Source organism: Chiloscyllium punctatum, chromosome 36, assembly GCF_047496795.1.
Source record: "Chiloscyllium punctatum isolate Juve2018m chromosome 36, sChiPun1.3, whole genome shotgun sequence".
Classification (NCBI taxonomy): domain Eukaryota; kingdom Metazoa; phylum Chordata; class Chondrichthyes; order Orectolobiformes; family Hemiscylliidae; genus Chiloscyllium; species Chiloscyllium punctatum.
The window spans coordinates 36393378-36465274 of NC_092774.1; the positions used below are offsets into that span (position 1 = coordinate 36393378).

A 71897-nucleotide genomic window follows, 5' to 3' on the forward strand; every position below is an offset into this window, starting at 1 on the left:
ATTTTACGCTCATGTCTGTTCTGTTTCCACCCCCCCACCCCCACCCCCTTCTCCTTCTGTCTCTCGAAACAATTTCCAACTCTCTCTCAATAAAAATCTGAAAGAACTGCGGATGCTGTATATCAGGAACAAAAAACAGGAGTTGCCGGTGACCCTTCCACAGAACAGATGGTGATTGGGAAAATGTCGGTTTATATGCAGGAGATATTGTGGGAGGAAGGCGGAGATCAGGACAGAGCCCAAAGAGAAGGAAGAACTGTTGGACAGAAAAAGGAGTTGATAACGATCTGCGTGGAGTTTGGGGTGGGGGGGGTGGGGGTGAATAACTGTTAATGGACACTGTTCGTGGTTAAGTAGTGTGGAATGACAGACTATGTGATAACAGGGCTTGGCGTGTGCGGCAGGGACGAGGATACCATGGAGTTCAGGCCCTAGAATTATTGAATTCGCTATTGGGACCGGAGGGATGCAATGTCCCCAAGTGTAATATTCGGTGCTCTTCGTTCTTCTGGTGCTGAGCTTCGCTGGAACACAACAGCAAACCTGAGACAGAGATGTTGGACAGGGAACAGGGTGGGGTGTGGAATTGGCAGGCAACTGGAAGCTCAGGGTCTTTTTTGCAGGCAGAACGTAGATGTTCTGTGCAGCAGTCACCCAGTTTACGGTTCGTTTTCCCCAATGTAGATGAGCCCATATTGTGAGCAGCAAATGCAGTAGACTGGGTTGTGGGTAGTGCAGATAAAGTGCCACTTCACCTGGAAGGTAAGTTTGGCCCCTTGGATAGCGAGGAGGGAATAGGTAAATGGGCTGGTGTCACACATTCGGCACTTGCAGGGGAAAGTGCAATTCAACCTGCAAGTTTACTTTGAGAAAATCCTGGACTTGAACTCCCAAGTCTCTTTGCATTTCGGATTTCTGCATTTTCTCCCCATAATCTTCTGTTCAAACATTGACTATCTATGTCAGGGCAGCACCAGTGATTTCCTGACATATGGATTGTATTTGGGGATATCAAGGAACGTCAGGAACTGTGAGTATCTCAGGAGCAATCGTTATTCCTGGGGGAGGCAGAGAGGAATGTGGTGTGGTCCTGTAAACTCCAGAACTTTGATAACTTCATGAGTCAGCAATAACTCCTTCTGGACCAAGAAACGAAAGGGCCAATGAGAAACTGCTACAAGGGAGTTCACAAATAACATACATTAATTATCACTGGGCAGGAGGAGGCAAAACAATGAGCTGTTCCTTTGGACAGATGAGATAATGGTGTTTAATAACTGTGTGACAGAAGGACAATTAATTCTGCCTGTAGAAGGAATGCCTTGGCGTAAAGGGGTTAATTGCAGGACAGGCTGTTTCAAACAGGTGGAAAACCCTCAAGGATAAGAAGGCAAGCTACAGACCTGAGGTCTCCAGAAGTGTGGGGAGGTGGTGTCAAAATCTAAAGCCTAGCACACTCACGCAGCATTACTCTGCTTCTGGGCTCTCAGCAGCTGGATTCTGCATCAGTTTAATGTAGGTCCTATATCTCTGACAACATCGGTACACAAGGCAGTGAAGAGAGGTTTCAGCACACTGACCTTCATTGGTTAGGGAATTGAGTACAGATGTTGGCAAGTTATGTTGTAGTTATACAGGACGTTGATGAGGCTGCACCTGGAATATTGTGATCAGTTTTGGTCCCCTTGGTGTTCTGACTTCTGACTTCTTCAACTCTGGGTTTGTGTTGAACTTGATGGGATACTTTGTCCAACTCAGCATGTTTAAACAGTATCGCTCAGAGGGATTCATCTGAAACTTTTGAGGAGGTGAGCTCAACAAGATTGAACTATTCAAAGTTACTTGGACTCTGTTTTAAACTTACATCAGTACTAGTAGTCAGAGACACGTACAGCATGGAAACAGACCCTTCGGTCCAACTTATCCATGCTGACCTGATATCCTAAATTAATCTACTCCCATTTGACAACACCTGACCCATATCCTGTGGCAGCTCATTTCATTTATATACCACCCTCTGCATGAAGAAGTTGTCCCTTTTTATATATTTCGCCTCTTACCCTAAACCTATGCCCTCGAGTTCTGGACTCCCCCATCCCAGGGAAAAGACCTTGTCTATTACCCTGTCCATGCCCCTCATGATTTTGTAACCTCAATTAGATCACTCCGCTGCCTCGATGCTCCAGTGAAAACAGCCCCAGCCTATTCAGCCTCTCCCTGTAGCTCAAATCCTCCCACCCCCAGCAACATTTCCGTAAATCGTTTCTCACAGAGAAGTCAACGTTTCAGTCCTGAAGAAGGGTTAATACCCAAAACGCTGACTACTCCACACCCTGGTGCTGCCTGGCTTGCTGGCTCCCAACCTCCTGCTTGCCTACCTCGGGTTGCAATATGTAGTGGCTTAGTGGTTACACCTGCAGCCTCACAGCGCCAGGGAACCAGGTTTGATTCCAGCCTTGGGTGGTTGTCTGTGAGGAGTTTGCACATTATCCCAGTGTCTGCGAGGGTTTTCTCTGGATGATCCTGTTTTCTTCCATAAACCAAAGATGTGCAGGTCATGTGGATGGGCCATGCTTAATTGCCCATAGAGTTAGGTACATTAGTCAGAGGGAAATGGGTCTGGATGGGTTACTCTTCGGAGGGTTTGATGTGGACTTGTTGGGATGAATGGCCTGTTTCCACACTGTAGCTAATCTCATCTGCACTACTTTTGTCTCTAACTAATGGCAGAGTAGACTCGTCTGGCCCATTGGTCTAACATCTGCTCTGATGGTCTTGCGGTCTTAGGTTTCTCTGGATCATTTCATTGGCAATGTGCAGTCCCTGGCTCAATGAGCAGCAGTGTCCACTGAAAGCAAAGCTCATAGGATCGTAGAACTCCTACAATGTGGAAAAACAGGTCCTTCAGCCGAACACATTTGCACTGATCTTCCGAAGACTAACCAACTCAGATCCATTTTCCTACCCTTCATAAATTGCACACAGACCCCCAAGGGTGGAATTATTCCTGAGTTCCTGGTGCCATGAAGCAGCAGTGCTAACCCTGAGCTACCATGGGGTTGGGTTTGTGGGGTGTGGGGGGGGGGGGGCAATTGCATTCCAGCAGAAACAATAACAGCCCAACTACTCTCCCACTGCACCCACTGTCAGAACTGGCAGCAGATTCAGTCCTGGGGGGTGACCGAAGGCAGCGTCACCGGTGGGATCTGATTGCTTGGAGCGCTGGTGCCCCCGCTGGTGCTTCCGCAAGTTGCAGGAAAACATTAACCTCTTCCCACACTCGGGCCAGCTGAAGGGTCCCTCCCCAGTGTGGACACACTGGTGCTTCAGCAGGGCGGACGAATTGCTGAAGGCCTTCCCGCACTCAGGGCAGCAGAATGGCCTTCCATCCCCCACCCGCGTGGACCAGCTGTTGCTTCAGCAGTGTGGAGGAGCGGGTAAAGCACTTCCCACACTCGGACAGGAGAACTTCTCCCTGGTGTGAACGGACTGGTACCTCAGCAGGGCTGAGGAATTGCTGAAGGCCTTCCAGCACTTCGGGCAACTGAACGACATCTCCCCCATGTGGACCCACCAATGGTAGATTCACTTAGATATAACTGCGTCACTTTACATATTAAGATATCCCTTTGAATGTGCCCACATCCTTTTGAAATGTAATCTCGTCCATTTAAACCTCTTTATTTGCAGAAATACCCATTAAAATGTCCATGTCCATTTAAAATGCAGATTGCCCCCTTTAGATATGACGCTGTTCCGTTAGATGTCGGAATACCTGTTTAAATTGAGCCGTGAGCTTTCCCAATGTAGACAGGGCTCCTCGAAACGTGGCAGTGTCCCCCCCCTGCAGCTGCAGAGTGAGACAGGAGAGTTTGTTTTTGTGAATGAGCAGTTGTAGCGCGAGGTGGCTGTTACGTGGTGACGGTGAGGCTCCCCCGGCCCCGCCCACCCCCCTGAGCTGACGTCACGCGGGGGTGAAGGCGGTTGGGAGGAGAAGGCGCGGCCGTTAGGAAAATGGCGCCGTGCGGCCCGGGGCAGACACCCGTCACTGGGCACCGCCGCCTTCCTGGCGCAGCTGCTGTGTCACGGCCACACCGCCCGGCTGTACAGCAGGTAGGAGCCGGTGACCATTCTGGAGGCGGATGGGGTTAAGGGCCTGTTTGGGAACCCGTCGGCCGCCTGGGTGGTGGAGTTCTACTGGTCGTGGGGCGGCCCCTGTGTCAACTCTGGGGCCACCTGGAAGGTACTGGGCCCGGGAGGTGAAAGGTGAGGCAGGTTGGGGGGGGGACGGAGGGGAAGGAATGTGGGGCCTGTCCTGTCATAGTGACATTTTACACTCACTTTACATCTGCTTTTACTGGGGCTTGTGCTTCTTGTGATTTTTACCTTCACTTTTTTATTAATCCTTGTGCTTTTTACCCTCTCTGTTACTAGTGCAATTCCTTAGACTAGTGTGTAAATACTAGTGAAGGAGATTATGCACCAGCATATGTTCCTCAGTCATTGAAGGGATAGGACCTGTGGAGAATGGTTAGTAAAGCATGTGGTGAGCTAAGCCTTGTTAACATGGATATAGTTTGTTATTTGTCAAATTGTACTTTTTATTATTTAGAGTCGTCAGAGATGGACAGCACAGAAACAGACACCTTTGGTCCAACCCGTCCATGCTGACCAGATATTCTAAATTAATCTCATCCCATTTGCCAGCACTTGGCTCATATCCCTCAACCCTTCCCATTCATCTACCCATCCAGATGCCTTTTAAGTGCTGTAATTGTACCAGCCTCCACCACTTCCTCTGGCAGCCCATTCCATACGGGGTGGCACAGTGGTTAGCACTGCTGCCTCTCAGCTCTGGAGATCGGGGTTCAATTCCTGCCTCAGGCGACTGACTGTGTGGAGTTTGCACATTCTCCCCGTGTCTGTGTGGGTTTCCTCCGGGTGCTCCGGTTTCCTCCCACAGTCCAAAGATGTGCAGGTCAGGTAAATTGGCCGTGCAAACTTGCCCGTAGTGTTAGGTAAGGGGTAAGTGTAGGGGTATGGGTGGGTTGCGCTTCGGCGGGCCAGTGTGGTCTTGTTGGGCCGAAGGGCCTGTTTGCACACTGTAATGAAATCTAATCTAATACACACACCACCCCACCCTCTGCATGGAAAAGTTGCCTCTTAGGTACCTTTTATATCTTTCCGCTCTCACCCTAAACCTATGCCCTCTAGTTCTGAACTTCACCCCTACACTGGGGAAAAGTCAAAAACGTTGAGCAGCCAGACAAGATGGAAAAGCAATAAAATATTGTGCCATATGGGGAAAACAATCGTCTACCCGTTTTTTCTCCTATTGGCATTTGGACACTTAATGTGTCAATAATACCAGCAGCGCCACTGACCATATTGTTTGCATTCCTGTGTCAAGAAGCAGGGCACGTGTTCACCAGTGTCACCAAAACATTGCACGTGTTCCTCACTGTCAACAGAAAAAGTGTGAGACCTTCTTTTGATTGACCAAGAGTACGACACTCTCGTTTCTCATCCCCTTTTCCATTTATTTTTCATTGCGATGTTCAATTGTTGACTTGCTGCAACTGAAAGGAAAGTGGGTGAATCCAGGGAGGGGACAGACTTGGGAAAAGTTGGGCCAGGTCTGTGACTCAATTGGCAAAATAGACATGCAGGAGGCTGGAAGAACGCAGCAAGCCAGGCAGCATCAGGAGGTCAAGTCAATGTTTTGGGTGTCACCCTTGTTGAGGACTGGGGATGGGTGTTGGGAGAGCTGCAGAACAAGGATGTGCTGGGGGCAGGGTGGTGAATTGGGGATAGGTGGGGACAGGTAGAGGGTACAAACTGGTTGGTCACTGGTAGGAAGGAAACTGGTTGGTGGCGGCGGGGAGGGGCTAGGAAGGAATTCAAGGGGTGGCGAGGGAGGTTATTTGAAATTGGTGAACTCCATGTTGAGTCCAACAGGCTGTAGGCTGCCCAGGTGGAAGATGTGTTGTTCCTCCAATTTGCGGTTTGGATCGTTGTGGTAATGAAGGAGGCCAAAGATGGTCATGTCAGAAATGGAGTGGGAAGGGGAATTAAAATGGGTGGCGACTGGGAGGTCTGGTCAGCCTCTGCGGCCCTGGCTGCGGACTGTTCCCCAAATTTATGCTCAGTTTCCCCAGTGTAGCAAAGACCACAATTGGCAAACACGTGGCCAATCTGAAGTTGGAGCTTTTGCTGTGTAAAAAAAAAAAGCAGAAAGGAGGTGCATTGTTTAAATGTTGATATACTGTTTTGGTATATGGAGAAAGTCAGGACAGCAGTTGCTGGAGATCAGAGTCGAAAAGTGTGGTGCTGGAAAAGCACAGCAGGTCAGACAGCATTCCAGGAGCAGGAGAGTTGACATTTCAGGCATGAACTCTTCATCAGGAATGACATGTGGATGTACAAAGGGGCCTCAGCATCCTTCCTCACCAGTCAATGCCAGTTGTCAGGTGCAGTGAGCAATGAGTAGTGCAAGTGGTATATTAGCAAGAGGAATGGAGTTCAGAAGTGGGGATTTCTTCCTGTAGTTAAGGGGCCATTGAATATATTCAAGGCTGAGTTCATGTGATTTTTCAACAACAAAGAATGTTGTTTATGGAGGGAAGGTGAGAAAATGTCTGGACATTCATTCCACACACAAACCACTCTGTTTTTAAAAAAAATGCTGCCCCTCAAGTCTTTCTAAAATCTTTCTCCTCTCACCTTCAAAATTTGCTGCCTAATCTTAAAAACGCCACCCAAGGGCAATGACACCTGTGATTCATCTCCTCTATTCCCCTCATGATTTTATACAACCTCTGTAGGGTTATCTCTCAACCTTCTGTGCTCCAGTGAGATAAGTCACAGTCTATCTACCAAGATGTAGGTAGATTAATACCCAGTTATGATGTGTTCAATGCTGGTGCAGGCTCGAAAGACCAAATGGTCTACTCCTGCTCCCAATTCTGACACTCTGTGCCCAGGACAGCAAAAGACAGAAATAGGTGCAGAAATTAGGCCTTTCAGCCCAGCAGGTCTGTTCATACCGCACAATCGTGGCTGATAAATTTCTCAATCCCATTCTTTCACTTTCTCACTGTAACCCTCAATCCCCTTGATACTCAAGAACCTCAGTCTTAAATACCCTCAGTGACCTGGCCTCCATAGCTGTCTATGGCAATGAATTCCATAGATTCACCACTGTCTGGCTGAAGACGTTTCTCTGTCTCTGCATTCTAAAAGGTCTTTCCTTTACTCTAAGGCTGTGCCCTCAGCTCCTTGTCTCTCCTACCAATGGAAACATCTTCCCAACATCCATTTGTCATGGCTGGTCAGTATTTTAACCCTTCAGAATGAGGTACAGCAGGGGTTCGGTTCAGCAAAGTGAAAACAGAGGGGGAGTGTGTGGTATGGAGATTTTTAGCTTCTAGGGAATAAGAGAGCAAAGAGAGTTTGCTATAAATTAGAATTTTTGGGATGGGCAACAAGCTGAGGAGTGTCAGATAGAATTTAATTTAGAGAAATGAGGTATTGCATTTTGGTTGAGCAGGAGGTTACCACGAGAGAGAGAGAGGGGAGGGAGAGGGGGGGGGAGAGAGAGAGAGAGGGGAGGGGAGGGAGAGGGGGGGGAGAGAGAGAGAGAGGGGAGGGAGAGAGAGAGAGAGGGGAGGGAGAGAGAGAGAGAGGGGAGGGAGAGACCCCCCCTCTCTCTCTCTCTCTCTCTCCTTGACCCTCTCTCTCTCTCTCGCTCTCCTTGACCCCCCCTCTCTCTCTCTCTCTCTCTCCTTGACCCCCCCCCCCCTCTCTCTCTCTCTCCTCGTGAGAGAGCCAAGGCCGAGGTTACCACGAGGTTGGAATTCTCTCCCAGAAATGACAGTTGATGGTGCCCTCACCAAGATGGCCGCCCGCGCTCCCCGCCCCAAGACAACATGCGCCTGACCCTCACAAAGATGGCGGCCGGTTGCCCGGGCAACCCGAGAGCGCCTTCGCCGGTGAAGTAAACACTGGGCCTGTGGGGCTTCTATTGGAGGCCTCAGGCCGCCCCCTAGGAGTTTATAAACTCCCCAGTCTCCCTCCTCCCGCGGTTCCCAATCCTACCCTGTCTCACTGTCTCCTCTCCCCGGGGGCAGGAGCCAGGTCTTGCCGCTCGGGCCTGGCGACCTCCCCGGGATGTTTCTGAAACCTGGTCCTGTTCTGAAGGAGGATCACCGGGACCCGAAATGATTTCTCTCGGCACGAGCTGCCGGACCTGCTCGGCTTTTCCAGCGGTTCTTATTACTTCAGCCACCGGCACCATTCTGCTCCCACACTCAGTAACACTGCCTCAGTCCTGCTGCAGGACCTGCACTGCACATGCGCCAGCTCACAAGGGGCGGGGCCCAGGTATGTGACGTCTCCTGGTTTGAGGGGGCGTGGTTGGAGAGTCCACCAAACAATCGGTGACAATGGGGGCGGGGCCCAGGTATGTGACGTCTCCTGGGTTGAGGGGGGGTGGCTGGGGAGGCTTCCAAACAATCGGTGACAATGGGGGCGGGGCGATCGTTTTGCCGGCCCCCAGCCTCCAGAAAGGGGCGATTTTAAAAAGTTTCAACGGAGTGTTTTTTAAACTTTTCAGCCTGTTGTGAAATGTTATTCTGGACTTTTGGAAGGATCAATCATTAGGAAAGTTTCAAACATAAATAAAGGGATATTTAAAAATATAAATAAAAATAGGTAAGTTAACTTACAAAAGAGACCTCACACTAAATATCAAAAAGGACAGCAAAAGCTTCTGTTGGTCTGCGATTGGGAACAGAGTCGCTGAGCGAAGTGTGGTTCCTTGGAAGATGAAAACTGTGAGTTAATGGGGGAACATTGAAGTGGCAGAGATGATCTCAGTTTTTATGTTGGCAGACAACAGAACTATTCCTATTAGAATTGGCAAGGCAGAGGCTATAGAAAGGGTAGAACTTAAACAATCAACATTGAGAGGGTAAAGGTACACAGGAAACTATTTGGATTGAGGACAGACAAGTCCTCTGGTGCTGATGGCCTGCACGCTGGGTCCCGAAGGAAGTGGCAGCAGACAATATTCCAAAAATCTGTGAACATGGGAAAGATTCACTGTGTTTATTTAAGACTGAGATATATATATGTTCCTGATTGTCAAGGGGATCAAAGGTTACGGGAAGAAAGCTGGAGAATGGAGTTGAGAAACATCTCAGCCACGATTGAATGGTGGAGCAGACTCGATGGACTGAATGACATAATTTCTGCTCCTGTGTCGTATGATCTTATGGTTCCATTGGATTGGAAAAATGCTAATGTAACACCTCTATTCAGAATGGGAGGGAGGCCATATGTGGGAAATTGCAGACCAGTTCATTGAACATTTGTTATAGAGTCATAGAGATGTGCAGCACGGAAACAGACTCTTCAGTCCAACTTGACCATGTCAAAATATATCCTAACCTAATCTAGTCCCATTTGCCAGCACTTGACTCATATCCCTCTAAACCCTTTCTATTCATCTACCCATCCAGATGCCTGTTAAATGCTGTAATGATACCAGCCTCCACCACTTCCTCTGGCAGCTCATTCCATACAAGCACACCCCCTACATGAAAAAGTTGCCCCTTAGGTCCCTTTTACATCTTTCCCCTCTCACCCTAGATCTATGCCGACTAGTTCTGGACTCCCCCACCCCATCGAAAAGACCTTGTCTATTTATCCTATCCATGCCCGTCATTGTTTTATAAACCTCTATAAGGTCACCCCTCACCCTCTGAACCTCCAGGGAAAACAGCTCCTGCCTATTAAGCCTCTCCCAAATGCTCCAACTCTGGAAACATCAATGTAAATCTTTTCTGAACCCTTTCAAGGGATCAGGCAGGAAAATGGGGGTGACGAGCAGTCTTGATCAAATGACGCGGCAGACTTGATGGGCTGAATGGCCTAATTCTGCTCCTATATTTGTGAACTTTTGAACTCTGGAGCAGGCAGGACTTGAACCCGATTCAGGGTTAGGGTCACTACCTCTGTGTGACAAGACATCCAGAAAAATATCAAATCCTCCCCATTGGGGAATTGCACCCCCAGTCTCCTGAGTCACAGATGGGGATACTAACCACTACACTACCGAGGAAGCTGGACAGTTGCAAGATGATGGGGATAGGGGTGGAGAATAGGTGGGTGTTTCAGGAACTATTCTAGACGTGAAAGTGTGAATGGCCTCCTTATGTACTGGTAAAAACAAGGAGTGCAGATGCTGGAAACCAGAATCTAGATGCGAGTAGTGCTGGAAAAGCACAGCAGGCCAGCAGCATCTGAGGAGCAGGACTAAGCCAGCCAATGATCTGACCTGTGCCACACAAGCACAGTCCCGCTGGAGTGTTACCAGAAGTATGTTCAGGCTGTAGGAAGAGATCCAATTCCCAGTTTGACCTGGAATGTAATCCCCACAGGCACACAGGGAGTGGTGATCCACTTGCTCCACATGTGGGAAGGGATTCACTGAGTCATTCAAATTCAAACACATCATTGACTTCCTACTGGACAGAAAGGATTAAACTTCTCAGCAACAACCACTTTCAAAAAAAGTTTCATTTTTATAGTCCTAGCGAGAATCACAGTTTCTCAAACTGTGGGACAATCCTAGTGATGTTGAGAGACCAGATTTGGAATGCATGCCCGCCCAGGTAACAATGGTTGCTATGGGGCTCACAGTGATGACTGAGGGGCCGTCCCTTTAGATGCTCGGTTGTTTCTGTGTTGTTGATGAGGCTTGGCCTCATGGACTGCTCTCTGAAGTCAGATTCAAAAGAAGTTTTGAAATTTTTGAGAAAAATCATACCCAGAAAAGACAGTGAAAAACTGTTCACCATGGGAAAAGCATTGAGAATAAGAATGCTGATTTCAAATCCATTACAAGGAAGAAAATGTGATGTGAGAAAGAAATTTCACACAGTGAGTAAATAGATCTGGAAGACATCGCATGGAACAGTGGTTGAAACAGATTCAGGTAAGAGCATTGGAAAATTATTTGATGACAAGCAATGTACCAGTTTCCAAGGAAACGTCAGGAAAATGGCACAACATCAGAAAGCTCATTTAGAGAGCTGCATGGACACGATGGGCTGAATGGCCTGCTTCTGTGATTTAGTAATTCAGTGGTTCATAATTGCTTATCAGGTCTTCGTCAGTTGTGAATATCAAGCTAACATCTGTTATTTTGTATGGTCAATCAGATCAATGTTTTATAACTGCAGGGATTGGGACTAGGACCCCAGGTATTCACAGTATGTGTCAATGATTTAGATGAGGGAACTAATTGGAATATGTCACAAATTGCAGATGACACGAAGCTGGGTGGAAGGGTGAGCTGTGAGGAGGATACAATGTTATTTGGACAGTCTGAATGAGTGGGCAAATGTATGTCAGATGTAGTTAGTGTGGATAAACGTGAGGTTATCCACTTTTCTAGCAAAAATAGAAAAGCAAATTATTTGAATAACTGTAACCTAGAAGATGGGAAGGTTCACCAAGAACTAATCCAAGATGGAGGACTGGAAAATTTGTGGCTGTAAGAGCTGCTCCTTTTTTGAGGTATTTTCAGTGTTGGAGGCGATTTCCTTGAATTCCAGGAGCAGCAATTAATGTTTTATATGCTGATGCATTGTTTTGGAACTTTAGAGTAAAAAAATCAAGACAACAGCAATTTCAAAATGGAGAAAGACAGCCAAAGGCAGCAAGCAGGTGGTCTGTAAGGGAGAGAGAGAGAGAGAGAGAGAGAGAGAGAAACGTATACTACTAACGGATACAGCAGTGAATCTGCAGTTACTGCCTTTGCTGTTTGAAATCATATATCTCTGAACACCTTGGAAAAATGAACAAACAGCAAAATTCACAGCTGATCTTGGAGGAACATGTGTAGGAGAGCTCACAGCACAGGAACAGATCACTGCAGAGTTTTTAATGTGTAACCTTGCCGTAAGTCTGCAGTAGTGAATAGAGTGGGTTCTTTCTTGATTATATGTCTTGAGATTTTAGAAGTTTACCAGCGAGTCCACAACAGGGAATGGCTAATCACCTGCTACAGGCACAGGAGGGGATTCATCAATTCTTCCAGCCTGCAGACGCACGAGCAGGTCCACACCAGGCACAGCATGCTCACCTGCTCTCAGTGCGGGAAGGGCATCACCCCCTCCTCCCATCTGCGGAGGCACCAGTGAAGTCATGTACCATTACAGGGTGATTGAAGGAACAAGGGTCGAGTGCCATTATCGACTGGACTATCAACCCAGTTCTGGGGACTCCTCGGGACTCCTGGGTTTAAATCCCGCCACAGCAGATGGCGGAATTGGAAGTCAGTCAGAAATCTGGAGTTCAGAATCTAATGATGAAATCATTTTCTGGGGAAAGAAAACCCTCTGATTCACTCATGTTAGAGTCTGTCTGCAACCCAACCTTGAGTCAGATTGGTTCTGTTTCCAAAGTAGGGATTTATAACATGTCACATAGATTGACTGCCTGAAGATTGTGTGCTTTTTGAGCAAAATATAATGTATCTGCAAATAAAATTCTGCAATTACAATTTCACCCCATAAACTGATGTGTGTGCATGCATGAGAGCGTGTGTGTTTGTGCATAAAAGCATGTGTTTGCATTCGACCATGCTTGGTAACGTGTGTGAGTAATGGGGTACAAGTCTGTGTGAGTGGGGTCACTTGTAGTGTGACATGAAACCAAGGTCCCTGTTGAGGCCATCCTCATGGGTTCCGTACTTGGCTATCAGTTATACAACACACATTGGAGAGGGCAGGGTGGGACTTGTCTTTCAATTTGCAGAAGGTGGGAGACTCTGGATACTGTGATCCAGGGCAAACACATCCTGGAGGACATTCGTTCAGAGGGATGGAGCTGGAAGCCAGGCTGCAGACATGTTGAGGGTAAAGTGGGAAAGTTAACCAGGCACTGTATTCTGGGAGACAGTCATTCCCTTCTGGAGAGAGCCTTTTGTTTGCATCAGTGGACAGGGTCAGGAGGGTGTAAGTGCAGGTCTGGTAGGTAAAGGGGATCTGAGAGAGGGCTGCAGGTGGTAGGAGCTAACTGGTTGGGCAGTGGGAGTAAAAACAACATTGGGGAGGGGGAGGTGGTGGTAAGGGACAGAACAGTGACAGGGATGGTCTCCGTTCTCTGCAGTTGTCAGCAGGAGCACAGATGGCATTGGTGTCTGTTTGGTGCCAGGATTCAGGAACCAATGTGCTCAGGGCTGGAGAAGTGGGAAAGGGAGGTTGCAGTGGGTGTGGTCCAACAGTGTCAGGAGGAGAGAGCCTCTGCTGAGGGCACATGAGAAGTTAGAATCTACTAGGACAAAGCAGAACATGAAAGCTCTGGGTGGCACGGTGGCTCAATGGTTGGTACCACTGACTCACAATGTCAGGGACCTGGTTTCGGTCCCACTCTTGAGCAGCTGTCTGTGTGGACTTTAACACGTCCTCACCCTTCTGTCTGCATGAGTTAACTCTGGGTGCAGTTCAGGGTGGATCGGCCGTGCTAAAGTGTCCACATATGTGCAACGGAGGGTCGGTTAACCATGGCGAACTGCAGGAAAAACGGGTGGGTCTGGATGGGATACTGTTTGGAAGGTCAGTCTGAATTTTATGGGCCAAATGGCCTGTCAGGATTATATAATTCTACTGCATTAGCCAAGCATCTATTGAGAAACAATTGCCTCAGGTCTGCTGTGGGTGGAGTGGGTTCCAATTCATGAGACACTGACATCAGTCCTGAGGAAGGTGAGATTTGTGCTGTCAGTTCCCCAAACCTTTGGTCCCCGTCCACTCTCTCTCCTCACACTCTGCACCTACCAATTCTCTGTGCTCAGCTTTCTTCTCTCTCTTCCCCTCATTTTCTGCACCCCACCCTCTGTCCCCTGTCATTTTCACTCTCTCTCTACCCCCACTCCTCTGTCCATTCTCCCTCCCTTCTCCCATTCCATGCTTTCTCGTGCCCTCTTTGATTGCTGTATCTCTTTCTCAGGAAAGAGAGAGAATCGTTGGTGATGACTCTACCTGGAAGACAGGGGTGTGCAAGAAATGGCTGATCTTTAAAATTATGAACAGCTAAAATGATAGATTCAGAAACATTGTTAACATCTAAAAGCATATTAACTTATTTTTTAAAAAGCTGCAGTCATGTTTCTGAAACTTGCATTGAAATGGACGCATAAAGTCATACAGCACAGAAACAGATCCTTCAGTCCTACTCGCCCATGCCCTCCAGATATCCTAAATTGATCTAGTGACCCATTTCTCCTCGAATTCAGCTCTGATCTCCAGCATCTGCAGTCCTCACTTTCTCCTCGAATTCAGCTCTGATCTCCAGCATCTGCAGTCCTCACTTTTTCCTCGAAACACCTCCTCCCACCCTGCCCCCTGTAAAAATGCCATCTCATATTCCCAATTCCTTCGTCTCCGCCGCATCTGCTCCCAGGAGGACCAGTTCCAAAACCGTACTACCCAGATGGCCTCCTTCTTCAAGGACCGCAATTTCCCCCCAGACGTAGTCGACGATGCCCTCCACCGCATCTCTTCCACTTCCCGCTCCTCCGCCCTTGAGCCCCGCCCCTCCAAACGCCACCAGGACAGAACGCCACTGGTCCTCACCTACCACCCCACCAATCTGCATGTCCAGCGTATCATCCGCCGTCATTTCCACCACCTCCAAACGGACCCCACCACCAGGGATATATTTCCCTCCCCTCCCCTATCAGCGTTCCGAAAAGACCACTCCCTCCGTGACTCCCTCGTCAGGTCCACACCCCCCACCAACCCAACCTCCACTCCCGGCACCTTCCCCTGCAACCGCAAGAAATGCAAAACTTGCGCCCACACCTCCCCGCTTACTTCCCTCCAAGGCCCCAAGGGACACTTCCATATCTGCCACAAATTCACCTGCACCTCCACACACATCATCTATTGCATCCGCTGCACCCGATGTGGCCTCCTCTATATTGGGGAGACAGGCTGCCTACTTGCGGAACGTTTCAGAGAACACCTCTGGGACACCGGACCAACCAACCCAACCACCCCATAGCCCAACACTTCAACTCCCCCTCCCACTCCACCAAGGACATGCAGGTCCTTGGACTCCTCTATCGCCAGACCATGGCAACACGACGGTTGGAGGAAGTGCGCCGCATCTTCCGCTTGGGAACCCTCCAACCACAAGGGTTGAACTCAGATTTCTCCAGTTTCCTCATTTCCCCTCCCCCCACCTTGACTCAGTCAAATCCCTCGAACTCAGCACCGCCTTCCTAACCTGCAATCTTCTTCCTGACCTCTCCGCCCCCACCTCACTCCAGCCTATCACCCTCACCTTGACCTCCCTCCACCTATTGCATTCCCAATGCCCCTCCCCCAAGTCACTCCTCCCTACCTTTTATCTTAGCCTGCTAGGCACACTCTCCTCATTCCTGAAGAAGGGCTTATGCCCGAAACGTTGATTCTCCTTTTCCTTGGATGCTGCCTGACCTGCTGCGCTTTTCCAGCAACACATTTTCAGCTGGTGACCCATTTGACAGCATTTCGCCCATATCTCTCTCACACCTTCCTATTCAGATACCCATCCTGACCCTGATGCCTTTCAAATGTTGTAATTGTAGCAGCCTCCACCACTTCCTCTGGGCAGCTCATTCCATACACACACCACACTCTACATGAAAGTTACCCCTTAGGACCGTTTTAAATCTTTCCCCTCTCACCCTTAACCTATGCCGCTAGTTTTGGACTTCCTCTACCCTGGGGAAAAGACATACAAAGCCGGACGAAATTCAAAAGGATTAAAATGTCGAGCCACAGGGAAAAATAAAATTGTGGCTGCAGCTTTTTTTCTCCTCTTGATATTTGGACGCTTAAAATCTGTCAGTCAGGCCAGCACCCCCACAGAGCACAGTGCGCATGCTTCTCGGTGTCAGCGACAACTGCGCATGTACTGCGGTGTCAGCAAAAGCACTGAGCATGCTCGTCACTGTCCGCGGAAACAGCGCTTGACTTCCATCTGAAGGACCAATGGTGAGACCCGGAGGACCGGAAGGAGCCTGGTCCTCCTGCCATTCAGAACAGCCTCTTTGTCTGAATGCGGAAGTTGGGCCGAGAGTTTTTCAAGATGCGGTTGTTTATCTCTCTCTTTGAATGAAGATTGAGCTTCACCCCAGACTGCAACTCTGTCCAACATCTGTGGGTACGGCACTCTCTTTTCTCACCCACTTTTTCATTTCTTTTTCGTTCTGGGATTCAGTTGCTGACGTGCACGAACTGAAGGGAAAGGCAGTGAATCCAGGGAGAGGACAGACTCTGGAAAAGTTGATCCAGGTCTGTGTCTCAATTGGCAAACGCACAGCAAATGCAATACCACAATGTAAAGTTAAAGCCTCTTGCTTTAAAAAAAGGCAGAAAGGAGGTGCATGGTTTAAATGATAATATATTGGTATGTGGAGAAAGTGAGGACTGCAGATGCTGGAGATCAGAGTCAAGTGTGATGCTTGAAAAACACAGCAGGTCAGGCAGCATCCGAGGAGCAGGAGAGTCGATGTTTTGGGCACGAGCACTTCATCAGGAATGATGTGTGATGTACAAAGGGACCTCAGCGTCCTTCTACACCAGTTGTCAGACAGGTGCAGCAAACAGTCAGCAAGGCAATAGGATTCAGTTCAAAAATGGGGTTGACTTCCTGCAATTGTGGGGGAGGGGGTTGGTCATTGAATATGTTCAAGGCTGAGGTCACTTGACTTTTGAACAACAAAGAAGTGGATGGTTATAGGGGAAGGCAAGAAAATGGTTTTGAGACCATTACAGAATCATACAGCACAGAAATAGACCCTTCAGTCCAACTAGTCCATGCAATGTTCACAAACTAAACTAATCTCATCTGCCAGTGTTTGGCCCATCTCCCTCTGTCATAAAGCTGGTCCTTCTTCTCAAGGATACTGTGTCCTTGGTTTTTTTTTCAGAGTGGTGGTAAAACGGCCCCGGGCTCCAAAATGCATGGTTTAGTACAGAAATGAAAAGGGTATTGGTCAGCTTTTTTGTTTACACGTCAACAGATGAGACTTTATGCCCAAGCTTTTATGTTTTCGAAGTGACCTGCATAATGAAAGCCAAGTGATCTGTTGTGAAAGCTGAGGCCTTGTTTCAGTGAGTTCAGCAGTGGACTGTGTGGAGAAAGGTTGTTAAACTCTCTCTCCTTCTGCCCTTCTAACTTTGACCTGTCAGCCTCTGTTTCAGTTTTACTGTATGTTTAAGGGGTTTGTTTATTGGGACTGTTGTGTACATTTGGAACAGCATAATTAAGTCTAGTTTAGATAGACTGAGTTCTGTGAGTATTCTATATTCTGTTCTTTGTGTTTCATTCTGTATTCTTGTGAATACATTTGTCTGTTTTAAATCCTGGTAGTCAACCTAGCTAACTTTGGGTAATTTTCACTGTGCGCTTACTGAAACAAATAGCAAAGTTACGGTCTGTGCTGCCTGCTTAAGAATGTTTTGAGTGGTCTGGCCTCGTCCATAACACGTCCAAACCTTTCCCATTCATGTCCTATCCAAATGTCTTTTAAACGTTGTAACTGTACCTGCATCCCCGCTTCCTCTGGACATTCACTCCACATACGGACCATTCTCTATGGGAAAACAAAGGTGTCCCTCCTGTCTTTTTAAAATCTTTCTCCACTCACCTTCAAAATTTGCTCCCTAACCTTGAAACCCCCACTCTAAGGAAAGGACAACCATCATTCACCTCATCTATACCCCTCGTGACTTTATAAAGCTTGATAAGATCACCTCTCAAACTCCTATGCTCCAGTGAAAAAGGTCCCAGCCTATTCACCAACATGTAGGTATATTCATATCCAGTTCAATGTTGGTGCAGATCTGTTCAATGTTGGTGCAGGCTTGAAAGACCAAATGGCCTACTCCTGCTCCCAGTTCTCTCTCACTATGTCCAGGACAGCAAGAGACCATAAGACCAAGGAGCATAAATTAGGCCATTCAGCCAATCAGGTCTGCTCCACCATTCAATCATGGCTGACAAGTTTCTCAACCCCATTCTCTTGCTTTCTCCCCGCAACCCTCAATATCCTTGATACACAAGAACCTATTTATCTCTGTCTTGAATATACTCAGTGACTTGCCCAACACAGTCTCTGTGGCAATGAATTCCATAGGTTTCGCACTCTCTGGCTACAAAGGTTTCCCCTTTATCTGCGTTCTAAAAGGTCTTCCCTTTACTCTAAGGCTGTGCCCTTGGGACCTAGTCTCTCCTACCAATGGAAACATCTCCCCAGCATCCACCCTGTCCAGGCGAATCAGTATTCTGTATGTTTCAATTAGATCCCCCTAGCGTGGGCTGTAATTCAGCGTAAACCAGACCCTTCAGGATGAGGTACAGCACGGATTAGGTTCAGCAAAGTGAGAATGGAGGGAGAGTATGTGGGATGGAGATTTTCAGCGTTTAGGAAATAAGAGAGGAAAGAAAGTTCAATCTAAATTAGAATTGAATGGATGGGCTGATGGGTCAAGGAGTGGCAGATAAAGTTTCATTTAGATAAATGTGAGGTGTTGCATCTTGGAAAGGCACATCGAGGCAGGATTTACACACTTAATGGTAAGGCTATGGTGAGTGTTCCTGTATCAAGGGACCATGGAGTGCAGATTTGTAGTTCTGTGAAAGTGCAGTCACAGGTAGACACGGTAGTGAAGAAAGCATTTGGTGGCGCTTGCCTTTATTGATGAGAGCATTGAGTACAGGAGTTGGGAGTCATGTTATGGCTGTACATGACATTAGTTAGGCGACTTTTGGAATACTGCATTCAGTTCTGGTCTCCTATGTTAGAAAGATGTTGTGAAACTTTAAAAGAGTTTGGAAATGATTTACAAGGCTGTTTCCAGAGTTGGAGGGTTTGAGTTATAGGGCGAGGCTGAAAAGACTGCGGCTGTTTTCCCTGGAGCGTAGGAGGCTGAGAGATGACCTTATAGAGGTTTATAAGGGGCATGGATAGGAGTCCAAAATGAGGGAGAGAGAAAAAGAAATTTACATTGCAGTGAATCTGCACAGTTACTGGACATTGCAGTGCATCTGGGAAAGGTTAATGAACAGCAAACTTCACAGCTGACCATGGAGGAACCTGTGTGGGGGAGCTCACAGAACAGGAACAGAGAAGTGTATAGTCTTTAACGTGTAACTTAGCTGTAAGTCTGCAGTCGTGAATGGAGTGGATTCTTTCTTGATTATATGTTTTACTGACATCTGTCTATTGATTAAATTTTAAAAATATAAACCACAAGTACTGCGTTAGCCAGGAGCACTTTCTTAGAGCAAAAAGACTGTGCTATTTTCTGGGTCTGTAGATTGTGAAGGAGCAAAGGTGGCCTTTATGAGAGTGATATGCTCTTCCTGTCAGATGTGGGAGATTAGGGAGAGTATCCATGTTACTGATGATTATGTCTGCAGGAAGTGTGTTTGTTTGCAAATCCTATTGGATTGCGTGGATAAATTGCAGCGACAGTTCGAGGTAATGAGGAATTTACAAGACCTGGGGCTATGATGGTTTGGCAATGATAGGAAGGGGGAAAAGCCACAGCCACAGTCAGGGAGATGGGTTAACTCCCGGAAAGGTAGGAGGGGTAGGCAGGTAGTGCAGGAGTCTTCTGTGGCTGTCCCCATTTCAAACAAGTCTGCTGTTTTGGCAAATGTAGGGGGTGATGGTCTCTCAGGGAATGTAGCACGAACGGCCAAGTTTCTGGTCTCGAGACATGCTCTCATGTAATGAGGGGAACATCGGGTTCCAAGCGATCAATTGTGATAAGGGGCTCTCTCGTCAGAGGTACAAACTGACGCTTCCGTGGTTAGCAGCGAAAAATCAGAATGGTGTGTCGCCTCCCTGGTGCCAGGATCAAGGATGTCTCCGAGAGGGTGCAGAATGTTCTCAAAAGGGAGAGGGACCGGTTGGAGGTCATTGTACACATTGGAACCAATGACATAGGAAGGGAAAAGGATGCGATTCTGAAGGGAAAGTGTAAAAAGTCAGGCACAAATTTAAAACAAAGAGGTCCTAGAGTCAAGAAAAATCTGGATTACTGCCAGTGCTATGAGCTAGTGAGGGTTGGAATAGAGAGGATAGAGCAGATGAACGCATGGCTGAGGAGCTGGTGCATGGGAGAAGGGTTCACATTTTTGGATCATTGGAATCTCTTCTGGAGTAGATGTGACCTGTACAAGAAGGATAGATTGCACCTGAATATTGAAAGAGAGCTAATATACTGGCTGGGAAATTTGCAAGAGCTGCTCGGGAGGAATTAAACTAGCAAGGTGGGTGCGTGGGGAGGTACCCAGGGAAATAGTGAGGAAAGAGATCAATCTGAGACTGGTACAGTTGGGAAAGGGAGTGAGTCAAGCAGTCAGGTCAGGAAGTGACAAAGCAGAGAGCAAGGTAGGACTAACAAATTAAACTGCATTTACTTCATTGCAAGAGGCCGAACAGGGAAGGCAGTTGAACTCAGGGCATAATTAGGAAGATGGGATATGATATCATAGCAATTACAGAAACGTGGCTCAGGGATGGGCAGGACTGGCAGCTTAATGTTCCAGGATACAAATGCTACAGGAAGGATAGAAAGGGAGGCAAGAGATGAGAGGGAGTGGTGTTTTTGATAAGGGATAGTATTCCTGTTGGACTTAAGGAGAATATTCCTAGGAATACATCCAGGAAGGTTATTTGGTTGGAACTGAGAAATAAGGAAGGGATGATCACCTTATTGGGATTGTGTTGTAGACACCCTCATGGTCAGTGGGAAATTGAGAAACAAATTTGTATGGAGATTTGAGTTACCTGTCAGAGTAATAGGATGGTTATTGTTAGGGATTTTAACTTTTCAAACATAGACTGGGATTGCCATAGTGCTACGGGATTAGATGGAGAGCAATTTGTTAGAAACGGACCTAAGGGGCAAGTTTTTCATGCAGAAGGTGGTGTGTGTACAAAGCTGTTAGAGGAAGTGGTGGGTGCTGGTACAATTATGACATTTAAAAGGCATCTGGATAGGTATATGAATAGGAGGGGTTTAGAGGGTTATTGGCCAAATGCTGGCAAATGGAACTAGATTAATTTTGGATATCTGGTCGACATGGATGAGTTGGACCAAAGGGTATGTTTCTGTGCTGTGTCTCTCTCTGACTCTGGCTTGCCACTAACGTTCGCCACATCTCTATGTTCAGTTTCTTTCTGGTGTCGGTGTCAATACCTTATTGTCTCATTCCAACCCCACCACCCCCCGGATTGACAATGCTGACTTTTGTAATCTCTTTTTACAGACTATCTGAAGACGGAAGTTTCAAAATCAACAGCTGATGCTTGACTCTCCTGCTCCTTGGATGCTGCCTGACCTGCTGTGTTTTTCCAGCACAACACTTTTCGATTCTCATCTCCAGCATCTGCAGTCATAATTTTCACATCAATGTCTGACAGTCACTCAATCCATCGGGACAGCAAAGATTTTCAACTATGATTCTGTGAGATGGAGCAATGCTTTTTGGTTCCTGTTTCATAACGTTTTCAGCATCAGTGGGACTGGATGAGAGACCCTACTGTTGCAGTGCACTGAGTGTGGAGCCAGAAACAGGTATACGGCCTGGAAAGAGGAATTCACACCGGGGAGGGGCTGTACACACGTTTGTGTGCAGCTGAAGCTTCAGCCATAGAGAAACCCGAGGAATCCTGCCCCATGGAGAAACCGTGGAAGTGTGGCGACTGTGGGAAATGCTTCAGTTTCCCGTCTGCCCTGGAGACTCATCGGCACAGTCACACCGGGGAGAGACCATAAGACCATAAGACATAGGAGTGGAAGTAAGGCCATTCGGCCCATCGAGTCCACTCCGCCATTCAATCATGGCTGGGCATTTCAACTCCACTTACCCGCATTCTCCCCATAGCCCTTAATTCCTCGACACAACAAAAATCTATCAATCTCTGCCTTGAAGACATTTCGCGTCCCGGCCTCCACTGCACTCTGCGGCAATGAATTCCACAGGCCCACCACTCTCTGGCTGAAGAAATGTCTCCGCATTTCTGTTCTGAATTGACACCCTCTAATTTTAAGGCTGTGTCCACGGGTCCTAGTCTCCTCACCTAACGGAAACAATTTCCTAGTGTCCACCCTTTCCAAGCCATGTATTATCTTGTACATCTCTATTAAGTCTCCCCTTAATCTTCTAAACTCCAATGAATACAATCCCAGGATCCTCAGCCATTCCTCATATGTTAGACCAACCATTCCAGGGATCATCCGTGTGAATCTCCGCTGGACACGTTCCAGTGCCAGTATGTCCTTCCTGAGGTGAGGGGACCAGAAGTACTCCAAATAGGGCCTTTATAAAGTCTCAGTAGCACAACGGTGGTTTTATATTCCAACCCTCTTGAGATAAGTGACCACATTGCATTCACTTTCTTAATCACGGACTCAACCTGCATGTTGACCTTTAGAGAATCCTCGACTAGCATTCCCAGATCCCTTTGTACTTTGGCTTTATGGATTTTCTCACCGTTTAGAAAGTAGTCTATACTTTTATTCTTTTTGCTAAAATGCAAGACCTCGCATTTGTTCACGTTGAATTCCATCAGCCATTTCCTGGACCACTCTCCCAAACTGTCTGGATCCTTCTGTAGCCTCCCCACTTCCTCAGTACTACCTGCCTGTCCACCTAACTTCGTATCATCTGCAAACTTCGCTAGAGTTCCCCCGGTCCCTTCATCCAGATCATTAAGATATAATGCAAACAGCTGTGACCCCAACACTGAACCCTGCGGGACACTGCTCGTCACCGGCTGCCATTCCGAAACCATTCCCCTGCCCAGAGTGCAGGAAGGGCTTTACCAGCTCCTCCAACCTGCTGGCCCACCAGTGGATCCATACTGCGGAGAGTCCATTCTCTTGCCCCGCGTGTGAGAAGAGCTTTGCCCATTCCTCTACCCTCGTGGCCCACCAGCAGGTCCACACTGGGGTGAGATCATTCCCCTGCCCTGAATGCGGGAAGACCTTCAGCAAATCCTCCCACCTGCTGACCCACCGGCGGGGCTACACCGGGGAGAGGCCCTTCATCTGCCCTGAATGTGGGAAGAGATTTAAACGCTCCTCTGACTTGCTGGACCACCAGCGGGTCCACACGGGGGAGAGACCGTTCAGCTGTCCTGAGTGCAGGAAGGGCTTTACCCAGGCCTCCAACCTGCTGAGGCACCTGTGGGTCCACACCGGGGAGAGGCCGTTTGCCTGCCCCAAGTGCAGGCGGAGGTTCACGTCGTCCAGTAACTTGCAGAGACACCGGGGGGGCACCAGCAGATTCCGCTGGTGACGCTGATGTGGGTCACCCCCAGGACTGAACCTCCTGCCTGTTCTGACAGTGGGTGCAGTGGGACCATCAGCGAGCTCTCTTTGTTTTCTGCGAGACAGCACCCCCACATCCCTCCCATCTTCCCCCAACCCCAGGTTGGCTCACGGGCAGCACAGTAGCTCAGTAATTAGTGCCACTGTGTCACATCGCCAGGGACGAGGGTTCGATTCCACCCTCAGGGTGACTGTCTTTGTGAAGTTTGCGCATTCTCCCCCCATGTCTGCAAGGGTTTCCTCTGGGTGCTCCCACAATCCAAACATGAGCAAGTGAATTAGCCAAGCTGAATTGTCCCAGTGTGTTCAGGGATGTGTAGGTGCAGTGTATTGTTTAGGGGGTAATGTAGACTAATAGGGTAGGGGAATGGGTCTGGGTGGGTTACTCTTCAGAGGGTCGGTGTGGACTTGTTGGGTTAAAGGGCCTGTTTCCCTGTAGGATTCTGTGAGCTTTGCTTGCAGTGCTGCTCACTGAGCCCGGGACTGCACGTTCCCACTGAAGTGATTCGCACAAACCTCAAATGGCATCCAAACCAATGTACCAAACTAAAGGGGTAGCCATGGGCACCGACATGGGACCCAGCTATGCCTGCCTCTTTGTCGGGTACGTGGAACAGTCCATTTTCCTTAGCTACACCTGTTCCTCCAGTACATCGATGACCATATTGGTGCAACTTCATACTCTCACATGGAGTTTGAACAGTTCGTCATCTTTATCAACACCTTTCACTCCGACCTCAAATTGACCTGGACCATCTCCCTTTCCAGGACCTCTCCATCTCTGGCTACTGACTAACTGTGGACATCTACTACAAGCCCACCGACTCCCACAGCTAGCTAGATTACGCCTCCTCCCACCCCACCTCCTGTAAAAACTCAATCCCTTATTCCCAATTCCTCCGCCGCATCTGTTCCCAGGATGACCAATCCCATCGTAGAAAATCCCAGAGGGCCTCCTCCTTCCAAGTTCGTAATTTCTCTTCCCACGTGGTTGACAATGCCCTCCAGCACATCTCCTCCACATCCTGCAACACTGCCCTTGAACCCCACCCCTCCCAATGGAACAAGGACAGAACCCACCCCTAACCGTCCTCAACTTCCACCCCACCAACCTCCGGATACATCACATCAGCCTCCGCTCCCTACAAACGGACCCCACCACCAAGTATATTTTTCTCTCCTCACCCCTATCAGCATTCCACAGAGGCTATTTCCTCTGCGACTCCCTCGCCAGGTCCATGCGCCCACAACCAGCCCACACCCCACTCCCAGCCCCTTCCCCACCACCACAGGAAGTGTAAAACATGTGTCCATACCACTCCTCTCACCTCCATCCAAGGCCCCAAAGGATCCTTCCACATCTGACAGAAATTTACCTCGACCTCCACCAGTGTCATCCACTGTATCCATTGCATCCAATGTGGTCTTCTCTACGTCGGAGAGACAGGACGCCAACTTGTGGATTGTTTCAGAGAACCACTCTGGGACACCCACAAACCCCGCCGCCCTGTGGCTGAACACTTCAACTCCCCCTCCCATTCCATCAAGATCATTGAGGTCCTGGGCTGTCTCCATCGCCAAACCCTGACCACCTGACGCCTGGAGGAAGAACACCTCTTATTCCACCTTGGGACTCTGTAACCACATGGGATCAATGTGGAATTCAAAAGTTTCCTCATGTATCCTCCTCCTCCTCCTCCTCCTCCTCCTCTTCCCCCCCCCCCCCCACCTTATCACAGCCCCAAGCCTCCACTCGCCCTCCTGACCTGTCCATCACCTTTCCCATCTATCCGCCCCACCCTCCTCTCCGACCAATCATCTTCATCTGCTTATCACATTCTCAGCTACCTTCTCCCCAACACCCCCCCCTTCCATTTATCTCTCAGCGCTCCCGGCCCACAAGCCTCATTGCTGATGAAGGGTTTATGCCCTAAACGTCAATTATCCTGCTCCTTGGATGCTACCGACCTGCTGTGCTTTTCCAGCACCACACTCTCGACTCTGTCCACTGATGTTGTCAGAGATATAGGACCTGCTCCAAACTGATCCACAGTCCAGTTGATGGGACAGGAAACCGCTTCCTTTCTCGAGACAAGTCTCCCGAAGAGAACTTGCTGGCTAACTGATGTACTGAACTTCACAGTGCCCCACTGCTCTCAGTTATCTGGAAGGGGTCCACACATGTGCCTAAGGTGGTGCTTGAGACCTTTAATATCCCTTTGGGATTGATCCCCATTCATTTGAGGCTGTGAAGTCATACAGCCTGGAAACAAACTGTTCAGTACGTGATCCCCAACTAAACTAGTCCCACCTGCCTGCTCCTGGTCCTTATTTGATAGTCATAGTGAAAGAGATGCACAGGACGGAAACAAACCATTTAATCCAACTCATCCATGCTGACCAGATATCCGAATGTAATCCTACCGAAGGATGCAGGATTAAGAGTTCTCTTTGGCAAGAGACGTTAACAAGCTGTAATAATGGACTCAAAGTATGCGATCATTTTCATCTCATATTTTAGAGACATGGTAACTAGATTTAGCCTGTCTACAATAATATATATAAAGAGGAGGGGATCATAACACAGGAAATGGGAAAATGAATAAGGAATGGAAGGGGTGGGGGGGAATGGTAGCGAAAATACAGTGAAATGGGGGGATTTCATTCAAACCTAATTTAGAGGTATGTATGAAAATATAGAGACTGCAGTACTGAACATGACAGTAAAATGTCCCTTTCCGAAAGTAGCATGTGCAAGAAATCAGACAGAGATACATAAAATCCCTACAGTGCAGAAAGAGGCCATTTGTCCCATTGAGCCTGCACTGACACACCAAAGAGCATCCCACCCAGGATCATCCTGTTCTCCTGCAGTTAGTATGACTAATACACATAACCTACACATCACAGAGCAATTTCGCATGGTCAATTTACCGAACCTGCACATCTTTGGTCTGTGGAAGGAAACCCATGCTGACAGGGAGAACATGCAAACTCCAGACAGACACTCACCTGAGGCTGGAATTGAACCTGGGTCCCTTGTGCTTTGAGGTAGCAATGCCAAGCACTGTGCCACCTCAATATGATATAAAATTTAAACAAAAACAAATGCTCTAAACTGCAAATTTGTCCATGTGAAGAACTTACTACAAATGATTTGAAGCAAGATCCGTATGAATTGTGTTTTGGGAGAGATCCAGAACATATTTCATTAATGATTGAAAATCTTCGACCTTTGGAATGGTCTGCAAGAGAGAGTGTTGGAGTCAGATTCAATTATGGCATTCAAAAGATAGTTGGATCATTAAACTGAAAAGGAAAGTAATCCGTGTTCGGTGAAGAGTAGCACTGGATACTGTGGTGATTATAATTAGGTCAGTCAGGTGAGTTCCCTTATTGGGGGTGTTCACCTGCTCTTCTTAACATTTCACTTCAATAACCTTCAGATTCCCAATATCTGTCGGGCGCTTTCTCTGTTCAAGTGTCTACTCGAGTGACTCAGTGTCAAATTTTGTTTATGAATTGTTCCTCTGATATCTCATGAGAGGGGCTATGATATTAACAGTGGGATCGAAATAGTTGTGGGTCACAATGTGCTCAAGTGAGAAAGAATAAACTGACCATTCTTAAATATTCATTTTTAAACCATGGAAATAAAATTAATGTTTGGAAAATATACAACTTGTCATGTATTAAGAAGATCAGAAATAGGAATGGGAATAGGTAATTGACTGTTGAGATGCTCTGTCTTTCATCACCATCCATGGCTGATCATTTATCTGAATTCTCTTTCCTGCCCGTTTTGTTTTCCATGTCTTCACCTGATGAAGAGGCTACGCTCCAAGCGGGTGCGATTTCAAACAGACGTGTTGGACTATAGTTGTGTGACTTATGACTGAAAAAAATTGAGTATGTTATTACACACACTGGAGCAGTGGGATTTAAACCTGAGCCTCAGGGCTCTGTGGGAGACTACAGCTGCATCACAAAACAAACCTCTGTAGTAAATAGGTCCTCTTCTGTTGAATGAGAGGAAACACCTTCCCCCTCAACATGAGACATGACCACTGTACCCCCACAGGCCATTACAGTAAATTGAGTCCATCTCCTGTTGAATGAATGAGTGAGAACACCTTCCTCCTGAACCCCTCGAGCCCATTGTAGTAAAGGGGCGGGGACAGTGAGGGGCCTGCGAACCTCTCCACCAATCCCAAAGGCTGCGGTCGGTGCGGACGAATCGGAGAGCGACATTCCGGGTTGTGGCTTCCTTTTTAAATGCAAAGCCGGCCGCCATTGGTCAGGTGGAGTAAGGTGCGCTCTGATTGGAGGGAGCGCGGATGACGCGAGTCACTGAAGGAGGAGACGGAAAGAAGAAGAAAAACAAAGATGGCGGCGCGAGGCTGCGGTTTTCTCATCGACTCAGCGGGCGGTTTCTGACGGAGGGAGGGGGGCAGACAGGCATCGTTTACCTCAGAAAATACCTTTAAAACACATTTCAAATTAAAGCCGGAACTTTTCAAACAAAAGTTGTGAAGAAAAGGAGACAGTCCCCGGTGGGGTTTATTGTTTATTTTTGTATAATTTCCGGGGCCCGGGAAGGGGGAGGTGACGGTTACCGGGTGAACGAGAAAACAAATTAAAAATGTCGGCGGTGGAGGAGAGAGAGCCGGCGCCCGCGGCTTCTTCGGCGGCGGCCGGAGCCCAGGAGCTCAACAACCCCCCGGAGCTGGAGGAAGGTCCGAGCTCCAAGAAGCGGGGGGTCCGGCTGGAGGCTGGATTTGCTCAAGGCTTGTATCTATTAACTTATTTAAATGGTACCTACTGTATGGGGCTATGGTTTACATTAAAACCGGAGGATCATGTCAGAGTGTTTGTTTATATTGAGCAGTTGTAGTTGGTAAAATACACTCCCTGGAGGAGCACCTTCTATGATGCTGCATTTCTTACCTTCTGCCCTTCCCCCATTTGTTATCTCACATCTTAATTTTACATTTTATTTGGTCAAATTTAATTTCACATTAATCAGCCTTGGTATTCACTGTATATTATTAATTAATCTGTTGGATTGTTGTAAAACAAAATTAATGGTGTAATTTCATTTATGACGTCTGAGTTTGACATTGAATGTGCAGGTGTGAATACCAGTAAGTTGTAAAAATAAATCAAGAGCTTGTCCTTTTTTAACAAAAAGAGAAGTTTAATGATATTATTGACATTGTCTCCTTTGAGCATGATGATTCAAGTCTGACCAACAAACCATTTCATGCAGTCAATTAAAGTCTAACTAAAGTTTAATTAAAGTCTAAGAAAATAATTCTGGCAGGCTAAGATTTATACAACCCAAAATACGATTGATTATCTTGTGTATTCCTACCTTTAAGCCGTATTGGAAGGCAATGCGTGGCAGTTTGAGACTGAAACATGGCTGGAAAGAATGTGGATTGATGAGGAAAATCAAATGGCAGAGTCTGGGGCCACAATCTATCAGTCTGGCTTGATTGCATGAGTGGTGGTTCTTCAGAAGCACCTTCCAAGCCATGAGCTCAACCACCAAGAACAGACAAGTGTGAACACAGGATTCCGACTGCAAGATATATCGCATTACTTCTGTTATTGACCAAAATGCTGGAACTCACTCCTGAACATTGTTGCAATCCACATCATATTTGTGAAGCAATTTAAGAGGCAGATCAGCACACTTTTCAAGGTCAGTTTGGGAAGAGTTATCGGCACAGCCAATGATATTCACATCTCGTGAAATAGTAAGCAAAGAGCCCAGGGTGATTGATGAGGAAAGTCAAAGTGGCAGAGTCTGGGGCCACAATCTATCAGTCTGGCTTGATTGCATGAGTGGTGGTTCTTCAAAACCACCTTCCAAGCCATGACCTCAACCACCAAGAACAAACAAGTGTGAGCACAGCATTCCGACTGCGGAATATATCGCATTACTTCTGTTATTGACCAAAATGCTAGAACTCACTCCTGAACATTGTGGTAGTCCACGTCATATTTGTGAAGCAATTTAAGAGGCAGCTCAACACCACCTTTTCGAGGACAATTTGGGAAGAGTTGTTGGCACAGTCAATGATATTCACATCTCATGAAATAATCAAAGAGTCCAGGGTGTTGGAGACTGTATGTTAGCATGGAAAGAGGATTGGCTAACTACCACAGTTGTGGTAAGGAGCATGATCAGGATGGCAACTTGTAACTAGTGGTGTACCACAGGGATCAGCGCTGGGGCCAACATTATTTGCAATATATATGTAAGAATTACTTGGATAAGTAAAGTGAACGTACTATTGCTAAGTTTGCAGAAGAGACAGTTGATGTGAAAGCAGGTGGCGAGGATGACATTAGATATCTGGAGAGGGATATAGACAGGTTCAGCAAATGAGCGAAAGCTTGGCAGATGGGAAAATGAGGTAATGCAGTTTGTCAGGAGGTGAAGAACTGAATATTAAATGGAGAAAAGTTTAGAATTAGAGGGATTTGGAATAACGTCCACGAATGTCTTCATCCACTTTCAGTGAGTAATAGGGGGGCAAATGGGAGGTTGGCCTTTTCAATAGAGTTTAAATGTAGGAAGGTTATAGTAAACCTATTTAAGGTCTTAGTCAGGCCACAACTGAATACTGTGAACAGTTTAGGGCCCTTTACCTGAGGAAGGATATATTGGTATTGGAGGCAGTCCAGAGAAAGTTGACCATGATGATATCAGGTATGGAAAGAATGTCTTATGAGGAGAACTGAACAGTTTGGGCCTGGGCTTATTAGAAGTTAGAAGAATTAGAGGTAACTTATTGTCATGTCCAAGATTCTGAGGAGACTTGACAGGCTAGATGTGGAAAAGTGAGTGAGTCTGGGACCAGAGGAAGTAACTTCGAAATAAGAGATTGCATTTTTAGGACAGATTGGGATTTCTCCTGAGGGCAGTAATCTGTGGAACTTGATATGACAGAGTGCTGTTGAGCCTGGGTTGCATTCAAGGCTGAGATAGTTGTTTTTTTATATCAGTAAGTGAATTGAGGATTATGGGACAATGGCAGGAAAGTGGAGTAAATGTTTGCCAGAATAATCATGATCTGAATAAATGGCAGAGTCAACTCAATGGGCTGAATTGAATAGTAAATAGTAATGAGGAAAAGGATACAACTGGCAATTACAGACCAGTCAGTGTTGGGAAGCCTAGAGATTGTAGGGAGTTGGTGGCATTTGGGCATTGTTACTGGATTTAACATCTGGAGTTTCAAATTGATACTGCTATGGCCCCGATGCAATTTGAAATCAATTTATGTATCTGGACTATAAAGCTTATCGCTGCTTTGGTGATCTTATCAATTGTCATAAGTACCTATCTTGTTCACTAATAACCTTTTTTTAAAGGAAGGAAATCTTCAGTCCTTTCCCAGTTTGGTGAATGTGTCACTCTTGATCAAAAGTCATGTGGTTGACTCTTAACTGCCCTCTGAATTGGCACTTGGTTTGTTTTGGGAGACAAAGTGTCACGTTCCATGAATGACTAAAGAAAAATATTCAGGACAAGATTGTCACTGTCAGTGAAGGGAAGATTGTGATCTAGTGATACTGGTTAAGTAGCCCAGAGATCTGTCTTCTGAGAACAAAAATTAAAATCCCATCATGGATGCTAGTGGACTTTAATTTCAATGAATAAAAAGATCTGGAAGTGAGAGTTTGTCTCAGTATTGGCAACCAGGAAACCATTATTGGCTAAGACAATGAATTACAGATGTTGGAGATCAGCAACAAAAGGCACAATTGCTGGGGAATCACAGCAGGTCTGGCAGCATCTGTGGAAAGAAAACAGTTTAGTGTTTTGAATCCAGCCTAATTTTGAAGGGCCACCGGACTCAAAACAGTAACACTGTCGTCTCCTCATAGATGCTGCCAGAACTGTTGCTTTTGTCCAATCATTACTGATTGTCGTGAAAGTGTTCTTTAAGGGAGGGAAATCTACCATTCAAAACCCTACGCACGTCTGTGCACGCTCACATCATGTGACTCCAGACCTACTACAATGTGGTTGACACTCAACTGCCTTCTAGCGTGTAGCCAATTGCTTGGTCCAAAGGCCACGAGGGATGGTGAGCAAATGTTGGACGTGCAAGCAACAATTGCATCCCTCAAAATATTTTCATATATATTATAAAACATAGATTAATGAAGGACAACCAAAATAAACTGCTATGGGAAAGTCATGCCCAACTAACTTGATTTGCTTGTAGTTATAAATATTGTTTTAAAATCCTCTTCAGAGAGGACATTGATTCCATCATTGTTGCAATACTGCATGCAATTCTGTGCTTTCTGCTACAGGAAGGGTGTTGTGAAACTTGAAAGGGTTCAGAAAACATTTACAAGGATGCTGCCGGGGTGGGACGGTTTGAGCTACAGGAAGAGGCTGAATAGACTGGGGCTATTTTTCCTGGAGCTTTGGAGGCTGAGGGGTGACATTTCAGACATTTATTAAAATCATGAGGAGCATGGGTAGGGTAAATAGGCAAGGTCTTTTCCCTTGGGGTGGGGGAGTCCAAAATTAGAGGGCATAGGTTTAAGGTTAATGGCAAATGGAGATTAATATAGATAAGTGTGAGGTCTTACATTTTGTATAGTCAAATCAAGGTAGGAATTTCATGGTGAATGGCAGGACCTTAAGGAGTGTAGTGGAACAGAAGGATCTTGGAGTACAGGTTCACAGTTCTCTGAAAATGGAGTCACAGGTAGAAATTTTTTGGCACACTGGCCTTCATCAGTCATGGCATTCAGTATAAAATACCAAATTAGAGTCAAGTTAAGCACACATACCAACAGCCACCGAATCTGTTTCATATGCAGTATTTGAAACCAAGAGATGTAGGGGTGCAGGTTCATAGCTCCTAGAAAGTGGAGTCATGGGTAGATAGGGCGGTGAAGAAGACTTTCGGCATGCTTGCTTTCATCAGTCAGAGCACTGAGTACAGCAGTTGGGATGAATTGTTGCAGCTGTCACAGATTCCACACAACAACACAAGATGGGACCCTGTCCTCCCCTGACTGACTGTCCCTTTGCATATCAGGGGGAAGACCCCCTTTAATTGTGATAATCAGGAAACATGCCATCCTTCAAAAAAAGGGCTGTGTTCACAAATATTTGGACAGAGGAAGGAAGTTGCAGTCTGGGTGAAGATCAATCTTCATTCAGAGAGAGAGGAAGAGCAGCAGCAGCTTCAGAAGTTCATGGTCCAACTTCTGAAAGGACCTTGTCTGATTTGCAGTTGTTTCTGGGCTTGTAATATCATACTGCAGCATATTGTAGATCTTCAGTAAGAGTGTCAATACTGCACTACAGAGGTCCATTTAGCAACTTGAGTCCATATGAACTCTTCGTGGAGGTATGCAGTCTGCCCCATAACCATGTTGGTTTACAGTTACATATAGATCTACACAAAGATCTTTGGGATTGAGAGGAAAGAATGTTCCACAGTAACTAGAATTACGTTCATATTTTCTATCATGGACTGACTGTGATGACCTTTGCAATCACTTCACAGGAATATTACGGGAGAAGAATTTGGCGGCAGAAATCTCAGACCAAACCTCACATCAAAGTCTGACAGTCACTTGATTCACAAGGACGTGGATATTGATGGCCTTGTAAACAAAGGGGAGAAGGTCTGTCTGCTTTGTTAGGTTTTAAACGTCAGTGTGACAGGAAACTCAGAGTCTCCCATACCCACACACCAGAGTAGTGACTGGAACAAGCTTTACAGACTGAATGAGAGTGTTCCAATTATCAGCGGGTTCTTCAGTAACACCACATACAGGCTGTGAGCGTGAGCGAGTTTTCAACTGATTGTTAAGGTCTGAGACAGATGAGGGCACCTGCACCATGGAGAAACCGTGGAAATGTGGGGAGTGTGGGAATGGTTTCCCTTTGCCATCTGCGCTGGAGATTTATCGGCGTTTGCACATGGGGCAGTGACTGTTCACCTGCACTCAGTGCAGGAAAGGCTTCACTCAGTTACACCACCCCCTGGCCCACCAGTGTGTCCACACCAGCAAGAACCCGTTCATCTGCCCCGTGTGTGGGCAGGGCTTCACTAGTCACACCACCTGCTGCTGCACCAGCGGATCCACACCGGGGAGAAACCGTTTTCCTGCTCCGTGTACAGAAAGGGCTACACCCGGTCGTATCACCTGCTGCTCACCTTCTGCATCCACACTGGGGAGAAGCCATTCACCTGTCCCATGTGGAGCAATGACTTGTGCGATTCCTCCACCCTGCGCAAACACCAGCACATCCACACCAAGGAGAGGCCATTCACCTGTCCAGTGTGTGGGAAGGGCTTCACCCAGTCGTGCAACTTGTGGAGACACCAGCAACTTCACAATTGAGATGGCGCAGGGATTCGGGTTGGATTCTGCTGTTACCATTGCTGACAGTCACATCTTGAACCCTGTTTAGTGGGTGAAGTGGGAAGGGTAAGGGGTTCCTTTATGCTGACTGGCTGTGCTCTCACCCACTTTACTTCTAGTGGGGGCTGACGCTCTCTGAACCTGGGATTGCACCTTCCCTACGGAAACAGTCCACAGAAGCGGCTGAAGTGCAGGTCGATCTGAAATAGATACATTTGTCTCTGTCCCATTCAGTCTCCAGCACAGTCGATCCAATTGGCCTCTGTCAGTGTTTATGCTCCACCTGAGCCTCCACCCGCCCCTTCATCAGCATACAGGTATCGCCTGCTTTTAGAAAGTTCACTTTACCCCCTACCCCCTCCCCACCCAAGCCTGTGCCAATTCTTAATCCTAACTTAGACCTTTCTATTTATTGCCGATGCGTGGTTTCTGTCCCTGTATTCACCTCCCATTCATGTGTCTATCCAGATACACCTTAAGTGTTGCTAACGTGCCTCTTTCCACTACATCCACTGGCAGTGAATTCCAGGCATCCACCTTCCAACTGTGTGAAAAATCTTCCCTTTCAATTCTCCCCCAGACTGTCCCCCTCTCACCTTGAACCTGTGCCCTCTTGTAGTTGACTTTCCACCCTGAGTATCTAACAGACTATCTGGCCCAACACCAAACATCCAAAGAATAATCCGCACAGAACCATTTCCCTACCCCTATTACTCGACATTTACCCCCTGACTAATGTACCTAAATTTCACATTCCTGAACACTGTGGGACAATTTAAGCATAGACAATCCAACTTAACCTACACATTTGGATTGTGAGAGGAAACCGGAGGAAAGCCATATCGACACAGGGAGAATGTGCAAACTCCACACAGACAGTCACCTGAGACTGAAATCGAACCAGTTTCCCTGGCACTGTGACACATCAGTGCTAATGATTGAGCCACCATGCCGCCCCCGTCCAGCCAATCTGTGTGTCTCATCATTTTGTTGAGGTCATCCCTCCACCTCCATCTTTACAGTGAAAATAATCCAGGTTTATCCCATCTCTTCTCATAATGAGACCTCCAGACCAGGCAACATCCCAGTGAACCTTCTCTATACCCTCTCCCCAGAGCATCCACGTCCTTCCAGTAGTGTGGCGACCAGAACTGCACGCAATATTCTGAATGTGACCGGAATAAATAGCTGTAACATAACTCGCTAACTCTTACACTCAACACAAACGTGGTATGTGCCTTCTTGATCACGTTACCCGCCTGTGTTGCCACTTTTGGAAATCTATATAGTCAGATCCCTCTCTATGCTAGTGTTTCTATGTGGTCTGAAATTTATCGTACAATTCGTGTATTTCCTGTGTGTCTGTATCCAGCTTCACCTTAATTGTAATCCCCTCTTTATCTCTTTTCCCCCATCCTCACCCCTCCACACATCAGCATATCATAAGGCTATAGCAGCAGAAATTATGCCATTCAGCCCATTGAGTCTGCTCCACCATTCAATCATGGCTGATAAGTTTCTCAACCCCATTCTCCCCGTAACCTTTGATCCTCTTGATACTCAAGAACCTAGTTATCCTATCTTAAATATATTCAATGATCTGGCCTCCTCAGCCTTCTGGGACAGTGAATTCCATAGATACACCACTCTCTTTCTGAAGTTTCCTTATCTCTGTTCTGAAAGGTCTTCCCTTTACTTGAAGGCTGAGGAGGAGGCAGAGAGGAGCATGGTGTGCACCTGTAAACTCCAGAACTTCCCCAACTTCACAAGTCAACAATAACGCTTTCTGGACCAAGAAACGAAAGGGCTGACGAGAAACTGTGACACCACAGGAAGTGAAATTAGGCCATTCAGCCCATTGAGTCTGCTCCACCATTCACTCATTCTTGAGTATCAAGGGGCTCAAAGGTTACAGGGAAAATGGGGTTAAGAAACATATCAGCCATGATTGAATGGCAGAGCAGAATCAATATGATAAATGACTTGTTAACCATCCCTGGGAAGAAGGAGGCAACACAGTCTCTCCAAGATCTCAAACCGAAACGTCCAAAGAGTGGCACATTGCCCTTTAATCTGTAAAGTCAGTGTGATAAGTGGTGTAACCTGCTGTAGTGTTAAATGTAAGTCCCTGACACTTTAAAATCAACAATCAGCAATTTATTGAACCAACTCTCACGGTGAACAAATGAACGAAACTACTAACAAACTGAATAAATCCTTCTTAACTACTGAGTATTCTGGAATAAATCAAAATTCTTCTGGTATGCTGTTCCAATCAATACATGTCCCACTCAAATAACACAAAATAGAATTTAATCTCTCAGATTACAACCAGGTTATGTGTCTTCCGGAATATTCTGTGCCATCTTCTGTCGGGGTTGCCTCCTCCGATTCCTCTCAGGAACCCCTTCTTTATTTTTCTAAATGATGCTTTCTCTAATACACAGATGACTGAGAGCACCAATTCTTTATGATAGGATTGGTCCTGTTGTCAAAACTTTAGGATTTCAATTTAATAAGTTTTTGGTAGCCAATGGGGCTGATTTAAATTGATTGGTGAAATTGAAAACCTGTTGTCTTGTCCTGCTAACTGTACAGCCCTTTGATACAAATGTTTCAGTTCAGGTGCTTTCTGTTGTGATGATGCTGCTCCTTTTAAGAAGATTATGTTGTTCTTGGTTTATTTTCAGGAGGGGTTGTAAAAGGCAGAGCTTCTCATTCGTCTAGGATTAAGGATTTCGCTAATGGTTAACAGATACTGGCTAAGGCAACAATCAAAGAAAAGGGTTTGACATTTTATTTTCTAAAACACTTCTACAATGAAAGGGCAGTTGTCCCATTCTTTTCCCCTGGTTTGGGTTTTAGCAGGCAGTCTGTCTGAAGCTGCTGCAGGAAGAGATGTTTCCTGATTCAACAGATGTTTCTGGCTGACTCTGAAGCTTCAGGGAAAATAGTACCAGCGTATTCAGCCTCTCCCTGTAGCTCAAACCTTGCAGCCCTGGCAACATCCTTCCAAACATTTTCTGAACCCTTTCAAGTTTCACAATGTCTTAAAAAGATGTCAACTTTGCTCGACTACTGTGGGAGAATTTTCTGCATGATGCGTTCTGTCTGAAAGAGCCCTCCCCTGTGCTGTGACAGAGCTGCAGTGACTTTCAAAAGCCTGACAAATGCTGTTATCAGTCAAAGATTCAGTGGGAGAAGCTTCTCAATCACATCTGTAATTGGAGAAAGTGTTTTTAATAATGAGACATGAATAAAGGATGCATTAATTTTTTGTTCTAAAGATTTACTCATACATCTCAAAACAGAGCATATGAACCCGGTCACAAGAAGTCTACGGGAATATAAGACACCACTGCCTATTTACTGACCAGGACCGACTTTACACAGAAAACATGGACATTTTAAATGAATGGGGTGCCATTCGTTTTACAATCAGGTGAACTTAAGAGGCACAGCATTGGCTTAGAAATGAGAGATCCTTGACACACACACAGCCAAAATCATCACTGCCATTATTATCTAATCAGAATTTAGGCTGGAGAGGCTGGGATGTTTTTTCACTGGAGCAGAGGAAGTTGAGGCAATATTTTCAAACCAAGAGCGGTAGAGATGGCTTAATGGTAGCTGTCTCTTCCCTAGGGGGAGGATTTCAAGACCAAGGATGCGTTTTTATGGTGAGAGGAGAAATATGGAAGAAAAGATGTGGGGCAAAATAGTTACAGAGTGTAGTTCGCCTGGGGAAACAGCTGCCAGTGGAAGTGGTTGAAGTAGGTACATTAACAACATTGAAAAGGCGTTTCAACAAATACATGGATAGGAAAGCTTTAGAAGGATATGGGCCAAGTGCAGGGAAATGAGGTTAGTGTTGACAAACATTTTGGTCAGCATGGACCGGTATGGGCTGAAGGGCCTGTCTCTGTGCTATAGTAATCGATGACTGGTGTCTCTTTGTCACTCTGACAGTGTTGAGTTTCCACATGAACCAGGAAAAAGTGAGGACCGAAAATGCTGAAGATCAGAGTTGAGAGTGTGATGCTGGAAAAGCTCAGCAGGTCAGGCAGCACCCGAGGAGCAGAAGGATCGATGGTTCAGTCATAAGGACATCCAGATGAATATCTCACTAAATCATGCTGAATAAAATCTGATCTCATTCGTCAACTCTGATGCAGAGGTGCTGGGGGTGGACAGGTCAGAAGTCACACAACACTAGGTGACAATCCCAATAGATAGATTTGAACTCACGAGCTTTCGAAGCTCTGTTCCTTCATCAGGTGAAGTGATGAAGGAGCAGCACTGATGAAGGAGAAATGCTCCCAAAGCTTGGGATTTCAAATAAACCTGTTGGACTGTAACCTGGGGTTGTGTGACTTCTGACTTCTTCAACTGCGCATTCATGTTGAACTTGATGGGATACTTTATCCAACTCGGCGTAGTTAAATCATATCGCTTGGAGGGGTTCATTTGAAACCTTCCCAGAGGTGAATTCAACAAGATTGAATTATTCAAAGTTACTCAATTCTAAACTTACATCAGGACCGGTCGTCAGAGAGGTACAGCACGGAAACAGATCCTTCAGTCCAATTCGTCCATGCTGACCAGATATTCTAAATTAATCTAGTCCCATTTGCCAGCACTTGGCCCAAATCCCTCTAACCCTTTTTATTCATGTCCCCAACCAAATATCTTTTAAATTCTGGAATTCTACCAGCCTCCTCCACTTCCTCTGGCAGCTTATTCCATACATGCACCACATTCTGCATGAAAAGTTTTCCCTTTAGGTCCCTTTTAAATCTTTCCCCTCTCACTCTAAACCTATGCCCTCTAGTTCTAACAACATCCTGATAAATCATTTCTGATGGAGATGTCAACGTTTCGGGTAGAACCCTTCTTCAGTCCTGAGGGATAATATCTGAAATGCTGACTTCTCCACGTCCTGTTGTGCCCAGCCTCCTGTTTGTCTATTTTAGATTCCAGCATCTGCAGTTTTTTATTTTGTCTCTAACAAATGGTGGAGCAGATTCGATGGGTCAAAATAGCCGAACTTCTGCTCCAATGGTCTTGTGGTCTTAGGATTTTGCGGGTCCTAGGCTCAATGAGCAGCAGCGCCCACTGGAAGCAATGTTCACAGAATCATGGAGTCCCTGCAGTGTGGAAATGGGCCCTTCTGCCCAACAGGTTCAGAGCGACCCTTTGAAGAGTAACTCACCCAGACACATTCTCCTACCCTATCACTCTGCACTTACCCCTAACTAATGCACCACACCTACACACCCTGAACACTATGGGACTATTTAGCTTGGCCAATTCGCCCAAATATGCGCATGTTTGGACTTTGGGAAGACACTGCAGCATGCGGAGGAAATGCACACAGACACTGGTGGCCAGGGCGGGGGAGGAATACGTACAAACTCCACACAGACAGTCACCCTGAGGATGAAATCTGCGTCCCGGGTGTTATGAGGCAGCAGTGCTAACCAATGAGCCACCACCACTCCCAACCCCCCCCTCCCCCCCCCCCCCCAAGTAGAAAACAAAAAAACCTATCAGCTCTCCCACTGCACCCACTATCAGAAAGGGCAGGACGTTCAGTCCTGGGGATGACCCTCAGCAGTGTTACCGGCAGAATTGGATTGTTGGGAGCATTGGTGCCTCCCCTGGTGCTTGTTCAAGCTGCAGGACATTGTGAACTTCTGCCCACATTCAGGGCAGGCAAACTGCCTCTCCCCAGTGTGGACCTGCTGGTGCGTCAGTAGAGTGGAGGAGACAGCAAAGCCCTTCCCGCACTCGAGGCAGGTGAATGGCCTCTCCCCAGTGTGGACCCACTGATGTGTCAGCAGGTGGGAGGCCTGGGCAAAGCCCTTCCAGCACTCAGAGCAGCTGAAGGGCCTTTCCCCAGTGTGGACCCGCCGGTGCTTCAGCAGGTCGGAAGAGCGTGTAAAGCACTTCTCGCAGACAGAGCAGGTGAATGGCCTCTCGCCGGTGTGGACCCGCCGGTGGGCCAGCAGGTCAGAGGAATCGCTGAAGGCCTTCCCACATTTGGGGCAGGGGAAGGGCTTCTCACCGGTGTGGACCCGCCGGTGAATCACGAGGTGGGAGGAGCGAGTGAACACCTTCCCACAATCTGGGCAGCGGAAGGGCCTCTCCCCTGTGTGCACCCGCTGGTGCCTCATCAGGGCAGAGGAATCATTGAAGGCCTTCTCACACTTGAGGCAGCTGAAGGGCCTCTCCCCTGTGTGCACCCGTCGGTGCCTCAGCAGGGCAGAGGAATCACTGAAGGCCTTCTCGCACTCAGGACAGGAGAATGGCTTCTCCCTGGTGTGACTGTGCCGATGTGTCTCCAGGGCAGACGGGACACGGAAGCCTTTCCCGCAGTCGCCACACTTCCATGGTTTCTCCATCGCCGAAGCTACAGTTGCACAGAAACGCGTGTATGTCCCCTCCCTGCCTTGAATTCCTCTATCCAGCTAGATAACTGATTCAGGCTCCACACTCAGTGCGTTGCTGCAACAGTAGGGTCTCTCTTCCAGTCCCACTGATGCTGAAAACGTACTGAAACAGGAACCAATTGGATCATAGTTGAAAATTGTTGCAGTCCCGATGGAATGAGTGGCTCACAAATGCTGGAGAATCAGAGTCGAAAACTGCGGGTCAGGCAGCATCCGAAGAGCAGGAGAGTCAATGGTTCAGGCATAAGCCCTTCATGTCTTGATTTTGAAACTTCATCTTCAGATCTTCAAATACTCTGTAAAACGAGGTTACAAAAGTCAGCACTGTCAGCCCAGGGTAGAAATTCAGAACAAGCAATTCTACTTTCTACAGAACATTCTTTTCTTTTGTTATTCCACAAAACTGAAAGCACCATCCCACTCTCTCTCTCTCCCTCCCTCTGTTCTCACTCCATTCTAATTCTCCTGAAAGTGCTGAATCAGGATCTGACAGGGACAGAAGAGCAAAACAGTCATGACTGACATCTCTCTGAATTTTGGATACCTCCACCTGAAAATTAATATCTTCCACGACATTGGGATACAGTTGAGAGTGATTTTGGGAAGCAAAAATAAAGTGTGTACATTCAGGATGAACCTGCAATTCAGCTTCTTGACAAACAACCAAACGCAAAATGGTTAACGTGCACCCACGGGGGTGGGGGAGTTTTGGAATGAGACATCAAGGCAATGATACTAGAGAGAAACTAAACAGACTGAAGTGGCAAACCAGAGTCATCTAGATATACAGCACAGACAAAGGCCCTTTGGTCCAACTGGTCGATGCTGACCAGATATCCTCACCGAATCTAGTCTCATTTGCCAGCGTTTGGCCCATATCCTTCTAAACCCTTCCTATTCATATACCCATCCAGATGCCTTTAAATATGTTAGGATTATGCCAGCATCCACTACTTCCTCTGGCAGCTCTTTCCTTACATGCACCATCTTCTGCATGAATTGCCCCTTAGGTCCCTTTTAAATCTCCCCCACCGCCCCCAAACCTATTATTCATTAGTTCTGGATTTCCAGAGAAGTGACCTTGTCGATTTACCCTATCCATGCCTCTCTTGATTTTATAAAGAATGGAAGCATCAACGGCTCAGGGCGGGGATTGGCGGGGGGGGGGGGGGGGGGGGGGAGGGGGGCGGGGTGGGATGCGGAAGGAAGCCGAATGTGCTGGAGCCAACGCGGAAGAAGAGGACACAAAACCTTGAAGTTGCAATGAGGAATACTGCATGTGCTGTACTTGTACCTGTTGATTTTATTTGTGGGAATCAAGTGTATTTTAAAAATAAAAACAAACAAGATATCTCCCCTTTCCCAATCTCCCAATGCTGTTCTGGACACAGAGTGAGAGAATTGGGAGCAGGAGGTGGCCATTTGGTCTTTTGACCCTGCACCAGCATTGAACAGATCATAACTGGATATGAATATACCTACAGCCAGGTGGATAAACTGAGATTTCTTTCACTGGAGCAGAGGAGATTGAGAGGTGAGGTTATAGAGGATTATAAAATCATGAGGGGTACAGATGAGGTGAACGGCAGGTGTCCTTTCCCTAGGGTGGGGCTTTCAAGATTCGGGAGCAAATTTTGAAGGGGAGAGGAGAAAGATTTTTAAAAAGACATGAAGACCTCCATTTTTTTCACACAGAGAGTGGATTTTGTGGATGGGTGTCCAGAGGAAGTAGTGGATGCAGGTACAGTTACAATGTTTAATAGACATTTGGATAAGCACATGAATAGGAAAAGTTCAGAGGGATATTGGTCAATCACTGGCAAATGGGACTAGTTGGGTTTGAGAACATAGTCAGCATAGACTAATTGGACCGAAGGGTCCATTTCTGTGCTGTATGACCCTGTAGCTGTGCTGTATGACCCTGTACTGGTCTTAAAACCATTTTCTTGGAAATCCAAGATGGCGGTGGTTTGAGTGGTCTGCTGTGCTGGGCTCTGTGCCATACCCCCGGCAATGTGGACCTTTACCCCCGCCCCCCCACCACCTCATTAACCATCTGTAAGAGAAAAATAATTGCTAATAGAAACTTACTGAACATCTGGAGCTGCTATAATTGTGGTTTGACAGCGTTAGGATCAGAATGAAAGCAAATGAAGGAAAGGGGCCGACAGGGGTGCAGCAGGCAGGGCCCTCCCCTACTGCATCGGGGGTGCCTCGAGCCATTGTTCAAACTCCCAGGGCAGTCCCTTTGGGTTTAATGGGCAGCAGTAGTTACTCTCGGAGTTTGCCAAACTCTGAGATAAGATTGAAGCAGCGGTGGAACCACTACCTGCCACGCTGGAAAAGCATGAGCAGGAAATTCAAATGTTGGCCCGAAGAGAATAGGCAGCGGAGGAGAGGACCGTGGCATCGGAGACCGTGGCGGAGGTCTCAGGAGGAAGGATCTGAACGCGAGAAGACCAGGTTCGGGTCCTTCAGGAGCAAATGGATGACCTGGAAAACAAAAGTAGAAGAAAAATATTACAGCTCGCGGGTCTTCCGGAATGTAAGGAAGGTGAAAACCTCGTTGGATTTCTGGGGCTGGAGTCGGGTCTGTTGAGTGTGGGGCGGGCCCACCGGATCAAAATGCGGTCAGGGCTGGACCCGCGCCCCCGCACGGTCCTAGTGCAACTCCTGCATTATAAAGAAAAACAGTTAGTGATTGAAACAGCAAGAAGATTGGTAAGAGATCCAGAGGCCTTAATGCACAAAGGCTCAAGAATGATGTCTTTTCAGGGCTTCTCAGGAGCCTGGATTAAGAACAGAAGAGCATTTGATGAAGTTAAGAGAAAATTAAGGGATCTGAACATTCAATATTCCTTGAGGTACCTGGCCGTGGTGCATTTCTCTCATGGAGGGACGGTATATAGTTTTGATTCAGCAGAAAAGGCGAAGCGCTTTGTGAATTCTCTGAATTAAAGGACTCAGGTCGGGGTGAAGGCGGGACATCATGACAGACAATGCTACTTTTTGCCCCTTTTTGTTGTGGTTATCGGCTTTATATGTACTGCCTTAATGTAAAACTGGAATTATTTAGTAAAACGGTCAGTTAGGTCTTGTCTGGGGCCTTTTTTCACTGCTGTCCTTTTGTTTTTGGATTGAGGGTGGCTATATCTGTGGTTAAGATGTATGGAGAAGGCGTATGGGGAGATGGGCATCGATTGTTAACTCTCAGAATGTAAATAATATGTTTTTTTCAATCTGTGAATTGCCTGGCGCTTGGGGCACAACCTCAGCGGGAAGGAGCCGGGATGGTGGCAAGAGTACTGCTCACAATGTGGTCTCATCTACAATGGGGAAAATGAAGCCTAAAACTGGGTGACTGCTGCACAGAACATCTACGTTCTGCCCGCAAAAAGAACCTGAGCTTCCAGTTGCCTGCCAATTCCACACCCCACCCTGTTCCCTGGCCAACATCTCTGTCTCAGGTTTACTGTAGTGTTCCAGCGATGTTCAGCACCAGCAGAACGAAGAGCATCGAATATTTCACTTGGGGACCATACATCCTCCGGTCCCAATATCGAATTCAATAATTCTAGGGCCTGAAATCGTTAGTATCCTCGTCCCTTCCACACACACCAAGCCTTGTTATCACACAGTCTGTCATTACACACTACCTATTATTAGCCACGAACAGTCTCCATTCACCCTCCCACACAGATCGTTATCAACTCCCTTTCCTGTCCAACAGTTCTTCCCTCGCTTTGGGCTGTGTCCTGATCTATCATTTACTGCATCCGTCTTCCTCCCACAATATCTCCTGCATTTTAACCAACGTTTTCCCAATCACCATCAGTTCTGTGGAAGGGTCACCGGCAACTCCTGTTTTTTTTGTTTCTGATATACAGCATCAGCAGTTCTTTCAGCTTTTTATTGAGGTAGAGTTGGAAATCGTTTCGAGAGACAGAAGGAGACGGGGGAGAGACAGAACAGACATGAACTGTTAATCTCCGTTGTTATTCAAAACGTAAAATCATTGCGGCGCGATCACTTTCCTTAAGCATGAATAAAGCTCACCAGTCGTTCATGAGCTTGTGGCGCAACGGTAGCGCGTCTGACTCCAGATTAGAAGGTTGCGTGTTCGAATCACGTCAGGCTCACTGACGTCGACTTCTTACATTTCAAATCAAGAAAGGAGCACGTTCACTCCGGATATCTGTTGAGCCAAGTCTTCTTTACGGAAACTTTCAATCACACGTGAAGCTTTGCTGTCAGTTTGATTTGTGAACACTGTGTCAGGGAGGTAGTGTGCCCATTGTTTGGGTAAATGCTCAGCTCCCCCAGTTCATCACGGGATTTAAACACAGCCGCCTCCCTCTGGGCAGCCGCTTCGTTCAGTCGGTGACAGCGCGGTGTGAATAACATAATACCGATATTTTTACAACATAATCCAGAGACTCCCAGCTTTATGTTTCAATCTATCAGGAGAGTGACAGCGAGTGCAGATAGAAATGTTTCCCACCAACAGCAAATTCTTTCCTCTCACTGGACACAGTTAAAATTATCGTTATTCAACAGAAGGAGCGGAAACTACAGTCTGACGGCCTCTCTCCACATTAACGGTGAGACTGAATTTTATAAACGGCGTCAGTAAAATCCAATGGCGGACACTGATTTGGTTCAATCGATTATTTTGCCAAGCGTAATTCATCAAGGGGTTGCTGCTGTGTGAAACTGCGTGAGGAATTAACGCAGGGCCTCCTGCGCATGGAACACACCACAACTGATGTGTTTCACCTTCACCAGTTTATTCCTATCTCGGAGAAGAGAGGTTTGATGATTCGGATCATAGCAGCCAGAAAGAGATCAAGAGAAGAGCACTCAGACCTTCACAAGCTTATCACCACAGCTGGGCCATCGTGGCCCGTGTATCAGTATGGGACAGTAATCTGCATCTACTGACTGGAAGCACAGCAAATTGGAGTGCAGGTGGGACTATCACACAGGAGAAAACGGCTTCATCCTATCAACTGGAGTGGCTCCCAATGCGCAACTCCGCTCACCTCAACTGAATAACTGTCAACAAATTACTCAGTGATTCAAAGGAATACTCCGTTTTGAATCTGTATTGTGGCATGTACCTTCGAGAATGACGTCAAAACACCTTCATTGATGTGATGGAGTATCCTGTTGGGCAGAATATGTCCGTTGTCATATTTCCTATGTTCCATTGATCCAACTCCGGTTTCACTCAGAATCACAAAATGCGCAGACTGAGGCCATGCAGCCCACCTTAGATCTGCTGGTTCAACAATTACTTCACTTCCCCGCTTCCTGAAGTATCACCCTCAGAATTGAGCGTAATACAGGTGGAGGTTTCATTCAGACACGGATTGCGCGGGCGAAAAATCTGCAATACTTGTTCTCACTTTCAACACGTATTTCCCTTCGCCGTGTTCACTGCAATGGCAGCTCTGCGTCGTCCCTAATTCAGGCAGTCCGATCTTATTTAACGAAGCGGCTTTTGAGAAAATTCATCGGGCATTTTTGCTCAGGTCAATTTAAGGATTGATGGTTCGCCTGGGATCGGAACGCGGGAACTCTCACACGGCTGCATATGCTCGAAGACCCAAAGCTAGAATCATATCCTAGAGTAACGAGCCACCAGCCATGGGTACAGCCACCTCCCAAAGCAGCTGAGAACAGGAGAAGACCACTCAGACCTCCAAAAGCACGTAACTTGAATAGTGTGAGTTTCGCGACAGTATCGGTACGGGGCACTGAAACACTCAGGAAGCCGTTTGAAAGGCAAGATGCAGAACAGAGTACCATCACAAACGAAGGTCGTTCAAGGAGGCAGTGAACAATAGCAGAGGATGGTTTCGATCCAACGACTTTTGGGTTATGGGCCCAGCACGCCCCCGCTGCGCCACTCGGCTCCTACTCTCGGCGCGCCGCTCCGCTCCAAAGGCCCCTTCAGCCTTTCGTCTGGCGCGTGGCATGCACGTTCGAGACTGATGTCAAAGATCTTCACTGCTGTCGTCTGATATGGTGTTGCGCAGACGTATGGAGGCTGTGTAAACATCAACTTTTTCTAACTTCCCACATTCTCTTGTGATTTCACTCTAAATAGACGCCATGCGGCCCACCTTCGCTCTGCTGGGTCGACACAGTAAGTACACGTGGGTCTCTATTCGTATCATTCTCTTGCCTTCTCCATGTAATTCTGCAGATTATTACTTTAAACATGATCACCGAATTCCCGTTTGCGTCTAATGAATCTGCCTCTTTGTCAGTGTCAGTTAGGGATTTACTGACCCCAACCACTCCCTGTACGAAAGCATTCTTCCTAATGTCACTTTCGGTTCTTTTCCTCATGCCTTTAAAACTCTGCCGAATCGTTGCCGATCCTTTCAGGCGTAGGAACATTTTGACTACATTACTTTCTCTGTCTAGACTTCGCATGACTTGAAAAGCTTCAATCGGGCCAGATTTCAAACTTCCGTACTCCGAAGAGAGCTGTCCCAAATTTCCAACCGACCCTCATCGCTGACATCCCTCAAACACTGCACGACTCACGTCAACTTATTCAACGCTACCTCCAATCATTTCACTTCGCTGCTTTCTGTCCCATTGGTCCTCCAGGGAGCCCAACCTCGTTTTACGAAGGTGCTTCTTGAGAAAATTAAACAAGCACTTTCGCGCGATTCACGAAACTCAGGCTCGTCCGGGATTTGAACCCGGGATCTCTCGCACGTTTGCGTCGACGAAGACCCAAAGCGAGAATCATACCCCTAGATCAACGAGCCACACGGTCGGCGCACCGGCGTCCCTGCCCCCGCCCTACCTCTTGAACCAGCTGAGTCTTGCTCAGAGTAAAGTTCCAGTTGACATTGAACAGGCTGGGGCTGTTTTCTCTGGAACGTCGGAGGTTGGAGGGTGACTTTATGGAGGTTTACAAAATTATGAGGGGCATGGATAGGATAAATAGGCAAAGTCTTTTCCCTGGGGTTGGGGAGTCAAGAACTAGAGGGCTTTAGGGTTTAGGTGAGAGGGGAAAGATAGAAAAGAGACCTAAGGGGCAACCTTTTCACGCCGAGGGTGGTGCGTGTATGGAATGGGCTGCCAGAGAAAGTGGCGGAGATTGGTACAATTGCAACATTTAAGAGGCGTTTGGATGGATATATGAATAGGAAGGGTTTGGAGGTATATGGGCCGGGTGCTGGCAGCTGGGATTAGATTGGGGTGGGATATCTGGTCGGCATGGACGGGTTGGACCGAAGGGTCTGTTTCCATGCTGTACATCTCTATGACTGTATGAACAGCTGCTTCTCATTCTGTCTCTCTGCTGCCGTTTGCCCGTCCCCAGGAACCGGGCCCTCTCTACTGGCAGAAAATTAAACCGTTTTCTTTCTCAACTTTTCTCTGACACCGGAGTGACCAGTGACAAGTATTGCCCTCCTCAACATAGGGCACAGAGAACCGGAGAAGACCCCTCAGACCTCCACGAGTGTGTCATCTCAACTCTGCATACTGGGCCTGTGTATCAATGTGAAATATTTACGTCGAAGTTTTTTGGGAAGCAGATCAGAAGGCGAGGTGCACAACAGTGCGCCGTTATGCGGGAAAGCTGCTAAACTCGACATTGAGTGAATAGGGAAGATGGTTTCCCTTCTGGGTTATGCTCCCATCGCGCACCGGCAGACATGTCGCCGACGAACAAATATTAACTCTGTCTAAATTGCCACATTCTGTTTTTACGAACCGTGATTTCACTCAGAAGCACAATTTACCTGCTCCCTCCAGAATATCCTTCCAGGCTCGAACATACCTTCCAGGTGAAGCAGCACTTTACCTGCACATTTGCCGCAACCTATTCTACTGCATTCGCTCGTCCTCGTGAGTTTAAATCTCTGCCGAATCACAATAGATCCTTTCAGGCATGGGAGCATTTTAACAGCATTATTTCCTGTTTCTCGGCCCCTACTGACTTGGAAAACTTCGGTTCTCCGAGGAGAGCTGGCCGAATTTTTCAACCTACCTTGATTGCTGACATTTTTACCTTATTCCTAAAACATCGCACCACTCACGTCAACCTGTTCAACGCGATCTCCAACCATTTCACGTCCCTGTTTTCTGCCTCTTTCATCCTCCAGACAGCCCAACCTCGCTTCACCAAGGTGCTTTTTGAGAAAATTAATGGGGCATTTTTGCACAAATCAAGTTAAGCGACGCAGCCTTGACTGGGATTTGAATCTAGGACCGCACACAAGTCTGCACAGTTAAAGAGTCTATCTGGGATCATGCCCCTAGACCAACAAGCCAAAGCGCAGCTCTTTCCTCATTCACCACACACCTCTTGAGCCAGTTGAGACTTGCTTAGTGTGAAATACATTTGACATTGCTCTCTGAATTGCAAGAGACGAAGAGTTTCCAGAACAGCTGCTTCTCATTCTGTCTCCCTGCTGTATTTTGACCCCGTCCCCAAGAACCCGGCTCCCTCTACTGTTTCGAAACTTTTCTCTGACACCTGAGTGGCCAGTGACAAGCATTGCCCTCCTCAACATAGGATACAGTGAACAGGAGACCACTCAGATGTTGTCACCTCAACTGTACACATTGGGCCAGTATATCATTGTGAAATATTTATGTCGAAGTTTTTTGGGAAGTGGATGAGAAGGCAAGGTGCAGAACAGAGCGCCGTTATACGGGAAAGCTGCTAAAGACGACGTTGAATGAATAGGAGAGAACGGTCTCTCTTTTGGGTTACGGTCCCAACACGCACGCGTTGTGCCATTCTCCTGCATTGCTCGGCAGTTTTTCCAGAGAAGTATTTAGCTTTTCATCTGGCGTGTGGCAGGCACGTTTGAGAATGACGTCAGGAGATCTTCACTGCTGTCGTGTCATATGCCGTTGTGCAGACATATCGTCGATGTGCAAAAATAAACTCTGTCTAAATTCCCACATTCTGTTTTTCGAAATATGATTTTGCTCAGAATCACTAATTTTCAAAACTCGCAATATTCAAACTTTAACAAAGTGCTCATAGAAATGATCAGTGAACACCTGGAAGAAATTCTTCCAAACTTACCTGGGGAATTTCGCTTTGAGGGGTCTTGAACTTTAAGTGGAAGGAAGGGAAGTTTGCCTCGAGGCTGTTTAATGTGGAGATGTGTTCCCCATGTAAACTGGTCGTAGTTAACCATCCCAGTGCTTCCCGATGCAGGGCTGTCTGACCCCCAGGGAGGTTTACTTGTAGCAACTGGAGTGAATCCAGAGAGGGAGCAGATTCTGCAAAGGTGCTCAAATACTTTCTATCTCTATTTTAGGTATTTTCCTTGTGTATTCCCTCAGTTTGGCACGTATGCAGTTTGCACCCTGGAAAATGACTGCTTTTTTCCTCATGTTCGCAATTAAAAGTGTAGTTTCTCATGGAACTGAGCCGCATTGAAAGGAGTGTCATATTGATATATATATGTACACGTATTTAGTTTAGGATTAGATTAGATTTGAATTAAGTTTTCCTCTAAACACACCTGAGCCTATCTGGCTGCATGAGGGATTTCAGGTTTCTGTGTGCTGGGTATTGTGTGATCAGCAGGCATCTGGCAAACTACACGAACTGCCACCTATGTTATGTTCGTTTCACTGTACTGACAATGACCACTTATTTTGTGATTTTTTTTGCAGGAAGACATGCCGAAAGAAATCTGAAAACAAATGATACATCAACTTCTGACAGAACCACTTGATTCATTGGGACTTGAATATCAGCAGTCATTCCAATCAAGAAGACATGGTTGCTTTTGTTTGCTTCAGAGATTTTGGACACTGGTGTGGCAGGAAGAATACTGAGACACCGAGTGAGGGAGGTTCAGTGCGCTGACTGTGAAAAGTGCTTCACATCATTTACTCAGCTTGGGGGAATCAAAGTCTCATCCCTGACGGTGGGGATAGACTATGTCCCCGCTCTGATTGTAATTTCAAACCCAGACCAACACACGGAAATCTCCCCCAATGGGGAAACTGTGGAAATGTGGAGACTGAGGGAAAGGATTCCCTTCCCCATCCGTGTTGGAAACCCACAGATGTATTCCCAGCGGGGAGAGGCCATTCACCTGCTCGGTGTGCAGGAAGGGCTTCAGTCAGATCAGCCATCTGGAGACTCACCAGTGGGTCCACAAGGGAGAGAAACCATTCACGTGCCCCATGTACGGGAGGGGGTTCACTCAGTCAGCTGCACTGCTGACCCACCAGTGGGTCCACACCGGAGAGAGGCCGTTCACCTGCTGTCAGTGCCGGAAGGGCTTCACCTGCTTCTCCCACCTGTGGAGGTACCAGCGCGTTCACGTGCCATCGCAGGGGGGATGGAAGGAGCGATGGCCGAGTGCCGCTCACAACCCAGCCCTGGGGACTCAGGTTCGAATCCCGTCGCAGCAGATGGCAGAATTGGGATTCGGTCAGTCATCTGGACTTCAGAATCTAAGGATGAAACCATTTTCAGAGGGCAAAAACCCACCTGATTCACTCATGTCCGTTTAAGTGATGGAAACTGCCGTTGCGGGAAAGGATTCACTCAGTCGTCCCAGATGCATGCTTTACCCGGCTGTACGAAGGATCCAGTTGCAAATGGACAACTTAACTGACGAATAATAAAGAAAGTGGTGGGAGGAGTGGGGGTGAGCGTGTGCACTTTGAGCTTGAGGTGCTTTTTTTAAAAGAAAAGCTACTTTTTGTACGCCTTGTGATGTGGAGATCTGAAGCTGCAACAAAGTTGGGTCGCAGTAAAGGTTACCTGAACTTACCGTCAGGCTTAAACTCTCATTGAAAGCTGGGAGATCCAACAGCTTCTCATTTCTTTCAGCCACCAGCACCGAGTTTCCAATGTCGTGTCTCAGAAGGAACAGTGAATGAGTAGATGGTATTGTTCGAAATTGTAATTATTTTAGGACTGCAGGTTTATTGATTCATTGGCATTGCAAAGTTTACTGGCAACAGTGGGAGGTGTGGGCTGTATTCTGTGGAAACAAAGTTTTAAAATGACACAAACACCAGGGTATAGTCCAACAGGTTTATTTGGAAGCACTCGGTTTTGGAGCGCTGTTCCTTCATCAGGTAGCTGTTGAGTAGAATGGTAAGACACAGAATATATAACAAAAGATTATAGTGTCATGCAACATAAATGATACATTGAAGAAACCTGTTAAGTCTTTCATCTTTTAAAATGGGTTGCAGATTTCGGTTCATTAATCTGGAAATCCCAGAACTTCTTTTTAGTGACATTCTCCAGGTAACTTAATGTTTTATAAAGGGAGGTGACACCTGAGTTCAGATAACGCATGAGAGCTGTGAGGTTAGAGTCGTTCTGTATCCCAGTCTTGAGTCAGACTTTTTCTATTTCAAAAAAAACCTTGCAAATGCAATTCACCCCAAAGACTTCTATGTGCGAGTGCATTCATGAGACAGAGCGTCTGTGTGTGTGTGTGTGCGCGCATGCTGGGTAAAGTGTACGTGTGATGGGGTATAATTGTGTGAGAAGGTGTGTGCATGGATGTGAGTGTAAGTGGTTTATCAATGTGTGTCTGAGAGAGAGCCTGTCGATAAGAGAGGGTCTGCACGACCGTGTGAGTACGCGCGCGTGTGTGTGTGTGCGTGTGTGTGTGTGAGATAGAGTTTGTGTGTATTGTGTAGCTGGGTCTCCTGTAGTGAGACATGAATCCATGGTTTCAGCTGAGGTCATTCTCGTATGTTCCAAACTTGTTATCAGCCTCTGCTTGGCCACTAGAAATGATTAAGCAGTTAAGCAGTTTCACAACACACACTGGAGAGGGCAAGGTGAAGGGCTTTTGTCTGAAACGTTGATTCTCCTGCTCCTTGGATGCTGCCTGACCTGCTGTGCTTTTTCAACACCACACTCTCGACTCTGATCTCCAGCATCTGCAGTTCTCACTTTCTCCTCATGGGCGAGGTGGGATTTGTCTTTTATTCACTCATTCACTCTTACAGCCTATCCTTGGTTGTGGCCCAACTGTGCATCCTGAAGAAGGGCTTATGCCGGAAACGTCGATTCTCCTGTTCCTTGGATGCTTCCTGACCTGCTGCGCTTTTCCAGCAACACATTTTCAGCTCTGATCTCCAGCATATGCAGTCCTCACTTTCTCCTCCGAGAATAGGGCCCCTCAAAGATCAGAAAGGCGCCCTATGTGTGGATCCACAGAAAATGGGGGAGATACGAAATGAATATTTTGCATCAGTATTTACTGTGGAAAAGGATATCGAAGATACAGACTGAAGGGAGATAGATGGTGACACATTGCAAAATGTCCAGATTACAGAGGAAGAAGTGCTGGATGTCTTGAAACGGTTAAGGATGGATAAATCCCCAGGACCTGATCCGGTGTAACCGAGAACTCTGTGGGAAGCTGGAGAAGTGATTGCTGGGCCTCTTGCTGAGTTATCTGTATCATCGATAGTCACAGGTGAGGTGCCGGAAGACTGGAGGTTGGCAAATTTGGTGCCACTGTTTAAGAAGGGCGGTAAAGACAGTCCAGGGAACTATATACCGGTGAGCCTGACCACGGTGGTGGGCAAGTTGTTGGGGGGAATCCTGAGGGGCAGGATGTACATGTATTTGGAAAGGCAAGGACTGATTTGGGATAGTCAACATGGGTTTGTGCATAGGAATTCATGTCTCAGAAACTTGATTGAGTTTTTTGAAGAAGTAACAAAGAAGATTGATGAGGGCAGAGCAGTAGATGTGATCTATATGGACTTCAGTAAAGCATTTGACAAGGTTCCCCAGGGGAGATTGATCAGCAAGGTTAGATCTCAGGGAGAACTAGCCATTTGGATACAGAACTGGCTCAAAGGTAGAAGGCAGAGGGTGGTGGTGGAGGGCTGTTTTTCCGGCTGGAGGCCTGTGACCAGTGGAGTGCCACAAGGATCAGTGCTGGGCCCTCTACTTTTTGTCATTTACATAAATGATTTAGATGCGAGCATAAAAGGTACTGTTAGTAAGGTTTCCGATGACACCAAAATTGGAGGTGTCGTGGACACCAAAGAGAGTTACCTCAGATTACAACAGGATCTGGAACAGATGGGCCAAGGGGCTGAGAAGTGGCAGATAGAGTTTAATTCAGATAAATGTGAGGTGCTGCATTTTGGGAAAGCAAATCTTAGCAGGACTTATACAATTAATAGTAAGGTCCTAGGGAGTGCTGCTGAACAAAGAGACCTTGGAGTTCAGGTTCATAGCTCCTTACAATTGGAGTCGTAGGTAGATAGGATAGTGAAGAAGGCGTTTGGTATGCTTTCCTTTATTGGTACGAGTATTGAGTACAGCATTTGGGCGGTCATGTTGCGGCTGTACAGGACATTGGTTAGGCCACTGTTGGAATATTGCATGCAATTCTGGTCTCCTTCCTATCGGAAAGATGTTGTGAAACTTAAACGGGTTCAGAAAAGACTTACAAGGATGTTGTCAGGGTTGGAGGATCTGAGCTAGAGGGAGAGGCTGAACAGGCTGGGGCTGTTTTCCCTGGTGCATCAGAGGGTGAGTTGTGACCTTATAGAGGTTTACAAAATTATGAGGGGCATGGATAGAATAAATAGGCAAAGGCTTTCCTCTGGGATCAGGGAGTCCAGAACTAGAGGGCATAGGTTTAGGGTGAGAGGGGAAAGATAGAAATGAGACCGAAGGAGCAACTGAATCACGCAGAGGGTGGTATGTGTATGGAATGCGCTGCCAGAGGAAACGGTGGAGGCTGGTACAATTGCCACATTTAAGAGGCTTTTGGATGGCTATATGAAAGGAAGGGTTTGGAAGGATATGGGCTGGGTGCTGGCAGGTGGGACTAGATTGGGTTGTGATATCTAGTCGGCATGGATGGGTTGGACTAAAGGGTCTGTTTCCATGCTGGACATCTCTGTGACTCGATGATTTTGTCTGGCAGCTCAACTTTTGTATATCTATTCCCCAGGGTGGAGGAAGTCCCAAACTAGAGGTGTTTAGGCTGAGAGGGAAAAGGTTTAAAAGGGACCGAACGGGGTAACTTTTTCACGCAGAGCGTGGCATGTGTTTGGAATGAGCTGCCAGAGGCAGTGGTCGAGGCTGGTAGAATTACAACATTTAAAAGGCATCTGGATGGAGGTATGAATAGGAAGGGCTGAGAGAGATATGGGCCAAATGCTGGCAAATGGATCACTAGGTTAATTTAGGAAATGTTAGCGTGGACCGAAAGGTTTGTTTCTGTTCTCTGCAACTCTATGACTGTATTTCTACATATTCTGAACCAATTTCACAAGACTAGGAAAAGGCCATTCCAAGCTTACCGGCTGTCCTCAATTGTGGCCTAACTGTGCAGATTTCAATGCAAGTTTCAGAAAGATGTCTGCAGTTTTTTAAAAAAAACATTTGAATGTGCTTTCAGAGATTACTGCTGTTTCTGAATGCATCATTTTACCTATTCTCAGTGTTAAAGGTCAGCCATTTCTCACGCTAACCTTCCCCACCCCCATCCCAGGTCGCCATCACCATCCATTCTCTCTCTATCATTAGAAGGGTTCGATACAGCGATCAAAGAGGGCTCGAGGCACGAGAAAGGACGGGGGGAGTGAACTCAGAGTGAGATTTGACCGGGGGGGCGCAGAGACTGGGGGAAGAGAAAGAGAGAAAATGGGTAGGAGAGCAGAGCATCGGGAGTAGAGAATGCATGGGGGTACACAGGGTGGGAGCAGAGAGAGAGAATGTGGTGAAGAGGATTGGGGAGGAGAGAGAGAATGCGGAGTTGCAAAGTGTGAAGTGAAAGAAATTGGTTGCAGAATGTGGGGAGAGAGAACGGACGGGGCAGTGGGTGGGGAGAGAATGGACGGGGGCCTGTGGTGGGGAGAGAATGGACGGGGGCAATGGGTGGGGAGAGAATTCATGGGGCAGTGGATGGGGAGAGATTGGACGAGGAGCAGTGGATCAGGACAGAATGGACACGGGGCAGTGGTGGGGAAAGAATAGACAGGGGTCAATGGGTGGGGAGATAATGGACGGGGATAGTGGGTGGGGAGAGAATGGACGGGGGAAGTGGGTAGGGAGTGAATGGACGGGGCAGTGGGTGGGGAGAGAATGGACGGGGCAGTAGGTGGGGAGAGAATGGATGGGGAGCAGTGGGTGGGGAGAGAATGGACGGGCGGCAGTGGGTGGGGACAGAATGGACGGGGCAAAGGTTGTGGTGATAATGGTCGGGGTAGAGGGTGGAGCAAGAAAGCAACAATGAATGGCAGGAGAACGTTGGGGAAATAAGGAATGGATGGGGGCAGCGTGTGGGAGGTGAGAGAAAATGAATGTAAGGGCAGGGCCTGGATTGGGAAGGCAGAGGGTGGAGCGATAAAGGGAATGGATGGGGACAGAGGATGGATGAGGGACTGGACAGAGGGCAGATAGTGCAGAAATAGAATGGACGGGGTGGGGAGAGTGGCATGTGTGGGAGAGAGAGAGAAGGGACTGGTAGGTTAGGGTAGAGGGAGAGAATGGACAGGGGATGCTATGGGTGGCAGTGAAGGAATGGACATGGGACGCGATGGGGATGATTGGATGGGGAGGTGAGAATGCATCCCACCCACTCCCAGCATCCCCTTCTCTGCACATGTGCAGTGCAGACGTTTCTGAATGACACGAGAGACGAGTCTGGAACACTGTGTGAGTGCAGTCACTCTCACATCCTGGCATCAGCAAACCACTGCCTTTCTGTTTTAAAAACTAAATAAAGATGTGGGCTATATACTAAGGATGGCGAGATGTGGCTGAGAAACTGAACAGAGGGTCAGCACTTTCAGGAGAGGGTAGCTGGGCAAAGGCAGGAGGATGGAAGGATGAATTTGGGTTGGAATCCATTGAAAGGTTTAGGAATTGAGAGACAGAGATTTCGGGTAGAGGAAAGAGAAGGCTGTTCTGTGCAAACCAAAATTCTCTCATCCTATTTTCTGCCCTGCACTGAGAGCAGTGATCTGTTTTCTCAAGTTATTAGAAGAGGAGGATTTGCTTTTCAGGCATGGACAAGAAATTTAGTCAGGGCCTGAATATCAGCAGTGTTTGAATCCAGGAGGGGAAATGTTTGTCTGCAGGAAATGATTTCAAATATCAACATGCATTGAGAATCCCCGTGAATACACGCGGCCTGCGTGGGAGTACTCAAGGGTTCTAATTGCGGAGAGAACTTTAATTTTTCAGCGAAATGTGGACCAGTGTTCTCGCTATGGACGAGCCCTTCATTGGATCATTGAATCTGCCGAGTAACAACGACCCCTGCTCCGTGGAAACTCTGTGGAAGCAAATTGAATTCCTCAAACTGACTGGAGTGTCACCAGGATTGGGGAGAAGCCAATCGATTGCCGAGAGCTGGAGAGGGGATTCCTCGCCGCGCCAGGGACCTGGGTTCAATCCCACCCTCAGAGTAACAGTGTGGAGTTTGCACTTTCCTACCCCTCCCCCACCCCCTGTCCACGTCGGTTTCCTCTGGGTGCTCGGGTTTTCTCCCATGTTCCAAAGATGTGCAGGCGGGAGTGGATTGGGCGTTCTAAATTCAGGGATTAGCTGTGGGGTTATCAGGTGGGTTGGGGGGTGGGGGTATGTTCTTCGGAGGGTCAGTGTGGACTTGGTGGGCCAAACGGCCTGTTTCCACAGTGAATCCCCCAACGTGTCTGCAGCCTGGCTTCCAGCTCCATCTCTCTGTGCCGAAGGTCCTCCAGTATGTGTATTCCTTCGTTTCCAGCACCCAGAACGTCCCACCTTCTGCAAATCGAAAGACAAGTCCCACCCTGCCCTCTCCAATGTGTGTTGTGTAACTGCTTAATCATTTTTAGTGGCTCAGCAAAGGCTGATAGCCAAGTTCGGAAACCAGGAGGATGGCCGCAATCGCGACCTTGTGTTCATGTCACATGACAGCTAACCCCACTTCACTGTTACGCTCTCTCTCTCTCACTCTCACACACTCTGTTACATACTCACACGCTTGTGCAGAGCCTTTCCGATAGACATGCTCTCCATCACACACACACTTTACCCAGCATGCACACGCACATACACACACTCTCTCTCATGCATGAACTCACACATTTGGGGTGAATTTGCATTTGCAGGATTATATATTTGGAAATAGAAACAGTCTGACTCAAGATTGGGATACAGACAGACTCTCACCTCACAGCTTTCATGCGTTGTTTGATGTGAGGTGTGTTACCTCCTTTTAGAAAACATCAAGTTTCCTGGAGAACGTGACTTAAAAGAAGTTCTGGAATGTACATATTAATGAACCGAAATCTGCAGCCCATTTTAAAAGATGAAAGATTTAACAGCAATCTAGGTTTCTTCAATAGGTCACTTATGTTGAATGACACTGTAATGTTTTTGTGATATATTCTGTGTCTTGTGATTCTACACCACAGCTACCTGATGAAGAAGCAACACTTCGAAACCTAGTGCTTCCAAATAAATCTGTTAGAATATACCCTGGTGTTTGTGAGATTTTAAAACTTTGTTTCCAGTGAATACAGCCCACACCTCCCACTGTTGCCAGTAAACTTTGTAATTCCAATTAAACAATGAACCTGAAGTCCTGAAAATATATACAATTTGTAACAATAATAGCTACTCATTCACTGGTCCTTCTGAGACATGACATTAGTGCTGGAGGCTGAAAGAAATGAGCAGCTTTAAAACAAAAACCTGTTGGACCTCACAGAGTCTAAGCGGGGTGGTAAGTTTAGGTAACCTTTACTAGGTCCCTATTTTGTTACAGCTTCAGATTTCCCCAGGAAAAAGGCATACAAGAAGTAGTTTTTAAAGAAAACACCTCCAGGTCAAAGTGCACCCACTCCCCCACCCCACTTTCTTTGTGGTCAGCTGAGTTGTCCGTTTGTAACTGGATCCCTGGTACAGCCGGGTAAAACATGCAGCTGGGATGACTGAGTGAACCCTTTCCCGCAACGGCAGTTTCCTTCACTAAAAAGGACATGAGTGAATCAGATGGTGTTTTTCCCCCTAAAAGTGGTTTCATCCTTAGATTATGAAGTCCAGATTACGGACCGAATTGCAATTCTGCCATCTACACCGCAGTGGGATTCGAACATGAGACGCCCAAGTGCTGGGTTGATCATAGCACTCGGCCATTGCTCCTTCAATCCTCTTGCACTGGCGCGTGAACTCGGTGGTGCCTCCTCAGGTGGGAGGAGCAGGTGAAGCCCTTTTGGAACTTACAGCAGGTGAATGGCCTCCCTACAGTGTGGACCCACTGGTGGTTCAGTAGTGCAGCTGACTGAGTGAGCTCTCCCCTGCACATGGGGCACGTGAATGTCTTCTCTCTGACTGAACCCCTTCTTGCACACTGAGCAGGTGAACGGCCTCACCCCGCTGTGAATGCGTCTGTGGGTTGCCAGCACTGATGGGGAAGGGAATCCTTTCCCACAGTCCCCACATTTCCACGGTTTCCCCATTGGGTGGAGCTTTTCTTGTGTTGCTCTGGGTTTGAAATTACAAACAGATCGGGGATATCGTCTTTCCCACCGTGAGGGGTGTGATTTTAATTCCCCAATCTGAGTAAATGGTCTGAAGCACTTTTCACAGTCAGCACACTGAATCTCCCTCACTCGGTGTCTCAGTATTCTTCCTGCCACACCAGTGTCCAAAGTCTCTCAAGCAGACAAAAGCAAACATTTCTTCTCGATTGGAATGGCTGCTGATATTCAAGTCCCAATGAATCAAGTGGCTCTGTCAGAAGTTGATGGATCATTTGCTTTCAGATTTCTTTCTGCACATTTTCCTACAATATAAATCACAAAAAAGTGATCACTGTCAGCACAGTTAAATGAACATAACAAAGGTGGCAATTCCTGTAGATTGCCAGATGCCTGCTGATCACATATTACCCGGCACACAGAAGCCTTAAAACCCTCATCCATTAAAATAGGCTTAGGTGTGTTTAGAGGGAAACTTCATAACATGGAATAAACTGCCTACAAAGATGCTGGAAATGGAACTGAATCAAAGATATGAAAATGAAATGTCAAGGCTGCTTGAGAAAAGAAAGCCAGTAAACTTGGTAAATTACTTCCTGTCTTCGGATTAAATCAAAATGATAAAAAAGGACGTAACTCCATTACTACATTAGAACGTGAATAATAATTGCACAGAAACCTTTACAACAGCCAACAATATCAGAGATACACCATATGAAGTAATGCGTTTGAGGCAGTACGGTGGCTGAGTGGTTAGCGCTGCTGCCTCGCAGCACCGGGGTCCCAGGTTGGGCTCCAGCCTCTGACAACTGTCTGTGTGGAGTTTGAACATTCTCCCTGTGCCTGCGTGGGTTTCTTCCGGGTGCTCCGGTTTCCTCCCACAGGTCAGGTGAATTGGCCATGCTAAATTGCCCATAGTGTTAGGTGCTATAGTCAGAAAAAATGGTGGGTTACCCTTCGCAGGGTTGGCGTGGACGAGCTGGGCCGAAGGACCTGTTTCCACACTGTAGAGAATCTAATTTAACCTAGATGCGTGTACATATATATATATATATATATATATATATATATCAATATGACATTCCTTTCAATGCGGCTTGGTTCCATGAGAAACTACACTTTTAATTGTGAACGTGAGGAAAGAAGCAATCCTTTTCTAGGGTGCAAACTGCATACGTGACAAACTGAGGGAATACACCAGGAAAATACCGATAAGAGAGAAAAAAAAGTATTTGAGCACCTTTGCAGAGTCTGCTCCCTCTCTGGATTCACTCCAGTTGCTACAAGTAAACCTCCCTGGGGGTCAGGCAGCCCTGCATCGGGAAGCACTGGGATGGTCAACTACGATCAGTTTACATGGAGAACACATCTCCACATTAAACAGCCTCGAGGCAAACTTCCCTTCCTTCCACTCAAAGTTCAAAACCCCTCAAAGCGAAATTCCCCAGGTAAGTTTGGAAGAATTTCTTCTCGATGTTCGCTAATTGTTCCTATGAGCACTATGTTAACGTTTGAACTTTGCGAGTTTTGAACATTTTTGATTCTGAGTGAAATCACAGATCGAAAAACAGAATGTGGGAATTTAGACAGTTTATTTTTCAACATCGGCGATATGTCTCCACAACAGCATAAGACATGACATCAGGGAACCTCTTCTGACGTCATTCTCAAACGTGCATGCCACACGCCAGATGAAAAGCTGAATACTTCTCTGGAAAAGCTGCCGTGCAATGCAGGAGAATGGCACAACGGGTGCGTGTTGGGACCATAACCCAGCTGAGAAACCATTCTCTCTCGCCAGCACAGCATCTTTCTATCCCTCCGAAAACAGACCTTTGGAGCAAGTTCACAATCAAAGCTGTGCATAATCCCCGTATAAACGTAACTGACATCTCTCACCCCAAGGCTTTCAGCGAGAGAGAGAGAGACAGCAGAAGAGCGAATGGATTCCCTCCACAACAACGTGCAAGTAGAAACAAAATGGTTTAATTATCCGCCAGTAGAGATCGCCCAATTCCTGGGGATGAGACAAACATCAGTGCTCCGGAGACAGAATGACAAGCAAATGTTCTGGAAACTCTTTGTTGCTTGCAATTCTTGAAGCAATGCGGAATGTATTTCACACTGAGCAAGTTTCAGCTGCCTCAGAGTCTCCAATGTACATTGCTCTGTTTGCCGCCAGCTCAGAGAGAGACCAATAGGATGGACATAGGAGTGAATAACGATCTGCGTGGGAGGGTGAACAACTGTTCATGGAGACTGTTAGTAGTTAACAATAAGTAGTGTGTCACAGCAGACTATGAGATAACACGGAGTCGTGTGTTTGTGTGTGTGTGGTAGGAGTCAAGGACATGGGGGAGTTCAGGCCCTAAAGTTATGGAACTCGATATTGAAGACCGGAGGGCAGTAAGGGCTCCAAGTGGAAAATTAGGTATTGCTCTTCCATCCGGAGCTGGAACACTGCTGCAAACCTGAGACAGAGACGTTGGTCAGGGAACAGGGTGATGTGTTAAAGTGACAGGCATCCGGAAGGTCAGGGCCTTTTTTGCGGACAGAGATGAAATGTTCTGCAAAGATTCACCCAGTTTATGCTTCATGCTACATTGGGGAAACGACACTGTGTGAGCAGCGAATGCAGTAGACTAGGTTGTGGCAAAAGTGCAGGTAAAGTGCTGTTTCACCTGGCAGGAGCTCTTGATTATTCAAGAGGGAGCAGGTTACACATTTGGCGGTAACAGGGGAAAGTACCTTGGGACAATGGGAGATGGATGCCTTGGGACTATTGGGATTATGGGAGATGATGAAAGTGAAGAAAGAGTGGACCCGAGGTGTAACACCTGCCCATTTACCTCCTCCCACATATAAATCCCTGAAGTTTGGAGAACGTTCCGTTGAATGATTCAGTACCACGTGACCCATGAACTGATTTGTATTCATGTTCCGGGGCCAGCATCATTATTGAGTCACAACAGCTGCAGGCCATCGCTGGGGGCTTGCCTTATGACTTCACGGTGCGGCCAGAAGCGCCGGGAACAGTTGAGGAAAGAGACCGCCCAGTGGGTCAGGCAGCCCTGCATCGGGAAGCATTGGCCAACCACTTTCAGTTAACGTGGGGAACACATCTCCACATTCAACAGCCTCGTTCTAATTTAAGATCAAGATCCTTCAAACCGAAGTGAACCAGGTAAGTTTGGAAGAATTTCTTCCAGGTTTTCGCAAATTATTTCAATGAGGACGTTGTTAAAGTTTGAACGTTGAAAGTTTTGAAATTTTGTGATTCTGAGCAAAATTACAGTTCCTGCACATCAGGCATTCAAACCTCTTCTCGGCTCTGGGCAAATGAGAAAGCTAGGGAACAGGCAAAACACTGAAAGGCTCGAAGGCGATGGCCCCAGTGTCGGAGAGCTAGTTCCTAGTGACATGGATGTGCTGCAGAGGGTGGGATCAGACTGTCCTTATGTCTCCACAATGTATGTCCCAGGCTTAATTATGGATAAATAAAACTGATGGTAGGGCAAACTGAATTACGTATTATTTCAGGACTAGCTTCCGCGAAGAGATTGTGGACGCCACCCAAATGCCTGTTGTTGTGGCGCATTTTGTCAGCGCGCTTGGCTATTAACTGCAAGGTTGGTGTTTTGAAACCACCCAAGGTGATTTCACTCCTACCGCTTTCTTAGCTGCAAAGTAGCGTGTATTTAATTGGGTCAGGAAAATGTTTCCCAAACGGAAATCGTCTCCACTGAGGAAACACAAAATGGTTTCGAAACTGATTCAATGTCCAACGTCAAGGACTGCGGATACTGAGAATCCGAGACAGAAAGAGAACCTGCTGGAGAAACTCAGCAGGTTTGGTAGGACCTGTGGGAGAAGGTAAATTTCAGAAGAAGTTGTGAAATCTTGTCTTTTCTTCTCTTTCCACAGATTCTGCTTGACCTGCTGAGTTGCTCCTGCAATTTCAGTTTTTGTTTTAACTGAAAGTACATATCATCTTTCGGGATGAAACGCCTACACTCGCCATGTGCAAATATTTAACCCTATCGAAGTGTTTGGATTCAAACAAACTCAGCAGTGATTTATTCTTTCTGAGCTCCACAAGCAGAGAGACCTGGGAAATGAAGCTGTCAGTCTGGTTCTGTATTGGTGGGCCGAGTGGTTAATGCGATGGACATGAAATTCATTGCTGTTTCCCCACGCAGGTGTGAACCCTGCCGACTACAGTTGAGAAATGTCGTCAAAAAGAATGAGAGACTGTTCCCCGGTTTCTTATTTAAGATTCAAATCAGTAGAGTTGGGAAATATTTCATTCACATTGGTAACGGTGAGAATCTGCAACCCACTGTCTGTCAGGGCGGAACAAGCAGACACCCGCAGAGCTTCTTTTGAGGCTATGAGTCAAGTGTTTGGAAAAAAAAAGACTAGAACAGTGAGGGGCGTGAAATCGTGATCGAAATGAAGCAGGCACCTGAGGACAAGGGTGTTTCCTTTGCAAGTGAAAGATACTGCTTCACAAAGTTGGGCCTGTGGAAGGGAATCAATGATGGTGATTATCTTTGGTTGTTCACCTTGTGAATGTTCCCATTGCTGCGCATGTCCGTGTTAACGTCAGAGCGTGGTGGCGTTAGACACTCTCAGGACCATGGGGGCAATGGATGACGTATCTGACTCCACCTACTTGTTTCAACTGCAGCTCACAGCTTCTTCACACATCCCAATTAATCTTTCTCATTGTCCTGAAACCGGCGTATGGGTACAATTCCTAATCTGCAGGAATGAGAATCTTTTCACTGTCTCGTGTCAGTAAATGTCCCTGTGAACATCAGAGTTAAGTCACAGCGCTGTCGGAGGAGCGGAAGCTGAAAGACCCCACACACTGCTCAAGGACACATTTCACTTTCCCAACACACCGCCCCAACCACTGCGGCTCTTGGGAGTGGAAAGGGAACAAACACCAAAACCCAGTCTCAGCTTTGTAAGTCTTCAGGAAATAAGAAATAAGTTCATCCCTTCGGGTCTTCCATCCTGGGCTGACAGCGTTGATTTTAAATGGCTGTCCAGTCAGTGCCGATTCGTTTTGGCTGAAAAAAATCTTCCGTTTCTCATCCAGCATTTCGTGCCACAGAGACCTCTGTGGCAGAGTTCATGTATATATTTCCTTCTATGGTATTTTGTAAATAACATTCGTTTGCTGGTTGTTTGTATCGAGTATGTCATGTTCAGTCGCCCCTGTTTAAGTGTGTTGGTAAATTTGTGGGCTACCATGATGCTGAGAGGGTTGAGTTGTCTGGACATCATTTCCCAGATGTCTTTAATGTAAAGTAATGTGGCTAGGGTTTATGCAGACGTTGATTCTGCTTGTGTCAGTTTGTTGATGTGAAATTGGCACACTGGGTTTATTGGGTAGGCAAAAGTGAGGACTGTAGATGCTGGAAACCAGAGTTTAGATCAGAGTGGTGCTGGAAAACCACAGCAGGTCAGATAGTTTCCGAGGAGCAGGAAAATCGACGTTTCGGGCAAAAGCCCTTCATCACGAATAGAGGCAGATCCCCTCCAGGGTGGAGCGATAAATTGGGGGTGGGGTGTGCTGGGCTGAAGGTAGCAAAAAGTACAATAGGTGAATGGGGGTGGGGATGAAGGTGACAGATCAGAGAGGAGGGTGGAGCGGACAGGTGGGGAGGGAGATTGGCAGGTAGGACAGGTCATGAGGTCAGCGCTGAGCTGGAAGGTTGGAACTGAGGTAAGGTGGGGGGAGGGGAAATGAGGAAACTAATGAAGTCCACATTGATGGCCTGGGGTTGAATTTACCCCAAGTGGAAGATGAGACGTTCATCCTCCAGGCATCGGGTGGGGAGGGAGCGGTGATGGAGGAGGCCCAGGACCTGCATGTCCTCGGCAGAGTGGGAGGGGGTTTGAAATGTTGGGCCAGAGGGCGATGGGGTTGATTGGTGCAGGTGTCCTGGAGATTTTCCCTCAAGCGCTGTGACTTGACTCTGCGAGGAGTCTCCAGTCTCCCCAATGTAGAGGAGACCGCATCGGGAGCAATCGATACAAGAAATGACATTGTTGGACACACAGGTGAAAGCCTTCGACCAACCACGGCCTGGATTCGATTTCCGGGCAGGGAAGAAAATTTCAGTAGAGCTATCATGCTGAGTCTGCGACTCCCTGGTGGTCTAGTGGTTAGGATTCGGCGCTTTCACTGCTGCGGCCTGGGTTCGATTCCCGGTCAGGGAAGCTATTTTAGGGGCTTTATCGGCTACCCTTTCTTCTCAAATGCTCTGGACAGTTTTTTCATTGATCTTCGTACTTACTGGGTGCTGCAGTGTGTACTGGCTCGTTGAAATAGTGTCCTGATTCAGATTTGTTTGTATGTGTAGGGATGATTGCTTCTGCAGCTGAGGTCTTGGCTTGCGTGTGTTGTTTTCCTGTAGACGCTGGTTTGAAATTACCATTGACTGTTCGATCTACTGTGACATCGAGACATGGCACTTTGTTGTTGTTCTCCTCTTTTGTGAAGTTTATGCCAGTAAGGAGATTGTTGATGGTGTTGTAGGTTTCCTCTAATTCGTTTCATTTTTTGATGACAAAAGTGTCATCGCTGTGCCAGACTCAAAGTTTGGGTTGGATCGTTGGAAGGGCTATTTGTTCGAGTCTCTGCATTATTGCTTCTGCTAGGAATCCTGATGCTGCTAGTGGTATCATGGGTATTTCGTTGATTTGTTTGTAGAGCTTGTTACTGAATATGAAGGGGGTAGTAAAGCACAGCTCCACGAGGTTGACAGTTTTATCTTTGCTGATGAAGTTGGTGCTGTGTTTGTGTCTTTGGTTCTTCGAGTAGTGTCTTCAGTTTTCTTTGGCCACGTTGATGTTAATGGATGTGAACAGGGCTGTTCTGTCAAAGGACAACAGTATTCCATCCTCTTCTATCTCAGTGTCTTTGGTGTTCAGGAATTCTTGGATGGAGTAAATGGAGTGGAGTGAATCTTCGACTTGGTGTTTTAGTCCTCAGTGGAGGCCTTTGACAAGTCTGTATATTGGTGTTCCAAGTCGTGAGACTATGGTCTAAGGGGGGGCTCCTGTTTTGAAGGGGAGGAGAACAACAACAAAGTGCCATTCCTCGATGTCACAGTAGAGGGAACAGTCAATTGGGAACTTCAAACTGGCATCTACAGAAAAACAACATATACAAACCAAATACTTAACTGCAGAAGCAATCATCCCAACACCCACAAACGAAGCTTCATCGGGACAGTATTTCAACGAGCCACTGAACACTGCAGCACAAAGAAACTACGAAGAGCACAAGAGTAATACGTATATAGTGTATTTAAGTAGAACGGCTACCCAATAAACGCATGACTGGATTAGTGGTGCTGAAAGAGTACAGCAGTTCAGGCAACATCCAACGAGCAACGAAATCAACGTTTCGGGCAAATGCCCTTCATCAGGAATAAAGGCAGTGAGCCTGAAGCACGGAGAGATAAGCTAGAGGAGGGTGGGAGTGGGGAGAGAGTAGCATAGAGTACAATGGGTGAGTGGGGGAGGAGATGAAGGTGATAGGTCAAGGAGGAGAGGGTGGAGTGGATAGGTGGAAAAGAAGATAGGCAGGTCGGACAAGTCCGGACAAGTCAAGGAGAGAGTTACTTCGCTGGAAGTTTGAAACACGGATGAGGTGGGGGAAGGGGAAATGAGGAAGCTGTTGAAGTCCACATTGATGCCCTGGGGTTGAAGTGTTCCGAGGTGGAAAATGAGGCGTTCTTCCTCCAGGCGTCTGGTGGTGAGGGAGCGGCGGTGAAGGAGGCCCAGGACCTCCATGTCCTCGGCAGAGTGGGAGGGGGAGTTGAAATGTTGGGCCACGGGGCGGTTTGGTTGATTGGTGCGGGTGTCTCGGAGATGTTCCCTAAAGCGCTCTGCTAGGAGGCGCCCAGTCTCCCCAATGTAGAGGAGACCACATCGAGAGCAACGGACACAATAAATGATATTAGTGGATGTGCAGGTTAAACTTTGAAGGATGTGGAAGGCTCCTTTAGGGCCTTGGATAGAGGTGAGGGAGGAGGTGTGGGCACAGGTTTTACAGTTCCTGCAGTGGCAGGGGAAAGTGCCAGAATGGGAGGTTGGGTCGTAGGGGGGTGTGGACCTGACCAGGTAATCACGGAGGGAACGGTCTTTGCGGAAGGTGGAAAGGGGTGGGGAGGGAAATATATCCCTGGTGGTGGGGTCTTGTTGGAGGTGGCGGAATTGTCGGCGGATGATTTGGTTAATGCGAAGGTTTGTAGGGTGGAAGGTGAGCACCAGGGGCGTTCTGTCCTTGTTACGGTTGGAGGGGTGGGGTCTGAGGGCGGAGTGCGGGATGTGGACGAGATGCGTTGGAGGGCATCTTTAACCACGTGGGAAGGGAAATTGCGGTCTCTAAAGAAGGAGGCCATCTGGTGTGTTCTATGGGGGAACTGGTCCTCCTGGGAGCAGATACGGCGGAGGCGGAGACATTGGGAATACGGGATGGCATTTTTGCAAGAGATAGGGTGGGAAGAGGTGTAATCCAGGTAGCTATGGGAGTCGGTGGGTTTGTAAAAAATGTCAGTGTCAAGTCGGTCGTCACTAATGTAGATGGAGAGGTCCAGGAAGGGGAGCGAGGTGTCAGAGGTAGTCCAGGTAAATTTAAGGTCAGGGTGGAATGTGTTGGTGAAGTTGATGAATTGCTCAACCTCCTCGCGGGAGCACGAGGTGGCGCCAATGCAGTCATCAATGGAGCGGAGGCAGAGGTGGGGAGTGGTGCCGGTGTAATTACGGAAGATCAACTGTTCTACGTAGACAACAAAGGGACAGGCAAAGCTGGGGCCCATACGTGTGTCCATGGCTACGCCTTTGGTCTGGAGGAAGTGGGAAGATTCAAAGGAGAAATTGTTAAGGGTGAGGACCAGTTCGGCCAAACGAATGAGTGTGTCAGTGGAAGGGTACTGTTGGGTACGTCTGAAGAGGAAAAAACGGAGGGCTTGGAGGCCCTGGTCATGGCGACTGGAGGTGTAGAGGGATTGGATATCCATGGTGAAGATAAGGCGTTGGGGCCAGGGAAACGGAAGTCTTGGAGGAGGTGGAGGGCGTGGGTGGTGTCTCCAACGTATGTGGCGATTTCCTGGACTAGGGGGGTTAGGACAGTGTCAAGGTAGGTAGAGATGAGTTCAGTGGGGCAGGAGCATGCTGAGACAATGGGTCGGCCAGGGTGGTCAGGCTTGTGGATCTTGGGAAGGAGGTAGAACCGGGCAGTGCGGGGTTCCCGGACTATGAGGTTGGAAGCTGTGGGTGGGAGATCTCCTGAGGTGATGAGGTTCTGTATGGTCTGGGAGATGATGGTTTGGTGATGGGGGGTGGGGTCATGGTCGAGGGAGCAGTAGGAAGAGGTGTCCTCGAGTTGGCGTTTGGCTTCAGCGGTGTAGAGGTCAGTGCACCAGACTACCACTGCGCCAGACTACCACTCCGCCCCCTCTATCCGCTGGCTTAATGGTGAGGTTGGGATTGGAGCAGAGGGATTGGAGGGCTGCGCGTTGTGAGGGTGAGAGGTTGGAGTGGGGGAGGGGGGACGACAGGTTGAGGTGGTTAATGTCCCGGCGGCAGTTGGAAATGAAGAGGTCGAGGGCAGGTAATAGGCCAGCGCGGGGTGTCCAGGTGGATGCAGTGTGTTGGAGGTGGGCGAAGGGGTCCTCGGAAGGTGGGCGAGAGTCCTGATTGTGAAAGTAAGCTCGGAGGCGGAGGCGACGGAAGAATTGTTCCAATAAACGCAGTCCACCGATTTCTCATTGATGCTTTCAAGCTGACTCTCAAAAATTCGGGTTATCCCTCCATTCTTTCCTGTTTGTTTTATGTGGGTTTTGAAAGCTTTCGCAATCCTCTGACTGAGTATTGGAGTTGGGAAGTTATGTTGTGGCTGTACAGGACATTTTTTAGACCACTTTTGGAATATTGTGTGCAATTCTGGTCTCCCTCCGATCAGAAGGATATTGTGAGATTTGAGAGGGCATTGAAGCACCAATGGGCCCACAGAGGGGAAGAGGCCCTTCTGCTGCCCTGAGTGTGGGAAGGCCTTCAGTGATTCCTCTGCCCTGCTGACGCACCAGTTGGTCCACACCGGGGAAGTCTGTTCTCCAAGTGCGAGATGGTCTTCAGCAGTTCTTCCCACCTGCTGAGACACCAGTGGGTTCACATTGAGGAGAAGCCGTTCTTCTGCCCCTAGTGCAGGAAGGGCTTTGCTCTTTCTTCCGACCTGCTGGCCCATTGGTGGGTCCACATGGGGGAGAGGTCGTTCAGTTGCCTAAGTGCAGGAAGGCTTTCATCAATTCCTCAGCCCTGCTGATGCACCAGTCCGTCCACACCGGGGAGAAGCCGTTCTCCTGCCCGAGTGTGGGAAGGGCTTTACCCGCTCCTCCACACTGCTGAAGCACCAGCTGGTCCACATGGGGGGATGGGGGCGGAGTGGGGGAGGCCTTTCGGCTGCCCTGAGTGCGGAATGTCCTTCAGCAATTCCTCCTCCCTGCTGAAGCACCAGTGTGTCCACACCGGGGAGAGGCCCTTCAGCTGGCCCGAGTGTGGGAAGAGGTTCAAGTTTTCCTGTAACTTGCGGAAGCACCAGCGGGGGCACCAGCGCTCCCAGCAATCAGATCCTACCAGTGATGATGCCTTCAGTCACCCTCAAGGACTGCAACTCCTGCCAGTTCTGACAGTGGGTGCAGTTGGAGAGTAGGTGGGCTGGTTTTGTTTTCTGCTGGACTGCAATTGCCTCCCCCACCCCCCAGAACCACAACCTCATGGTGGCTCAGGGTTAGTACTGCTGACTCATGGCACCAGGAACCCAGGAATACTTCTACCCTTGGGGGTCTGTGTGCAATTTATGGAGGGTAGGAAAATGGATCTGAGTAGTTTACCCTTCGGAGAATCAGTGGACCATCGGAGCAGAAGTTAGGCCACTCGGCTCATCGAGTCGAATCTGCCATTCGTTAGTGACAAAAGTAGTGCAGATGAGATTAGCTACAGTGTGGAAACAGGCCATTTGTCCCAACAAGTCCACATCGACCCTCCGAAGAGTAACCCATCCAGACCTATTTCCCTCTGACTAATGTGCCTAGCTCTATGGGCAATTAAGCATGACCAATCCACATGACCTGAACATTTTTGGACTATGGAAGAAAACAGGGTTCACCCAGAGAAAACCCACGCAGACACTGCGAGAATGTGCAACCTCCTCACAGTCAGCCAAGGCTGGAATCAAACCTGGGTCCCCGGCATTGTGAGGCTGCTGTGGTAAACACTGAGCCACATATTGCAACCCGAAGTAAGCAAGCAGGAGGTTGGGAGAATACAGCAAGCCAGGCAGCACCAGGATGTGGAGTAGTCAGCGTTTTGGGTATTAACCCTTCTTCAGGACTGACTTCTCTGTGAGAAACGATTTACGGGAAGAGGGGGTGGGGTGGCCTTGTTGGTAAGGGAGGATATTCAGTCCCTTGCGCGGGCGGACCTAGAGTCAGGGGATGTAGAGTCAGTGTGGATAGAGCTTCGAAACACTAAGGGTAAAAAGACCCTCATGGGAGTCATCTACAGGCCCCCAAACAGTAGTCTGGATGTTGGAGGTAAGTTGAATCAGGAGCTGAAATTGGCTTGTCGCAAATATGTTACTACAGTTGTTATGGGGGATTTTAACATGCAGGTAGACTGGGTGAATCAGGATGGTATCGGGCCTCAAGAAAGAGACTTTGTGGAGTGCCTCAGAGATGGATTTTTAGAGCAGCTGGTGCTGGAGCCGACCAGGGATAAGGCGATTCTGGATCTGGTATTGTGTAACGAACCAGAATTGGTCAGTGACCTCGAAGTGAAGGAGCCATTGGGAAGTAGTGACCATAATACAATAAGCTTCAATCTGCAATTTGAGAGGGAGTGGGTACAATCTGAAGTGACAATATTTCAGTTGAATAAAGGGAAATATGGAGCTATGAGGGAGCAACTGGCCAAAGTTCAATGGTTTAATACCTTAACAGGGAAGACCGTGGAGGAACAATGGCGGATATTTCTGTGTATAATGCAGAAGATGCAGGATCAGTTCATTCCTAAAAGGAAGAAAGATCCCAGGAGGAGACATGGGCGGCCGTGGCTGACAAGGGAAGTAAAGAAACATATAAGGTTAAAAGAGAAAAAGTATAACTTAGCGAAGATAAGCGGGAAAACGGAGGACTGGGAAGCTTTTAAAGAACAACAGAGGATTAGTAAGAAGGAAATACGCAGAGAAAAAAATGAGGTACGAAGGTAAACTGGCCAAGAATATAAAGGAGGATAGTAAAAGCTTTTTTAGGTATGTCCAAGGCAAAAAAATGGTTAGGACAAAAATTGGGCCCTTGAAGACAGAAGCAGGGGAATATATTACTGGGAACGAAGAAATGGCAGAGGAATTAAATGGGTACTTCAGATCTGTGTTCACTGGGGAAGACACAAGCAATCTCCCTGAGGTAACAGTGGCTGAAGGACCTGAACTTAAGGGAATTTCTATTTGCCAGGATTTGGTGTTGGAGAGACTGTTAGGTCTGAAGGTTGATAAGTCTCCGGGACCTGATGGCCTGCATCCCAGGGTACTGAAGGAGGTGGCTCGGGAAATCGTGGATGCGCTGGTGATTATTTTCCAGAGTTCAATAGAATCGGGGTTGGTTCCTGAGGATTGGAGGGCGGCTAATGTTGTGCCACTTTTTAAGAAGGGTGGGCGGGAGAAAGCAGGAAATTATAGACCAGTTAGTCTGACCTCAGTGGTGGGAAAGATGCTGGAGTCTATTATAAAGGATGAAATTACGGCACATCTGGATAATAGTAACAGGATAGGACAGAGTCAGCATGGATTTATGAAGGGGAAATCATGCTTGACTAATCTTCTTGAATTTTTTGAGGATGTAACTCGGAAGATGGACGAGGGAGATCCAGTGGATGTACTGTACCTGGACTTTCAGAAAGCTTTTGATAAAGTCCCACACAAGAGGTTAGTGAGTAAAATTAGGGCGCACGGGATTGGGGGCAAAGTACTAGATTGGATAGAGAATTGGTTGGCTAATAGGAAACAAAGGGTAGTGATTAACGGCTCCATTTCAAAATGGCAGGCAGTGACCAGTGG

General features: G+C 47.4%; 1 long non-coding RNA gene and 3 other non-coding genes across 10 annotated transcripts; 3 read left to right on the plus strand and 1 right to left on the minus strand.

Moving 5' to 3' along the window:
* The first annotated feature begins 3973 nt into the window (after positions 1 to 3973).
* LOC140460390 (uncharacterized) lies at positions 3974 to 37948 on the plus strand. 7 transcript variants are annotated; one of them, XR_011954055.1, is made up of 4 exons: positions 3977 to 4266; positions 21346 to 26794; positions 27242 to 29118; positions 32963 to 37558. It is a non-coding gene; the product is annotated as an uncharacterized lncRNA (long non-coding RNA). The 7 variants fall into 7 exon arrangements; XR_011954061.1 differs by having other exon boundaries at positions 3977 to 4113; XR_011954060.1 differs by lacking the exon at positions 32963 to 37558 and adding an exon at positions 37797 to 37948 and having other exon boundaries at positions 3978 to 4266; positions 27242 to 28202.
* A 6398-nt stretch (positions 37949 to 44346) lies between these two features.
* trnaw-cca (transfer RNA tryptophan (anticodon CCA)) lies at positions 44347 to 44418 on the plus strand. The gene has a single exon. It is a non-coding gene; the product is annotated as a tRNA-Trp (tRNA).
* A 2559-nt stretch (positions 44419 to 46977) lies between these two features.
* trnap-ugg (transfer RNA proline (anticodon UGG)) lies at positions 46978 to 47067 on the minus strand. The gene is given in 2 exon segments: positions 46978 to 47013; positions 47032 to 47067. It is a non-coding gene; the product is annotated as a tRNA-Pro (tRNA).
* Positions 47068 to 64921: 17854 nt separating this feature from the next.
* On the plus strand, positions 64922 to 64993 carry trnae-uuc (transfer RNA glutamic acid (anticodon UUC)). The gene has a single exon. It is a non-coding gene; the product is annotated as a tRNA-Glu (tRNA).
* The last annotated feature ends 6904 nt before the right edge of the window (positions 64994 to 71897 follow it).